Source organism: Coenobita brevimanus, chromosome 54 (assembly GCF_032717465.1).
Source record: "Coenobita brevimanus isolate Jiangsu-jjx chromosome 54, ASM3271746v2, whole genome shotgun sequence".
NCBI lineage: Eukaryota > Metazoa > Arthropoda > Malacostraca > Decapoda > Coenobitidae > Coenobita > Coenobita brevimanus.
The window spans coordinates 30237165-30292164 of NC_137007.1; the positions used below are offsets into that span (position 1 = coordinate 30237165).

Genomic DNA, 55000 nt, shown 5'->3' on the forward strand with positions numbered 1-55000 from the left:
CGGATGCCTTGAAGTCTAGGGCGTCGTGGAAGCCTTGCAAACTTCTCAGCAGCAGCCTTCAGCTCCGTTCCACGTACCATCACACCAGCTGCACGTTGCTGTCGATACCAAATCAACGTGGAGCGGTCGATCTCTGCATACTTGGGAGTAAACATAACCTTCCTCTCCACGTTGCGTTTGCTTCTCGACGAGAAGTCAGCCGTGTACTGCATGAGCTTGTCTCGGGAACGCTTGATATCAAACAAAGTCGACCGGGCCAGGTTGAACTCGCGGAGAATGCGAGAGGAAGACCAACCCGCATCAACCTTCTCCAATATCTCCCGTTTCTTCTCCAGAGTCAACACCACTCTCTTCCTTTTCTCAGGAGGCGGGGCCATCATCACACACACTAAGAGTAGGGCAGAGAGCAGCAGGAGGCCTTGCAGCAAGTACGGCACCACCACAAAAGCGAGCACGTGGGCAGCCATGACGAAGAGCGCAAGTCCAGTCGCGGTGAGAGACAGGCGGGAAGTGGGGAGGATGCAGCGGCGCTCTATCGGACGTCGGAGGAATGACGAACCAAAACAATGCTCTCACGCGGCGCGCGCGGCAAGTTCAAATTACGGACGGCAAAAAATCGGTTTTTTTTCCAATTTTTTTGGATTTTCGGACCATTTTGGGAATGTTTGATCCCAGGACGATAAGGTTCGGTTAGTGGGGATGTTCGGTTATTGGGCGTCCGGATATTAGAGTGATTACTGTATATATATATATATACAGTATATATATATATATATATATATATGTACATGGAGCCTTTGTGGTACAGTGGTAAAGCTTGCATTTCTGTACCCTGAAGAACGAGGGTTCGCGCCCCGTCAGGGTAATAAACTTTGGGAGCGTTCTTCTGGGCACATACTGTTTTGGCGGACATCAGGGGTTCTGCGGTTGAACCAGTGTCGCATGCTATAAAGTATGCCAGCACCCATTTGGCTTGTGCGGTCCGATTACACTTGGTTCATAGACTACATACACATCCAAAGCCACTGCAGCACAACAGTTACATTTACAAGCACTTCTCACGCTACATACAATCTCTACTAGACAGCCTAAGCTACTTGGTAGAGATACATTGGCTGTATCGTCCCTACTTTGGTAGGGATAGGCTGGTCCTGCAGTGTGCACTGTAATGGCTGATGATGATTTTATATATATATATACACACACACGCACACACGCACACACCAGTTATGTTGAGGCATCCGGTTGGGGCACTCTAACCCAGTAGGCCATCGGGTGTACATTGATTGGTTATGTGATTACCACCCAGTGTAGTTAAATGGGTATTAGTGTGTGGGCATGCCTACCTGTGCATATGAGCTTATGTTGAAACAAGGATTATGGAGTGAAGTTGGTGGTGAGTGGTGAGGGATGTAATGCTAACTATACATATTGGTGATAATTTTGCTTAGGTGAGATGCCTTATAATGAAGGAATAAGAAGTGTGATGATATCTTTTAGAAGCGGTAATTTCTACCTCCAGATGATCATTCAGCTTAGGATATACTGGATTTACTGAAAAGGTTAATGACCATCATTTGTGTACTAATGCCACATTGATTTATGCAGATCATGTGCATCAGTAAGATGGTTGAAAAGTTTGCTCTACTACCACATGGGCCACCTGTCCACACTACCTGATCATAAGGAATTGCTGGCCCCTTTCCTGAGTGAAGCGGCTAACCGTGCAGCAGCACTCAATCAGATGTCACAGCTCCATGCCCGGCTGGATCTTGTACTGGACCATGTCACCGCAAGGCACCAGGAGGCTAAGGAGCAACCCACAGAGAAGCATCAGCCATTGTTGGTGTATGAGGAAGGTATGGATTTGTTAGTTGGGTTCATGTTCAGACGAGCCTGAGGCCACAACAACAATAACCATAACAGCAGTAGAGATACCTGTACAGAGTTCTTTTTTCAATGCTATCATTATTGTTGTCATTTTTATCATTGTTTTCCTGCAACAATATCATCATCATAGATCTTCGTCGATGAAGGTGTCATATTTAAGTTCACGATGAAGATTGTCACTATTAATAATGATGATGGTGAGATGTCTTCCTCTTTGATGAGTCCTCTTTCCATGTTTTCTGGACTCTCACCCCATCATTGTACACCCCTACCCTGATTTCCATCAGTGTTGTGTACCAGTGGGAGTGTTTGGTCAGCGAGTATGCCAGATATTGAAACAATTTTCCCCATAAGATACTGAAGAAAAGCCAGAGATGCATTCCAAGCCCAAATTCTCAGTCAGTAGAGACTGACACAGAAACACCACAGGCAATGGTGTACCCATAAACAATACTATTGCTAAAAAAATAGGACAACAAACATCACATGCAGGAAGGTGAGGCCGTGGGAGGGCAACTGACAGGCAGGGAGCTACACAGGGGAAAGGGCAGGGTGACAGGGAGGGAGACAAGCAGGGGTGCGGGAGGGGAAGTGGATGGGGAGGGAGGGGGAAAGGGAAGGGAAGGGGGATAGGGAGACAAGCAGGAATGGGGGAGGGTGGGGGGACAGGGAGGGAGATAAGAAAACCAAACTGCCCTACTACCCCCAGACCGTCTAACTCACTCACTCACTCTCTCTCTCTCTCATACTCATTCACTTTCTCACACATAATGGCAATTTATTGATGATAAATGAAAAGTCTGTGCACAAAAAGAACATTTTTCCTATTAGGCTGTTGACAGGGAGTGTGGAGCTGGCTCAGCTCTTGCCTGAGAATGTTGGTCTAGCTCAGTTGTTGGCATGGTGGTGGTTTGAATGCACTGTTTCATACCTAGGGAGCAGTGGTGTCAGGCTAGCAAAGCAGCGGCCGTTCAGATTGTCCAGATTGTGGGACTGTTCCTATATTTCTTTTGTTCAGTCTAGCAAATCGTCAGTTATCAATGCGTCGGAAATTGGGGTATGGGCGTTTGAGAGGGGGGGGGAGTTCAGAATGATATATGCATGCCATGTAAATCATCTGTAACCATGCCTCCCATTCCATCTACATTGTTCCTTTGTCTGGCAGAGTCATCAGATGAAGAAGACATGATGGAAGGTTTTGGTGTATCCGAGACTGAGGACAACTGGGAGGAGCTGTCAGACTTTGGAGAAATCAATGGACACACTGATGACGAAGAGATGGAGGTGGACCACAGTAGCAGCAGAAAGATGAAAATAAAGGTGGAAAGTGTAGAGTCAGCCAGTGAAAATGAGGACAGTGATGATGATGAGGAAGAAGATGGGATCAGTGACGTTGTAGATGACGATGGTGAAGGGAGTGAAAGCGACAGTGATCATGTGCTTGTTCTATCTGGTGATGAAGATGAGTAACCATAATGCTAAACTTGTAACTTGAGGTGATGACATTTAACTGATGTGCTGCATTAGAGTGCTCTCCAGAGCTTTAAAAAAAAAAAAAAAAAAAAAAAAACAGATTCAAGAAGGTCAGTTTTAAACTACAAACCCCCTCACCATTAAGGCAGTCTAATCTTTTGCTTATTATGTGATATTCCTGTAACCACAGAAAATTATATGAGCAGAGAGCTAAGTATTTACAGTATATGTACAGATACATAAATCACTGAGTATTTTTACTGTTTGTATAAATAATGTTATATTTTTTATGGCTCATGAATCTTGAAAACTACTGTCAAACTGTTTGTATGTTTGGTGGCTGGAATGTGTTGTAAATAATGTAGGCCCCCCCCCCCTCCCTCCCAGATGTCCAAGCATTGTTGAGATAGTACACAGTGTTCCTGGTCTGGTATTTTCATTATTGTTCAAGAACCTTTTGTTGAAGTTAGAAGGTGACAATGAATGGAACTTGATTCAGAGTAATGGCAGTTGTTTTGTATGGTTATCAGTAAAAACTTTTTCTGTTATTGACCTGAGTAGGCTGTTTTTAATATACCTAGTTATTAATAAATATGTGAATATGATATGATAGACATTGTTGAGGGTTGTACAGGTGTACAGAAGACTCATTACTCTTGTCTGCAAGATAAAAAAAACAAGCACTACGATGGCTGCTGTTTCCAAAGGGTTGATATGTCCATATCAACGCATTTATTACCACAAACACAGGAAACACCTCTTGTATTCTGTGCATAACCAACATTGTTGGATATGCAGGGGTACCAACACTTCCAAGCCCCTAGCCTGTTTTTCCAATGCCATCGTCGTTTCTGTCATATTGTTTAGCACAACATTGTAACGATACTTTTGTGTACACCTGTACCATACGAAAGGTTCACTATATGAAAATTCATTTAGAGCAGACCTCTGATACCAAAAGAAATAATGTATCCCCTTAACAGTATGAGGCATCACCCCTTCATGAGCCTTCTCTTAGTTGACCTCACCTGGATCTATGTTTGTCTTTGCACTGTAACTATATTCCATATAATCCTCAACTGAGCACCACTTGACACTTCAATGGTTGTAGAACAGAGCTTCACTTTCAGACAAAGTGACCAAAACCAGATGAGACAGTTCCAAGTCCTGCTTATACAGTTTCGTCTCGTTTCATTTTTAAAGGCTCCAACATGCTTGTGTGCATCGTCCTTGGCCACCCATCCGAATGACAGTTCTCCATGCAGCTTGTTCCCTGGCAGCTTCCCTATTTAGTCCCTTATCCCTGAGGCTGACGAATGAGGATATAAAGGAGCGTTGTGGTGTGGATGTGGATGTGATAGGAAGCGTTATGAGGAACACACTGAGGTGGTTTGGCCATGTGGAGAGGATGGAGGGTGTAAGACTGACGAAGAGAGTGTATGTGAGTGAGGTGGAATGGGGAAGAGGGAGGGGGAGGCCGAGGATCAAATGGAGGAATGGGGTGGAGAGGTATATGAGAAAGTGGGGTGTGAGTTGGGAGCAGGGCAGTGAAATGGCGGGGGACAGGGCGACTTGGAGGCAATTTGTTTGTGGCCACCCCAAACAGGATTGAGGCGTCTGGCAATAGATAGATAGATAGAATAGATCCCTGAGGTCACAGTCAATGACCTCATCCGAGGTCTTTTTCAGTCTACCTCTCGCAACCTTACCCCTAACATTGACACTTCTCAATTTCTACACCCATTTATCATCCCCCATCCTCTCCACATGCCCAAACCATCTTAATCTTCCTCTTCTCATCACAACACCAATACACTCCAATCTCATCCTACCTCTTAACTCTTCCATCGTAAACCTAGCCCCCTCCTGGCTTCGCACTCAAGGACACAAACACCTAATCATTGTCATTTCTGTATGTTTGAGCCTGCAAATATCCTCTTCCTTTACTGCCCAGGACTAACTACCGTAAAGCATTACACTCCAAACACATACCGCACAGATGGATCTCTTAGCACGGAGGAAGTGCCCTCTCATGTCGGGAGAGGCAACAGCTCCCTGAACTTCTTCCAACCATTCCTCATTCTAGCCATAGAGCTAGCTCTAGCCCCACCTCCAGCACATAACATGTCTCCCAAATTGCAAAACTCTTCTACACAAGAGACTCACCAGCAAGATCAATCTTTTCACGCCATACAACCTCCTCATCTTTCCTCGACACACCACACACGTGAAATCAGCATCATCTCGCAGTCTACCTCTAATACCACTACATCATTTATGCACCCACCTAAAACAAACACTTGACGAGATGGTATTACTACCCATGCCCTTGTGGCAAATTGCACATGACCACTCTCCCTCTTCTTCGACAGTACTGCCACCAGGCCTAGATTTTTTTTATTTTATTATTATTTTTTTTTAATTCATCATCCAATCCTGTGTTGCCCCATGAGGAATATAGGAGCCTGGGGCTAGGTAAGTTGGTCCTGACATTTACCAGCCTCTCATCCCCGAGTGGCATTTTGTGAACGACAAACTCCAACCTCTCCACAGGTTCAATCTGATTGGAGCGCCTTATTTACCCAGTAAACCACCATCCCCCATAATTTAGTTATATGGTTACCACCCAGCATAGTAAATGGTTCCCTGGTGTACAGGAAACAATCTAAATCTTTCCTCTGCTTCCCTTGCATTCTCTGCAATCAACACCAAATCATCAGCATACAACATCTCCCACGGGAGTCCATTTCTGAAATCATGTGAGAGGGCTTCAAGTACCACGATAAACAACAAGGGACTTAGACTGACCCCTGATGCACAGCAACATTGCGGAAAACTTATCACTCAAATTTCTATTCACCCATACCTGGGTGCGAATACCCTCATACACAGCCATAACCACCCTAACCAGTCATTCCTCATTCCCAAGCGTTCTCATTGCCCACTTCATCTCCCTAGAGACTCTGTCAGAGGCCTTCACCAAATCAAATCAGCTTTTATATCAAAAACAATTTTTTATGCAATTATTGAATCAAGTGTAGAATAAAGGTATTACTGCACTTCCAAAAATCTCTCCACCACACAGAAAAACCACCCCTGCTGGACCTGGAGCGGTGGCATCTTCGTCGTAGGTCCACCCCTCAGAGGCTGTCAGAGAGAAGAGGAGGACAGCATGGGGGCCAAACCACCGCAAACCCTCCCGGCCCCTCACGGGGCTCGAGTACCTGGGAGTTGCTTCGGTCGCCCGGGCAAATACCACATCTCCAAACACAACACACACAACAACAACGTTTTTTCTACACCGAGAAATGACTCCCCGGCTGTCATTTCTCGACAACTTCTTCTAGCCGGGGACATTGAGAGCAATCCAGGACCCACCAACAAGTACATGTCCAACATGCTCAAAACCTATCACGTCGAGCCGACAGACAAAGGGTTCAGTTCAGTGCAACTCCTGCAAGAACTGGACCCATTACACCTACACAACACTTGCATCCAAAAAACATTACTCAAACACCTGGACCTGCTCCTTATGCTCCTTCCCCCTACCCACCAACCCCCCTTCCAATCCTACTCCTACTTCCTTCACACCTCCACAGCCAAACCCACCGATCCTTCCCACACCATCCAGTCCCCCAATTCCTTCCATTCCAACCCATCCTAATCCACCTCAACCCATACCTCCATCACAACCTCCTCCTACCCCTTCCCCTCCACCCACACCACCTCCCCCCACATGCTTCCCCTCCACCCACACCACCTCCCCCCCGTGCTGCAGCAGCCAACACACATCGAACACACAACATAAACATCCTTCAGTTAAACAAAGATGGCATAAACACCAAAAAACAAGAACTCACACAATTCATCAAACAACAAAACATACACATTGCCATCTTACAAGAAACAAAACTACACAGAGCACAGAAAACATCAACATTTCATAACTTCACCACCATTCGACAAGATCGGGTCGACAGCGGTGGTGGTGGACTCATCACCCTGGTACACAAATCCATCAACTTTGCAGACACCAGTGCACACACAAAGTCACTTCTCCCCCCACATGACACCACCACAGAAATACAATCAATCAAAATACGCACTGGTAACAAGGCACACATAACAATCGCTAACACATACATTCCCCCCCAATCATCGCCCACAGTACCACACAATTACTCTCCACAGATGCAGCACATCACTAACATACCCAACATCATCCTGGGTGGTGATTTCAATGCCAAGTTGTCGGCCTGGCATGTCAACAACCCTGACACAGACAGAGGGTTGGTAATACAATCCCAGACAGACCATCTTTTCATACTAAACAATTTAGACCAACATACCCATATCCCACACCAAGCCCTCTTCCTCCCATCATCTCCAGACATCACCTTCTGCTCCCCAAACTTTGCCCCCACTACATCATAGAGAGTGGTCAAAACCCTAGGTTCTGATCACCTCCCAATCATCATCACTACCAAAACCAGAATCACCCCAGCTGGCCACAGACACATACACTAATTATAAGAGAGCCAACTGGGAGGCCTTTGTAACTGAAACTGAACAACATTTCAAAACACTAAACAGTACACCCATCACAAACATCAACACCGCTGTGCACACTTTCATTACAATTATACAAAATGCAGACAAAAGACACATCCCTAGAGGCAACAGAAAGAGAGACAACCCCAACTTCACACCAGAAATTCAAGGCCTCATCAGACAATGTGACACACTGCGACACTCCCCAACACCCCTTACACAGGACATCGTACAACAAATACAAGAACTCAACACTCAAATAAACAATAAAATATCAGAACAGCAAACACTAAACTGGAAAAATTACCTCCAAACACTTGACCACAAAACAAACATCAGCAAACTCTACCAAACACTAAACAGCATCACACTCTCCAACAGCAACACCACATAATCACACGCTGCCATCACAACAACAGACACCATACCCTCAAACAAACAACAAGCAAACACTCTCATCAATCACTTTTTACAAGTCAGCCATCTAAACCCCCTTCCCAAAGACCGACGTATCATCCGACGTAAGAGACTGGTCCCCACAGACCCAGACTACGCACCTTTCACTTACAACCAGACGAAGCACATCATTAACAACCTCAAGCACTCATCTGCCTGTGGACCAGACAACATAAGCAACATTCACCTTGAACACCTAGGACCACAAGGCATACAAGCACTCGCCAACATATCAAACTACAGCTACTCACACAACATAATACCCAACATCTGGAAGCATGGCAGTATCATCACTATCCCTAAACCCAACAAAGACCCCACGTTACCCTCCTCAAATCACCCCATCACACTCCTCTGCACCCCCTCTAAAGTCACCGAACGACTGGTACTACAACTAGTCACACCTCACGTTCCCCTAGCCCATTCACAACATGGCTTTAGGCCACTACACTCCACAAACACCCTCCTTACAGACCTTACACAGAGAGTTTTCGATGGCATAAATTCAGCTAGGCCACCACACAGAACACTCCTAATCACATTAGACATTAGCAAAGCTTTTGATGCTATCCCCTGCCACAACCTCACGAACAAATTACTCAACACAAACATGCACAATAACACAAAAAGATGGCTGGCAAACTACTTAGCAGGCAGATGTGCACACGTAACATTTGCCAATCAGTCTTCTAACATCAGAAACTTCACAAATGGTGTCCCCCAAGGATCTGTTTTGTCTCCTACACACTTTAACCTGTACATGCATGATGTACCCACACCCCACACACCATAGATACACATAACCTCTTATGCAGATGATATAACACTTACCAGTACATGTACACACCAAAACGCAAACACAGCTGCACACATCATTCAACCTTACCTCAACACACTACACGAATGGTTCACCACAAACAGGCTCAAAGTAGCCCCAGCCAAATCTACAGTGACCCTTCTCACAAACTGGACAGCAGAACACAGTCACATCCCACACCTCACCATAAACAACACTCCCTTACCACACACACACACACACACACACACAAAATCCTTCGTGTAACATACAATACATCAATGTCATTTAAACAACACATCACAAACATTAAAAATAAAATAACACCAAGACTCAATGCTTTGAGGTCACTTGCCCATACAACATTCGGACACAACAAAGAAACCACCACCACAGTATACAAACAATACATACGTTCAGTGATGAATTATGCTTCCAGAAGCATATCCACACTCAGATCACTCGCCGCTCCATTCAGTCACTTAAAGACAACACACAGCTGCATGCACGGCCTCCTGACATCCACCCTTCAGAATCCTATCTTCCCCGTGAGGACAGGGTCCACCTGGCCAGGCTGAGATGTGGGCACCATCCGGCCCTCTTAAGCTACCAGAAGAGGCTGGATGACTCTGTCGCTGATGCCTGTCCAGGATGCAACACAGCACCCCATACTATTAAGCACATTATGGAAGACTGCATTGCACACAATCACCTACGCCAACAACACAACATACACTCTTTGAGAGCTCTGTGGGAAAGCCCGGTCTCAGCCATGGCCTTCCTAAGGGACTCGGGGCTGTTCGGCCAGACTGCCTAGGGAACAACTACTACTACTAATACCACCCCTGCTTCTTACTGTACTAGCAGCATTATCAAAATTTGCCATCTCCCAGCAATACAAACAAGACAGAACACATACTACAAATTCTCAGAATTCACTCCTCACCCCATTCTGAACAGCACCATACACAAAGGCAAAATCAGTCTCTCAAGGTCAACACAAGTAACTGACAAGATTTACCTCAGCTCATCACCACTAACCCAGTACAGACATAAGGTAAACCAAACACCCACCCTATCGTAACAGCAATGCCAAAACCACACAGAATGAACAGTAGTCCAGTGCCCAAAAATACTTCAACAGCATTCACAATGACAGATACCAAAGTGCTTCCACATAACTAATTATCATCATCCAGACCTCCTTTCCCACCCTGGGGCAGGGTGAGGAGTAGCAATGTCCAGACAACCCAGATTTGCCCAATCCAATGGGCCATGCTTCCATTCACTCATCATTCAAACCCCTGGAATCCTGGCTCTATCGGATACACCAAAAACATTCACCATGAGCTGTAACTTCACATAATCGCATCCGATTGAGTCAGTCCGGATGCTGCACGTTAAAAAGGGGTGCTAAATCCCTGATCATGCACTTCTCTTCACAACATTCATCCAGCCAGCTCGATCTCTTGTCAGTTCCCTAGCCTCACCAAGTTCCAAACCTCTCTTCCTCACACACTCATTCACCATATCTCCACCTTCTCCTTGGCCTACCTCGCCTCCTTCCTCCTTCAAATTCGCTCAGATATACCTTTTTCACCTCTCTTGTTATCCATTCTCTCCATATGACCATACCATCTCAGTACACTCTCTTCTATTCTGGTGTCCACCGACTTCCTCATTCCACATCTTTCACGAATCACATTATTTCGCATCCTATCCACCCTCTGTACTCCACATACATTTCTCAGCAGTCCCATCACCACAGCTCATACTCTTGACTTTTCATTTTCATGCCACACCATAGTCTCACATCCACATGTTAAAGCTGGCACTAACACTCCTTCAATTAAGCTTCGTGCAGCTGCAACACTCAAGCCTCAGTTTCTTATCAAGGCCTTCATTGCACCAGCTACTTTTCTTCCTTGTGTCACTCGACTTTCAACTTCTTTTGCACAGTTTCCTCTCTTTTCTATCACTGTACCCAGGTATTTGAACTCTCTCACTAAAATGCTGGGAATAGTTACTGAGGGCAGCACAACACCTCTGGGAAGAGCCTACAGAGGGGCAGACAGAGCATGAGTCGACCCTGGGTGACAGGGACATACAGTAAGTCCGCCTGGGCCACGTGCCCCTATGACCCGGAACTCGCCCGCTGCTACCATAGCAGGAAACAGAGACTACTTTGTGGGCAAGCTGACCCTTGACAGGATCGGGGTGGAGCTACTTCCTTAGCTTCAAGCAGCACCACAGAGACAGCCAGCAGCTGCGCCCTTTGTGAGATGGCCAGTAGCCACTAGCCCTTCAGGAAACGGCCCATAGTTGCTCGGAAGGCCTTCAGGAGATGGCCAGTAGCCACTCTGCCCTTCAGGAACGGCCAGTAGCCTCTCCCCATTAAGAGCCATGGCCTGTAGCCGGGCTCAGGCGACGGCCGGTAGCCGCGCCCTTAAAAGACCACAGCCTGTAGCCGGGCCCCACAGCAGGAGACGGCCGGTAGCCGCTCCCCCGTCAGGTGCTGCTATACCCCTCTACAGGAACCAGCAACGGCCAGTAGCCACACTGGGGATAGAAGGGTACGTCCCCTCTCCTCCTGTAGTTGCCTCGGAGGACAGGACACAGGTGACGGCTGGTAGCCGCTCCCATCGGCTGGAGACAGCCTACAGCCGCTCCTCATCAGCACGTTGTCCTTTATACGGGGCTCAGGCGATGGCCGGCAGCCACGCCTACAGGCTTTTGACAGCTGGTAGCCACATTTCGCCTGCATCCCTGTCAGGGAGTCGGGCCCAGGCAATGGCCGGTAGCCACCCTCGTTTCGTTGCCCTCAGGAACCCAGCGATGGCCGGCAGCCACGCCGGGGAGGAGCACCAAAGCCCCTCATCCCGTGACTCCACTACCAGAGGGCATTCTGCCATCAGACCAGCCGACCGGCAGAGGCACAGACGACCCTACTGTCCACCAGCAGTGAGGCAACCTTCAGGAGGAAGGCCTCAGCCTCGAGGATCCATGGAGAGGCCCTGTACTATCTCCAGGGCTATTCTCTGCACAGCCAGCTCCAGAGGGACCCTACCTGAGGGACTCCGACGAAGGCTGACGTCGCAGCCCACTCCCGACGCTGTCCCCGACAGCAAGAGACCGCAGCCGACGGGCCCTTGAGGCCGCCCCCAGGACCCTCGGGCGAGACCTCTCCCCACTCCAATGCAGATGACACTTGTCCTCCCTCAGGCGCCTGAGTGAGTGCTTCAGGAAACTCTTCGGCCCCAGTCCCGAGGGCCGGACCCCAGTTCCCAGCCCTGACAGCGTGGGACCCTTCGCCGCCCGCAGCCCCGGACGAGAGAGGACGCCCCTACGAGTGATCCCGTGGCCTCAGGATACGGAGGCCCCTAGTGGAGCTCAGCCCCCTTCAGGAGCCAGGCTGTGAGCTCTCCAGCTGTCCTCCGCCAACGCCACCACCCTACCCAGCCCCGGCAGTGAGTGACAGTAGAAGTCCAGTGACAATGAAACAGTGATATAGACATCGGGCAGTGTGTTAAAATACTGGAGGGAAACTAGGCCCAAACACTATCAGTGTCACAGTACCGGAAGAATAGACGAACAGTGAAACAATGACATAAAACGTTGGGCCGTGCTTTAGAATACCAGAGTGAAACTAAGCCCAAATTCTATCACTGTCACAAGACCGGGAGTGTAAACCAACAGTGAAACAGTGACACGGCAAGAGAAGCCGAACAATGATTATAGTGACGAGTGGATGTGTAACCCGGCTCTGGTAATATGACACTCCCGCGACATAATACCAATAGCCACGCTACCTATTCAAACCCCAGTGTGAATTTCCCTCAAAGTTACAGTGACTGGCCTGGGTGAACTTATGGCCCTGTTGCCCGGGCGCAATCCGCGCGCCGTCCAGCCCTCCATGTCCTCCTGGGGGTGTGGTGGCGGCTTGTGTTGTTACTGCCGGCATTTTACCTTCCCTACCACTCTCAATAGACTTATGCCACGATAATTCTTGCACTGACTTCGCTCACCTATATTTTTGTACAGGGGTACACTCACAGCCTTTTTCCACTCTGCAGGCAGTTTCACTCATCCATGCCTTCTTACATATCTCCAACAAGCACTTCATTCCACTCTCTCCACTACACTTAAGCATCTCTGCATACACCTCATCAACCCCAGTTGCTTTCCCATTTTTCAGCCGCTTTACAGCACTCTTCACCTGTGCGAGTGTCACATCTCCTGGCACTGCATTCCTTCTCTGCACACCCCCAAAACCAATCATGTTTACAGCCGCTCTGTTTTCTCTATTCCCATTCATCAGGCTTTCAAAATATTCTTTCCATCTGGTCCTTACTTCATCCCCATGGGTTAATAATCTACCACCTACGTCCTTCACACCATCACATTTCTTTCCGCTTTCACTTCTACATTAAATTTTCCGCACCTCTAAAAGATAGAGTTCATGTCTACAATAAGGTCACGCCCGTCAAACCTCTCAGGCTCAGCTTGATTTAAAGAAGAAGGAGACGAGTTAGTGTTTTCGTTGCGTTGGCTACACGTGGGTTGTGTGGAAAGGAAATCCAGCAGAAATATTTCCCACAATGACTGTAATGCAAAGAGTCGTGTGAGTACAATGTAATGCGTGAAACATATTACCTGGTAGTACTAAAGAACTATATTACGAGTAGGAAAAATGGTGTAACTTAGTCCATGTTACCAATACAGTCACGGCTTGATGGTTACTTTGTAGAATTTCGCCCTCTGTGGGCGCATTCAAGTTGGACCTCCGCTGTGGCCAGGCAGCTCTGCTTCTCTGGTATTCCGTCCAGTGGCGTATATGGGGGTGGGCCACTCGGCCATGGCCCCTCCCTTTTGTCCCAGTAGGCCTACATATCTGCAGATCTAAATAAGTATACAAAACATTTGCCCTATATGGCATATATACCGGTAGGCCTCCATGAATTGGTTGGTTTAGAAACTATAAACTTCCCCTTTTGTTATAAAATGATGGTTGTAACTAACAGTGGAAGTAAAATATTACAGAAGGCAAAACACATGGAAGAATCGGGAGGAGAAAGATAGATCTAAATCTGTTGTTGCATCTCTGAATGTCTGCAATGAATTTGACACTTAAACTAACACTGAAACACAGATGCATATCTTTGCAACACTTCCAGTGACACCTGCTACAAGTGAAAGGTCATTCAGCTGCTTAAAGTTATCTGAAGTCGTATCTGTGCTCCACCATGTCGGAGCAAAGACTGAATGGATTAGCCTTACTTTTCGTACATAATGAGTTGAACTATGATGAAGTAATCAATGATTTCAGCCGTAAAAATAAGCTGCTTGATTTCAAATGATCAACTCTCACACGATTCTAGTAAAAAATCTCTCTCTCTCTCTTTCTCTCTTTCTCTCTCTCTCTCTCAACTTCATTAATGCTAGTTTTAGTTTAATTTTTTAAATGTTTCATATAAAATTGAACATTGCAACCTCCAGGAATGAAGGAATCAACAATTGTAAATTATGATCTAGCATTTTTTTTTTTTTTTTACATACCGGTACTGGATACTGTAGAATTCCCTAATTAAATATCTTTCAAAAAGCTCATTTTTTCATTATCCAAGATACATAAGCTTCTGTATATTGTTTTGTCATTGAATACTAAATTAGTGCAATATATCCCCCCTGAGACCTCAAAACACCCCTAAAAATGCTTGATTTTCAAAAATTTCATGGGGGGGGTCCCCCCCAGACCCCCCAGCTGTAGAGGTTCGCTTTGCTCGCCTCCTTCTTACAAGAATCCCAGATACATCGCTGTGGCCCCCCTCTTTCCATGGACCTATATACACCACTGATTCCATAGGTTTGCAAAGAGTTGCCTGCAAAACTGGAGTACCGTATACCAGTGTTGGGGGCTCGTCGGGCAATGTTGCCAGCCAACTGACCAGCTGACTTTTGAAGGAGTCAGTTGTGACTCCTGTCAGCTCTCAGATCACCTTTGGCACAACTCTGAAGAAACGAGCTCCATTTTTTGTGAAGTAGCTGTGAATGATTGTTGCTGTTCTCTGGGTGGTAGCGTCTGTCCTCTTGATGTAGCACAGTCGTCTCTTTTTTAGGTGGTTACCGTATTTACTTTCGTGTGGTAGGTGGGGGTGCCCATCATCCACCCACTTAGTGTAGTGGTACTCTGTTTTTAGGGTAGCTTTACATTGAGTGGCAAAGCAAATGATTTCCAGTAAACCAGGAAATCATTTACAGTGCTGGGTGGTAACCTTACAACCAACCAACACGTGTTCCCTACGTGACAGCAAGTGGGTTGGCGGAGGGTTAGTGCCCCTCCCTGATACAACTAACAAAAAATATGAACAAGAAACCTTGGACCAGGACTGACCTAAAAATGACAACTAAGGACCGAACACAGGACATGATACGGGTGGCGACGTGGAATGTAAGGGGTGCAAATGATGAGGTGAAAGAGAGAGAGATTGTCCAGGTGCTGGAGGGTGTGAAAGTGGATGTATGTGGATTAGCTGAAACTAAATGGAGAGGTGAGAGTGTGAAAGAATGGGAGTATGGATGGGGTATAGCCTATGTGCAGGAGTAGGTGAGAGTAAGAGGGCAAAAGAAGAAGTGTGTATTGTTGTGAGTAACAGATGGAAGGAGAATATAAGAGAGTATGGATCAGTTGGCTCAAGAATTGTGTGGTTAAGACTGAAAGTTGGACTACAAGTGTGGGCAATTGTGTGCATGTACAGTATGCACCAATGCAAGACTGTGCAAGCAGAGTGTGAGAAGAGTTCTGGACAAATGTGGAAGTGTGCATGGAAAAGTTTGAAAGAAATGAGAGAGTGTTTTTGATTGGTGATATGAATGGTAAAGTAGGGGATGTGAAGGTGGATGGAGTACTTGGTGAGTGGGGTGTGCTTGCTGAGATAGATGAGAATGGCAGTGCTTTAGTGGACATTTGTACCGGTAGGGGGTTGATGGTAGCCAATACCCTCCTCAGGCACAGAATGATCCACAGGTATACATGGCGAGTGATGAGATGGGTGGATGGTGAACTGAATGAAAGGAAGGCAATGATTGATTATGTGTGTGTGGATGAAAGGATGTGAAGATGTGTATTGGATGCAAGAGCATATAGAGGTTGGGGGAGTGGACTTCCTGACCACCACCAAGTGGTGGTCAGAATCAAGGTCCAAGTAAAATGGAGAAATAGAAGAAGGGAAGGACGGGAGGAAGGAGTATACGCAAGGAGAGTGGAAAGGTTACAAGAGGATGAGAAAGAGGCAGAATGTAAGAGAGAAGTAGCGGAACGATTGGGTAAATATGAATTGGAGCAGATGGGGGACGTGGAAGGTGTGTGCAAGATATTCTCAGAAGAAATATGTGCAACTTGTGAGGTGGCATGTGGGGTGAAGAGAAGACGAAAGAGGGTGCAAGGAACAGCATGGTGGAATGAAGAGGTGAGACAGGGTGTGGCATAAAAGAAAAAAACATATAGTGAGTGCATGAGAAATAGGGGCTTGGAAGAAGTTTAGAGATGCAAGAGAGAGTTACATGTAGAAAGGAAGAGAGAGGTGAAAAGATTAGTGAGAGAGAGAGTAAGAAGAGAGTGGATGAGGAATTTGGAAGGAATTTGAGTGTCAAGTGGAGGGACTGTAAGAAAATGTTCTGGAAAGAGGTAAGGAGAGTCAGACAGGGTGGCAATGACGTTAGTAGGGGAGTGAAAGATAAAAATGGTAGATTACTAGTTGAGAAGGGAGAAAAAATGAGCAGATGGAGAGAACACTTTAATGAATTGTTGAACATAGAGAATGAAAGTAATGCGAGTATCAGTGGCTGGGGAATGGCTTGGAGAAGGAGGGAGGTGAGAAGACAGGAAGAAATCAGTAGGATGGAAGTTGTGGAAGCAATGAAGAAAGTCAAAATGGGGAAAGCCCCAGGAATTGATGGAGTGTGTGGTGAAATGCTGAAGCATGGGGGAGAGATAGTAGTAGAATGGATGTGGAAGATGTGCAGATTGGCCTGGGAGGAAGGTAGAGTCCTCTGGAGGATTGGAAGTCAGGTATAATTATTCCCTTGTACGAAAGGAAAGGGGAAAAAGAAATGTGGTAATCATAGGGGCATTTGTCTTTTTAGTGTAATAGGAAAAGTATATGGTGGGAAACTTATTGACAGAGTTAGGGAAATAACAGAGGAATTAGTTGGAGAAGAACAGGGAGGCTTTAGGAAGGGAAGAGGTTGTGTAGATCAGGTATTCATTCTTAGGTCTTTAGTGGAAAAGTGTCTAGAGAAGGGAAAGAAGTTGTATGCGGCCTTCATGGATTTGGAGAAAGCATTTGACAGGGTGGATAGACAAAGATTGTGGAAAGTATTAAGAATATATGGAGTAGATAGGAAGTTGTTGAATGCTGTGAAGAGATGTATGAGGGTGCTAAGGCTGCAGTGCGTGTGGATAGTGAACTGAGTGAGTTTTTCTATATGAAGGTTGGGTTGAAACAGGGATGTGTCATGTCTCCATGGTTGTTCAATCTGTATATGGATGGGGTTATTAAAGAGATACAAGGTAGGGCAGTGGATGTTGGAGTGGCCCTAGTGAGAGAGGGCAGTGTTTGGAAACTCCCTGTACTGTTGTTTGCATTTGATACTGTGTTGTTAAGTGAAGATGAAGGGGAGCTCCAAGGCTTGGTGGATGAGTTTGGGGGAGTGTGTAAGAAACGGAATCTAAAGGTTAATGTAGGGAAGAGTAAAGTTATGGTCTTTGAGAGAAATGAAATCAGTGAATATACAGTGAGGTTGGATGATGAGGAAATGGGAAATGTGAGTACGTTTAAGTACTTGGGTAGTGTGATGAATAAGGATGGAAGTTTGGAGGGTGAAGTGCTTGAAAGGGTATGACAAGGAAGAAAGGTTGCTGGATCCTTGAAGGCAATGATAAGAAACAGGGAAGTGAGCATGGAAGTGAGAAAGTTATTACTTAACAGTATTGTGATACGAACTCTAATGTATGGAAGTGAAGCTTGGATGTTGTTGGAGGGACACAAGTCAAGAGTGAGAGCAGTGGAAATGAGTTATTTGAGAGGAGCATGTGGAGTCACATGGAGAGACAGACTGACAAATGAGGATGTGAAGGAGCTTTGTGGTGTGGATGTGGATGTGATAGCAAGCGTCAGGAGAAACATATTGAGGTGGTTTGGCCATGTGGAGAGGATGGAGAGTGAGAGACTGATGAGGAGAGTGTATGTGAGTGAGGTGGAGGGGGAGAGAGGGAGGGGAAGGCCAAGGATGAGATGGAGGGATGGAGTGGAGAGGTATATGAGAGAGAGGGGTGTGAATTGGGAGCAGGACAGTGAAATGGCGGGGGACAGGGTGACGTGGAGGTGATTTGTTTTTGGCCACCCCGTATGAGAGATTAAGGCGTCTGGCAATAGATAGATAGATTTATTTTCAGCCCTACATCAGGCACAAGACCTTCTAAGGTCTTCCACACGTAGATCACTAGGTAGTACTCGTGTCTTCTTTGTAGAGTGTACTGTATAGTTTCAACTCCTTCAGCCGCTCCCAATAATTCATATATTCAAGACCCCAGATTCTGCTTGTGAATGTCCTCTGTAAGGATTCCAGTTCAATGATGTTCCCCTGCCTTGTATGGAGTCCAGAGTTGGCAGCAGTATTCTAGCCAAGGCTAGCTGTTTTCACTTAATTTCTTTACAATCTAGTGCTAAGGTCTGTTTTGCTGACCTCTGATTTTCTAAATGATTATTTATATATTTTCCAAGTAAATCTTTGAATACTTTGTTATATCAGACTATTTCTGCTGGAATATCTCAAGAAAACTTACTTTAGGATTATGAACCATCTTTTGTTTATTTTCACTTTTTTCAAGGATTGGAGTCAGGATTCCAGGGCATGGGATGATTATGCATTCTAGTTCCCTGGGCATGCTGTGGATCACTTTCTGGTAATCTTCAAGGAGACAGGATTGCCTTGAATATTAAAAAAAAAAAAAAATACTTTTGAATTGATTCAGTGACTCGAAAGGTGTACAAAAGTGCATTTTTTGAGTATGAAGAGGATCTGTCAATAAACAAGGAAAATATGAATACCTGTAAATAAGGGATAGGTTAGGTTAACATAAAATTGGTTAGGTTTGGGTTTGGGTAGGTTAGGATAAATTAAGTTGGGTCGTTAAAATTAATTTAGGATAGATTTAGATAAATCAACACTGTTAAGGGTAATCTCTTGCCACAAGTGGCAAAGTCTGTCCTCGGCAAACCACAAGATGGTGTACATCTGTCAGTGGCGCCTCTGGGGATTGCAAACAAATACCGTTTTGTTAACCCTTTTTACCACTTGTAAAAGAAATAAAAACTTTGAAACAAAATATGCTCAGAAAATACACAAAGAAACCCATAAAGGGCTTTGGTAAATAAAACAGCAAGATAAGGTCGTCCCATGCCCCCTCAAAGAGTACTGTACTCTCTTCCCATGTTTACAGCTCCTATACCTAATACTTAACTCCATGTTGCAGTACAATACAGCAAGCCCTCCATTTTGGTGACAAATTGGCTGTGTGATGAAATACCAAATCAGCGATCATTTACTGAATTGACGCCAAATCGGCACTTTCAAATGGAAAATACTGTATTAAATTTTTTTCCACCATATAGGTTCATATACACTTAGTTTTCTGAAATCCAGTCATATATTTGTGGTTTAAATGAGGGGTTACCTGTAGAAAGGGTCCAACGTGCCGCCTATGTTCAAAACCGTTTTATTACATAAAACCACTGTACAACTCTTCCTCTATGCACTGTTAGTGGTTTAAAGCCAGTTTCTATACTGGAAGTAAGGGTTATAGTCGGGTGAAAAAAAAACTACGAATGACCCGTATCAACCGCCACCACCATCGACCCGGGCAGCTTGCATGTAGGAAGGGTACACTAGCCTATTCCGTCAAGTGAGCGAGACATGTGGTGGGATGGGTTGAGTAGGAGGTGGTGGGGAGGTTACGTCACTTCCAGAGGGGGGTAAGATGGGTTATAAAAGTTCATCATCATCATCATCATCTTCTATCTATCTATCTATCTATCTATCTATCTATTGCCAGACGCCTCAATCCCGTTTGGGGTGGCCACAAACAAATCGCCTCCAAGTCGCCCTGTCCCCCGCCATTTCATTCCCCTGCTCCCAACTCACACCCCCCTCTCTCATATACCTCTCCACCCCATCTCTCCATCTCATCCTCGGCCTCCCCCTCCCTCTTTCCCCCTCCACCTCACTCACATACACTCTCTTCGTCAGTCTTTGACCCTCCATCCTCTCCACATGGCCAAACCACCTCAGTGTGTTCCTCATAACGCTTCCTATCACATCCACATCAACACCACAACGCTCCTTTATATCCTCATTCGTCAGCCTGTCTCTCCATGTGACTCCACAGGCTCCTCTTAAATAACTCATTTCCACGGCTCTCACTCTTGACTTGTGTCCTTCCAACAACGTCCAAGCTTCACTTCCGTACGTTAGAGTTGGTATCACAATACTGTCATGTAGTAACTTTTTCACTTCCATACTCACTTCCCTGTTTCTTATCACTGCTTTCAAAGAACCAGCAACCTTTCTTCCCTGCTGTACCCTTTCAAGCACTTCACCCTCCAAACCTCCATCCTTACTCATCACACTACCCAAGTACTTAAACGTACTCACATTTTTCCAATTCCTCACCATCCAACCTCGCTGTACATTCACTGACTTCACCTCTCTCAAAGACCATCACTTTACTCTTCCCTACATTCACCTTTAGATTCTGTTTCTTACACATTCTCTCAAACTCATCCACCAAGCCTTGCAGCTCCCCTTCGTCTTCACTCAACAACACGGTATCATCTGCAAACAACAGTACAGGGAGTTTCCAAACACTATCCTCTCTCACCAGGGCCACTCCAACATCCACTACCCTACCTTGTACCTCTTTTATTACCCCATCCATGTACAGATTGAACAACCATGGAGACATGACACATCCCTGTTTCAACCCAACTTTCAAAGAGAAAAATTCACTTAGTTCACCATCCACACGCACTGCAGCCTTAGCACCATCGTACATACTCTTCACAGCATTCAACAACTTCCCATCTATTCCATATATTCTTAACACTTTCCATAATCCTAGTCTATCCACCCTGTCATATGCTTTCTCCAAATCCATGAAAGCCGCATACAACTTCTTTCCCTTCTCTAGAAACTTTTCCACTAAAGATCTGAGAATGAATATCTGATCTATACAACCTCTTCCCTTCCTAAAGCCTCCCTGTTCTTCTCCAACTAATTTCTCCGTTCTTTCTCTAACTCTGTCAATAAGTATCTTACCATACACTTTTCCTATTATACTAAGAAGACAAATGCCCCTATGATTACCACACACTTCTTTTTCCCCTTTTCCTTTGTACAAGGGAATAATTATACCTGACTTCCAATCCTCCGGGACTCTACCTTCCTCCCAGGCCAATCTGCACATCTTCCACATCCATTCTACTACTATCTCTCCCCCATGCTTCAGCATTTCACCACACACTCCATCAGTTCCTGGGGCTTTCCCTGATTTAACTCTCTTCATTGCTTCCACAACTTCTATCCTACCGATTTCTTCCTGTCTTCTCACCTCCCTCCTTCTTCCAGCCATTCCCCAGCCACTTATACTCGCATTACTTCCATCCTCCATGTTCAACAATTCCTTAAAGTGTTCTCTCCATCTGCTCACTTTTTCTCCCTTCTCCACTAGTAATCTACCATTTTTATCTTTCACTTCCCTGCTAACTTCACTTCCACCCTGTCTTACTCTTTTCACCTCTTTCCAGAACATTTTCTTACAGTCCCTCCACTTTACACTCAAATTCCTTCCAAATTCCTCATCCACTCTCTTCTTACTCTCTCTTACTAATCTTTTCACCTCTCTCTTTCTTTCTACATATAACTCTCTCTTCCGCCTCTCAATTTCTTCCATGCTCCTATTTCTCATCCATTCATTGTATGCTTTCTTCTTTTGTGCCACAGCCCGTTTCACCTCTTCAGTCCACCACGCTGTTCCTTGCACCCCCCTCCGTCTTCTCTTCCTTCCACACACCACATCACATGCTGCATATATTTCTTCTGTAAATATTCTACACACACCTTCCACGTCCCCCATCTGCTCCAACTCATATTTGCCCAATCGTTCCTCCACTTCTCTCTTATACTCTGCCTTTTTCTCATCCTCTTGTAACCTTTCCACTCTCCTTGCAACTACTCCTTCCTCTCGTCTTTCCCTTCTTCTATTCCTCCATCTTACTTGAACTTTAACTCTGGCCACCACCATGTAGTGGTCAGAAAGTCCACTCCCCCAACCTCTATAAACTCTTGCATCCAATATACATCTTCGCATCCTTTCATCCACACACACATAATCAATCATTGCCTTCCTTTCACTCAATTCACCACCCACCCTTCTCATCACTCGCCATGTATACCTGTGGATCATTTTATGCCTGAAGAGGGTATTGGCTATCACCAACCCCCTCCCAGCACAAATGTCCACTAACGCACTCCCATTCTCATCATCTTCATCTTCAGTAATAATATCTTTATTAGTATTAACTGTATTACGGTTATTATTATTATTCATTAAACAGAATGGCTGTCAAAGCATAAAAACAGTAATAATGACTGGACTGACAGTAACATACAGACGGATTATACAGCTTCATCAGCAGCAGCACTGAAGGTTCCATAACAGCATCTTCATCTTCGATAATAATACCATTATTATCATTATTATTATTAATAATAATATATGTTTTACACCAGTGTTAGCATGGTTATTAACATGTACCACCATTCTTCATCCAATATTGTAACAGAAAATGCTCTCAAGGTTCCATTTTAGCATCTTCATTGTCAATAATAATTACCATAATTATTATCATTATTGTTATTATTAATATTATTATTATTGTTATTTACACTATCATTAATATGCATATTAACATGTACCACCATTCTTGAACCAATATTGTGCCAGAAAATGCACTCATAGTTCAGTAATAACAGAAAAAAACACCGGGATTTAATTTTCTGATTGCATTATTATCATTAATAATAATAAACAAAAATTTCTAAACTAATAACCACTAAAGCATTGTCATAGTCAAGAAGTAGACGTATCAAGCTTCAATTAAAAAAAAAAATGAAGGCGCTAGCCCATCAATTAGCTGAGTTATACTCATGTGAATATTGCCGAACTTTGAGTGCATTTTCTGGCAAACTTTACTTGTGGCGTGTTGGACCCTTTCTACGGGTAACGCCTCAGATATCAATAAAAAAGTCAGGTTTCAGAGCTATAACATGCTAACATTAGCTGATATATACCCTTCAAATCGTCAACACGCATTGACAGACTTCCATTTTGGATAAATATAGACTTAAAGCACATATAAATGTATTTGCATCATAAATCAATATTTATACAAAACAGAAGTCTGTTAGGGCAAGTTGTCAAGTTAGGAGTGAAACATTTCAGCTAACTTTAGCAAATTTTTTGCTCTGAAACTTTTTTTTTTTTTTAACCCCTTAACCGCGGGGTTGTTGGGAGTGTGCCGTGCATGTCCAGCGGGGATATTCGCGCTCTGACTGACTTTTTAAAGATATTTGCCAAAAATCAGAGTCCTAGACTATTATAATTATATAAGCATATGGCACATACCTTCAGCTTTCTCGTGGGATGTTTGTTGTGCCTTCATCTTCTACCGTAGGACTTGTGAAGACTTCTGAAGTTGGGTAATGAAGTCTTCACTTTACACTACCCGATACCCCGCAATATACGGTAGTTACCGCTGCCTGATATTATAACTACAGACATTATTCTATGCATTTCAAGTACTGTAGTTTGAAATCTATTTTCCAAAAAAAAAAAACATTGTGAAAGCAATGTAAATTACGAGCGCATACGAGCTTTCCTCCCGTGCTCGTTCCCCCATAATATTCTGAGGCGGAGCTGTCGTTTATCATTTATAAGCACACACACTTCATATTCCTAGTACTTTATTACACTTATTTATATATACAATATTTATCTATAAGTTTCTTTCAGTAGTAGTAGTTTATTTTCATTCCAGGCATTCATTTTCCCATTCTGTAAACTAGCGTAGAGAACAAAGCTGTTACTTTCACTTTCATTACTCCCAGTATTTATACATGCTAGAGCGAAACTTTCACTTTCACTTTCATTACTCCTAGTATTTATACTCGTATTCATATATTACTACTTATTTACATTTCTATTTACATTCTCTATTTTAATTACATTACTGTATTTACATTTCTATTTTATTTACACTATGTTATGCACTGTCACTTGCAGTAACTTATAAAACTATTTTCCACTGTTCAGTTATATTTACATTCATTGCTTTCACTTGCTGTTTACACATTATTTAAATTTCCTCTTGCACTGTTTTAGAGTCACCAGAAAGATCGTAGTCACTGTCCATCATTATCATTGATAAATTAGCCAGTTCACATTCCGCAGCAGTCACTTAGCCCTTTATCCCTTCCCACACAAGGTTTAGTAGGGGTAGAGGTGACAGGGCCCTTTGCATGGGGCTAAAAAGCGGCGGGATTGGACAGGTGTGAATCTGACATGGTTTCACCTTGAAAGACGACAGTAAACTGAATGCTGTTGCCTAGTGGCAGTGAAGGGTTGACAGTGACAGCGTGGTGACAGCTGCTAATTTATACGCTATGAAATGATTGGCAGGAAATCTAGACAATACATAATAAATTAGGTAGTTCATGGTGAATGTGAGTATCACATAGGCTTCTCCCTTCCTTTCTTATATATACAGGTATTTTTATTATTAGAACAGGTCATAGGGCATATTTCAAGGGGAAATAAACAGGGAAAATTAGCGAACGAGTGCATATGAGGTGTTGCCAGGTGATACTTAGCCCATTCCAGATGTATGGCAGTATCAATTACCCTTTCTCTTTCTTTTATATATTATTTTGTATAAGAATAGAGCATAGGGCACATTTCAATGGATAAGATGAGTGGAAAAATCTGTCCAGGATTTGTGTAGTGCAGTGCAGCTGGTCAGGTGGGAGGAGAGGGTAATGGAGGGGAGGGGAGGAGGGGAGTCAAGGACAGGAGAAAAATGGCTAAATTGTCAACAGTGGATGGGAGTACAGATGACATTAGCAGAACTGAGTATAGCTGGACACTGGTAGTATTGAGCCCGGGCGAATTAAAAATAACACAGAATCACAAAAGTGACGCCCCGCGGTATGATCCCTTGCTCCCGAGCATCACGAACGTGACGCCCTGCGGTTAAGGGGTTAACAGTCAAACTGAACACAAGTTTTTGACCAAATTTCAGATAATTAGGTGTGTATGTTCCAATACAGTGATAAGAATTATAAAATTTTCCATATAGAAGTGCTGATGTGGTGTTGATTCGGTAAATAACTGCCGATTTGGTAATTCGCCGCACTGTCTAATTGGTGTCAATTCGGTAAATGACTGCCGATTCGGTAATTCACCGCACTGTCTAATTGGTGCCGATATAACCTCGCCAAACCCATTTTTGCCAAATCCAAGGGCTTAATTAAATAGGGAAACTTTTAATTGTTTTTGAGGGGTCAGTCAGAAAAGCTTGATTTTTCTTTTTTTCTACTTTTATTCTATTGTTGAGAAGTAATAAGTAATTAGTATACAGTATTAACATAACTCTTGAATAGCAACCCATAAACAGAAATTGAGGTTCACTGACAGACTGCACTAGTATTCAAGGCCCCCCTTACGGGCCCTCCCTCCTCCCTCCTCCACCACTCCTTCCATCACTGCTTCCACCTTTGCCACCATTTCATCAAAACCTTCAAAGTCAGTATCCATTGGCAGGCTGTGTTCATCTTCTTCTATGTCATCTTCCACATTTACACATTCAGTTGGCTCTATCACTTGCTTGTTTTCTCGTTTACCGTTGAAGTAGCGAGTGAACAGATCTTGATTACATTCCCAGCTGACTGGGCTGAATGATAGGGTAGCCAGGTTGAAATTTTTCAAGCCAAATAGCTATCTCAAATTTGGCTTTTAAACAACTGTTTGGCCTTAAATTGTTCTGTTTGACAGCAGTGGTTCATTGTTCATGCTCGGGAATTATTCACCAATTGTGAGACTTTAGTCGCCAAAATAAAGGGTAAAATATTTTGAATTTTCCCACCAACTGCAAATCCACTAAACATAAACTCGCCAAAATGGATGGCTTACTGTACATAGAAATACCGAAACTGGTGTTTTGTATTTCTCAGTATCAGCCGTATTTAACCATTAATTACCAGTGGAGAGGTTGGAGTCCTGTAGGCATGCTTGTTCTCCAGTGTTTTTGGAAGCTGTGTACTTACTGCTAAACCTTATGGAATCTGAAATATTCATGGACCAGATGTGCCCATGCCTTGAAAATCCATGAATCATGGGGTTAGGTATTGGTTATTAATTGTTTTCTCTTTTAGTTAACAAATTCACATACACATACAGGTTAATGGGGAGAAAGTAAATGAATTCACAGTACTTGCACAGTATTTGAAATTTATCTTGCCTTGACTAGTGATTATTGTGTATTTAACTGGTTGAATCCATTGATATATTTTTCAAGTCATTCTAGTTATCATATCAATAGATGATGTTTACACAGATTGGGAAGGATCTCTAGCAGTGGGGGGTTAATTATGTCTACAACTGCTCAGGCTTTAAAATTCTCAGGCTGTATAAAAATTATCTGGAGGTAGTAAGAATAAAGCAGAAAAATATTTCTTTGGAATGAGAGGGTAAAAATTATTGAAGCAGCTCAGACTACTTTAAATTCCCTTGTTAGTTGTTAATATATGTTTTAATATCTTGTTCCAGAAAACCTCGTACCCACAGAGCCAAACGTTCATTGGAAAAGAGAGAACCCAAAATAATAGAAAATACCAAGCAATGTTTGTTCTTCCATGGACAGAAGACGAGTGAAGTTGTGCGTCAGTGTATGAAGGATTTGGTAAGCTGTATATTGGCTATCATAGTTCACTTTCTTTTGTCCAGTGTTATATAATGCAAAAAATGTGCTTTGTCACATTCGGGAGAGGCGGTGGCTGAATCGGTAGAGAGGTGGCCTGCAGTCCTGATGGACCCAGGTTCGAATCCCGGCTGGGGCAGGGAACAGTTTAAGGATTTGAATTTCATAAAAGCAGACCTTCCCGATCTACCAGATACCTGCTGACATGTCATAAAAGTACCCCTGTTAATACCAATACACCAGTCCTGTATTAGACAGCCCTTGCATGTATTCAATATGGACGGTGGGTGTTAGCGCCGAAGTGGTGACATGTGGAGGTGTAGGAGGACCACTGGGTGTTGGGATAGGCTACTGCCCCCGAGAAATAGGCCTTGACGCCTTTGCCCAGAGTCGGACAGATTAAAAAAAAAAAAAAAAGAGGAGGTCTTATCAGAATTACTACTGTAATTTGATCCAATAACTGGTCATTGATATTGGACATAATAATGATGTGATAACCTGTATGTTTTTTATTTGACCACTGAAAGGGGTAAAACCAGAGGTCAGCATTTTACAGGGGTTGTCCAGTAAGTGCATAAGTGCCAACCACCATTTTGCAGTGTACCTTTTTCTTCTGTTTCCTATGTTTCTTAGAGTATACATTTACCCTTTCATTGATAGGGGCTTACATTAGCTGGAGTAATATTCTGAAGTCTACTTTGCCCACAAAAATGATTACCAGTGCTCCAGGTTTCCAGCTGCTACTTTATTTTATCAGTATACATGCCTGTTTAAAGACAGCAAACTGAAATGATATTACAGTACATTGATTTTAGCATGCTGTGAATGTAGCTTGTGTAGATTAGACCTTACAGTGCTTTGGAACCAGAGTGCAATCCAGGCACTTGAGTACAGGATACAGGTTATTGCTTTTGGTCGTATTGTGTCACTGGTTATCTCATGAAGTTCCAAGAACATAAGCACAGAGTGTAATGTTTTTATTCTCTGCTTATAATGGTGCATAATATTTTTGGCTGTACAGGGTGTGCTATATTTTGTTTTGTATTTTTGTCCCCAGTATGCATTAAAGAAACAAGATTCACAACATCTAAATAAGAAGAACCAAATTCTGCCATTTGAGGACATCCTGCCAGTGGAGCGCCTCTCACAGAAGCACGATTCATCTCTCTTTTGTATGGCAAGTCATTCAAAAAAGAGGCCTAACAATTTGGTTATAGGTAAATGCATTGTACTTGTAGTTTGTATTATAGAGAGGGCCTTGAGTGTGTCTGTAGTACTGTAATGCCAGTCTGTTTATATACATACAGTACTGTACAGTATTCAACCTTTTGAATGCAGGTGGCTATTTTTATTTTTTCTTGTTACTATCAGGCAGTTTTATTCAGGTTAGGGAAGGGCTCTTGTATTGAAGGAGTCTATGAAAGTTTTACCCAACCCCTCCAGTTCAAAAAGTCTATCCAGTGCAGAATAAAACCTCTAGGGAAAAGCAAAAATCACTTTGAAAAACAAGCCCTTCGGCAGAATGGGTGAAATATTGTACAGAATTGCACTGTATTCTAGGAATGTATGATCTGTACAAACAGTAGACCAGAGTCATTATATAGTATTTGCCACTTTCACATATTATATAATTACTACATACCAGTCATCTTATGGTTGGTGGGGGCAATCTCCGTCGACTCATTCAATGTAGTGCTGCACTTGGGTGCCTGCCCTTTCCTCTCTTCCTTGTTTTCATCCATTGTCTTCTGTCTTTCCTTCCTTTATTTTCCTCTTCCTTCTGTCTATGGGTGGCTCTAGAATGAGTGACAAGCCAAATGGTTTCCTGTACACCAGGAAGCCATTTAGTATGCTGGGTGGTAACCATATGCATTAATCAAATTATGGCACCTGGTGGTTTAGTGGGCAGTTAAGGCACTCAGTTGGATTGAAACAGTGCATGTTTATATCCAAGGGGTGATTGGGGTTTACTGCTCATGTAATGCCACTCAGGGATGAGTGAAGTTTGGTCACTCATCTTAAATATCAGGACCAAGTTGCCTAACCCCAGGCTCCTACGTGCCTCATGGGGAAAAACTGGATTAGATGATGAATGAATGAATGAAAATATAGTCATCAGCCAAATTGGACATTAAGTTTATACACTAAAACTTTTTTATATTTACAGGAAGAATGTATGACTATCATGTCATGGACATGGTGGAATTGGGAGTTGAAAATTACATCGGACTTTCTGAATTCAAGAATGCCAAGATAGCAGATGGAACAAAGCCTTGCCTGGTGTTTTGTGGAACTCAGTTTGAAGATGTAACTGAATACAAAATCCTGAAAAACCTGTTGATTGACTTTTTTCGAGGATATGAGGCCACCGAGATAAGACTACAAGGATTTGAGCATGCTCTGCAGTTTACAGCACTTGCTGGTAAAGTGCTAATTAGAAGTTACAGGTGGGTGGCTTTATTGATTGCATGCTTTAAAAGACTTAGTGGTAAAAAGGTATCGGCCAAACCTGTATCATCACCCACAAGGTTTGGTTAACCCAGGCTAAGTTACTCAGGTTTTCATAGGAAATATATATATTATCTGGAATATGTCTGAAAATTCAGCATTAATAAAATGACTTCTTCATTTCCAAAATTTCAAGATATACCCATATTATAGAATATCAGGTCCTTATTTACGTGGGTTTCATTCAGAAGTCAGTGACATCTCTAATTCAGGTTTAAGAATATAATATTATCCTGCTGTGTAAAGTAGTTTCTATTTTGAAAGGAGGGTTTTTCCATGAAAATACCAGCCTTTAGTGTCAGTTTTAGAATTGATCAAAAATATAAAAATTATATATTATTTTAAAGCTTAAACATTGAATTTTATGAATCTGGACAGAAGTTTCTAAGCTGTCTACTGAGAGTGAAGCATTAAAAAATGTTGTACTATGTCACCAAAGAAAGATTCATGCTGAAATTAGTTATTTTCTTATCATCATTGACCCGAATAGGTATATGTTTGGAATGCTTTCATTAGTTTTTATTGAAATAGCATCTGTTTGAGTCGTAATTGTCACTACAGTTGTTCACGTATACCTTGCGGTCAGACTGTGGCACGACCTCGAAGTGGAAGTACTCCAGGAATAACTTCACATTTTGTAACATTTTTCCCATACACAGCTTACGAATCGGGGAAAACTAACGTAACTTTATATTATAAATAGACATCCTAGTACATTACTAATGTAGCCCTTGATATGTTGTAAGATACTCAGGTAGGTAAGTCATATGCTCCGTCACATGTTACATGCATAGCGTGAGGAACATTACTGGAAAAAGATATAACATGTCTTACGTACAGCTTTAAACAAGAAATCACCGCAGTTACACTGAATTCAGGGAGAGATGGGTAAGTACGGTGGGAGGGCTAGATGGGTTGATGTGATGGATGGCATTGCTGGATGAGCAAGGTGGGTGGGCAGCTGTGCTTGGTGGGTAAGATTGGTCGTCAGAATGTGTGGGTCACCAGGGTGTTTGGTGACACGGTGGGTCGCCAGGGTGGCTGAGAAGTTTGTGGCCAGGGTGCTCTACGTGGGTGGTTGGATCGGTGGGTGGGTTCATGGCAGGTCGACGTGTTGGGTGACATTGTTAGATGAGTTTGTTGGGTGGCATTCGTGGGTAGGCAAGGTGGATTGCCAAGATCGGTGTGCTTGGTGGGTCACACGAGTGGCTGGGAAGGGTGTGTTGGATGAGTTGAGTGAGCAGGTGGACATGTGGCTTCCCACGTGACAAGGCAGGAGTGGGACTTTTAGGGCTAGTAGTCATATAACTTGTCACTGTAAATTAGATTTTAGTGCATCATTTAGAAGACGAATAAATGTTTGGAATAAAATTCTATACAGCAGGGTCATTCTTTTGAAATCTGTTAAAACCTTGATACAATTATTTCTCACTGAGGTGAAGGTGGATGTATACTCGTAATAAAACACGTACCGGCAATAGTAGAATAAACTATACTAATATTACATGTGGCAAGACATGAGAGACCGAAGCTTCAGATCTCCGATCCATCCCCCTAAAAAAATTGGTGGTTTTGCAGAGGTAAGGAGGGGGAGTTGGAGAGGTGGACTTGTGCAGTTAACCTACCCTCTGGTGGCAGACTACCCTGTCCCCTTATTAGTGTTCATTGCTGTACTGATTCATTATACAACCAAGTTGTCTAAACATTATGAACTGCAGTCATGGAATCAGTACCTGAAGAGGGCAGGATCAGAGTTAAGGACCTTAGAAAGAGGGGCACATGAGCAGAATGGGTCATACTCGGTTTCATTTCCCTGACAACCTAGACAGAAATGAGATAGCAGAGGACATGATTGTGCAGTCTTTTCCAATTCCTCAAGTATCAAGCATGGTAGGCTACATACATTCAAAGGGGTGACTTTTCCCTCCTCAGTCAACTAGTCCATGTTGATGTCATGTAAACAGGAATTGTCTTCTGGTTAGTTCATTCATCATCTAATCCTGTGTTGCTCCATGAGGCATGTAGGAGCCCAGGGCTAGGCAAGTTGGTCCTGACATTTAAGATGAGAGTGACCAGCCTCACTCATCCATGAGTGGCATTACATGAGCATTTATTACCAGCCACCCCTTTGATATAAACCTGCACTGGCTCAGTCCGATTGGAGCGCCTTAATTGCCCGCGAAACCATCACGCGGCATAATTTGGTTACATGGTTATCACCCAGCGTAGTAAATGGTTTCCTTGGGTACAGGAAACCATATGGCTTGTCACTCAGTGTAGGTCACCCATAGACAGAAGGAAGAGGAAAGAATGAAGGAAAGACAGAAGAGGAAGGATGAAAAGAAGGAAGAAAGAAAGGAAAGGGCAGTTACCCAAGAGCAGCACTACATTGAGTTAGTGGATGGTGAGCACCCTTACCAACCACTTTCTGGTTAGTGTATTATGTAAATTTCACATCAGTACACATTTTGTTTATGTCTGTGATACAGTTATTGTAACCGTAATAAGAGTTGATTGTATAATCATATTTCAATAAAAATCACACAAGTAACAATACTCACTTCTTCGGTAACGTGGCTCATGGTCATGTTTTCCTCAACAGCACAATATTTATTAGCAGTAATCAAATTTGCTGGGTATGGTTTTGATCCTTACTTATTGACATATTATTGATATGAAGCACTTCTTGATTGGGTCAGTCTATCTATCTGTTGCCAGACACCATAATCCCGTAAAGGATGGCCATTTGACACTGAGTTAGTTGTTTTACAGGGAGGGGCACCAACCCTCCACCAACCCACTTGTTGACAAGTAGGGAGCACGTATGGTTTGGTTAAACGGTTACCACCCAGTGTTGTAAATGGTTTCTTGGCTTACAGGAAACCATTTGGCTTGTCACTCAATGTTAAGCCACCTGTAAAGGAAAGAAAAGGAATAAGAAGTGACAGGAAAGATAGGAGAAATAGGAAGAGAGGAGGGCAGGCACAGAAAAAGAATGATAAAAGCTAAGGAAGTAGGCAGCACTACATCAAGTGAGTGGATGATGGTCGCCACCACCTACCACAATTACTTATGCCAACTACAAGAGGGAGTAGCACTGTGGTAATGTTCCTCACGTAACTTTTGAAAATCTATATAACATCCAGATTAAAACATGTAACCTAAACAATCCAATTGTGGCATGATGTAGGGTGAAGTGTTGATTACCTAGCTTGCAAAAACCATTTATTTATATTACATACTTTTGCAGACATAATACTGAGAGTGGTTCAATAACTTGTCTCCGAAAGTAACATTCCTCATGATGGAGTGACCCAGGAGCTCCTTTCATTATGAAAACAACAATTTCTATTTTGAAAATAGTCCCTTTCTTTGTGAAAAGTTTGCCCCTAAACTTGTTTAAACCTTAAAATGCAACTTACACATCATCATGTATTGTCTAAACAGAATATTACTGAAGAAGTCTGGCACAAGAATTCCTCGTGTGGAGCTGGAAGAAATAGGTCCATCTATGACTCTGCAGCTCAGAAGAAGTACATTTGCCTCTGATGACTTAAGGAAGAGGGCTTGCAGACAACCCAAGCAGCAGAAGGTAAAAATCATTATCTATATACCATACTGGCAGTTCTCATCATAATGAGTTAGATGTGTTCCAACGTACCACAACTTACAACTTGTACTGTGAATTAGGGGACACTAGCAGATTAGTTTTACAGGTAGCATTGGAGCTTTAATAGACACTGTTCTGCAATATATTGTGGACTTAATGTTATGGGGGATGATAATTGGGTGGAGAAGGTGAGAGGTGTTAATATTGGGGGTGGGGTTATGGGGGGTAGACCGAGAAAGACATGGGACGAGGTCATTAAGTGTGACTTCAGGGTTAAGGGACTGAACAGGGAGGCTGCAATAGATCGTGCAGCATGGAGACTCACCATTAGGTGACCAAGGCCAATGCATGCAAGCATGTTGGAGCCTTCAGAAATGAAAACAATATACATACAGTATATATACTGTATATATACAGTATATACATCTATCCATCATCCAATCCTATGTTGCCCCATGAGGAGCATAGGAGCCCAGGCCTAGGCAAATTGGTCCTGACATTTAAGATGAGAGTGACCAGCCTCACTCATCCCTGCATGGCATTACGTGAGCAATAGACCCGAACCACCTCTTGGATATAAACCTATACAGGCTCAATCCGATTGGAGTGCCTTAATTACCCACCAAACCACCAGCTGCCATAATTTGGTTATATGGTTACCACCCAGTATAGTAAATGCTTTCCTGGTGTACAGGAAACCATTTGGCTTGTCACTCAGTGTAGAGTCACCCATAGGCAGAAGGAAGAGGAAAGAATGAAGGAAATAAAGACAGAAGAGGTAGTGTAAAGTCACCCACAGGCAGAAGGAAGAGGAAAGAATGAAGGAAAGAAAGACAGAAGATGAAAGAAGGAAGAGAGGAAAGAGCAGACACCCAAAGCAGCGTTATATTGAGTGAGTGGATGGTGAGCACCACCTACCCTCTATAGAGAGAGAGACAGGCAACTTACAATGACTGCCTGTAGCGTAGTCCGTTATGGTACATCTTCACTATTACTCTACCAAGATTGTATCCAATTATGTACAATTCAGCACTACATATTTTTTCTTATTAACCACATCTGACCATAATCTTCCTTTTTATATTATTCCTGCTATCTCTAGACAGTTTAACTTGATAACTGCTGCATTAGGTTTCCTGGTCTACCCTCCATGCACAAAAAAAAAATAATAATAATAAAAAAATAATTTTTGCTCATATGAATTGAAAGAGTGCATGGAAGAGTATAGGGAAAGCATATATGCGTTCATTATTTACCTTAGTTCAGCCGTGGTGAAATAATGAAGTTGCGCATCACAATCCTAGAATAGAGAAACTCTGAGGATGCGTGGGTGGTGGCGGAATGCACGAATGGTGACAGAAATAGCTCAGTTGAGATGCGAAACAGCATTAGAAATGCACCCATTTGAAAACAGACAAACAAACAAAAACTTGCTTTTATGATTTATGTAGCAGCTACACGTTTTACATCATGTGAAGTGCTGTACGTAGCAGCTGTTGGGTTAATTCAGCTTACGAGAGCCATTTTAATTGCAGGGATTAAAAATACCGTTAAATTTAGGTGGTCTTGTATTTAGGCAGTATCCAACCCCACCAGTTGAGAAGTCTCCCTGAAGCTGAATGAAAGTCAGGATGATGGCAGGAATAAAAAGGATTAATCTCTTCAATATAAGACACCTCATAAGTTGGATGTACAGTAATCATCAAGAAGCGACTGGAATATGTTATAATACGATCTCTTCATAGTGAAGGCATAAAAGGATTCTAATACAAAAACTGATTAAAAACAGTTGAATGCAAGTTCCATTCATCTATCCCTCATCCAGTCTTGTTAAGCAAAATAAGAATTCGAAAAGTAATACCTTGGCAGTTCTTGTACACCAGGAAACGATTTACTACGATGGGTGGTAACCATATACATGTAACCAAATTTTTGGCGCCTGGTGGTTTAGTGGGTAATAATCGTGCTCCAGTCGGATTGACCCGGTGAAGACTTATATCCAAGGGGTGGTTGAGGTTCATTGCTCACGTGATGCCACTCAGGGATGTGAGACTGGTCACTCATCTTAAATGTCAGGACCAACTTGCCTAGCCCTGGGCTCCTACGCTCCTCGTGGGGCAACGTAGCATTGGATGATGGATGGACGGATGAATACCTTGGCAGTTACTTACATGATCTACACATTGTTTGGTAAATAAAAAATTGTGCCTACGGTTATGGGTCTGATCAGTAACATCATCATCATCATCCCAACTATAATGTTCACTTATGAGATGGGGTGACGTAGAGTTCAAAAGAAAAAGCACAAAGTAGGGCTGTTAAACCCAGTGAAATGGAGCATACAGTTACTCATACACCAATCTAGCTTTCGGAATCATGACGCCAGTGTATTAGCATGATGTTACAAATCCCATATATCAACCATCGAGTCAGTCAGTCAGCTATCAAAAAAAAAAAAAAAAAAAGAGCGCAAATCTTTGCATCCCAAACATACTTCATCCAGTAAGTGTAGTCCCTTGTTAGTTTCTTATCTTCATAAAATTCAGTAATTTGCATTTTCACATATGCATTTATTATAGTCTTCCATCATTTTCTTGGATTGCCCCTCCTCGCCTCACCTTTGAGCTTACATAAAACCGTTTCAGCACCCACTGTTTCTCTCTCTGACCCATTTTAAGCACATAATATTCCGCTAATATAAGTAGACATTGTTATTCCACATCATTCATGAATCACTGTTTCTTATCCTATATACTCTATGTAGATCATACGTATTCCTTAGCATTATGCAGTATTTTCCAGTATTTATGCTCTGACTTTCACATTCATACCATGCGAAAGTCTCATTTACTCATATTTATGCAGGCATGAACACACCATTATGCAATATCTCTTACATAATTAATATGTACTTCTTCAAATTCCAGGCCAACAAAGTGAAGAATGTGAAGAAGGATCCATTTGGAACAAAACTGGGACGTGTACACATGACCAAACAAGATTTAGGTAAACTCCAGACAAGAAAAATGAAGGGCCTGAAAAAACTGAAAGAAAAGAAAAATGCTAAGAAAAGGTCAGATGAACCAAGTGCAGGAACATCTACACAGCAACATATGGAGGTTGATTCATAGTGTTGTGCAACAAATATAATAATGCATTGTATTGATGCAATTGTGTTCTCTTCCGTCTTTCTTTCCTTCATTCTTTCCATGTCCTTCTGCCTATGGGTGACTTTACACTCCCTCTTCTGCCTTTCTTTCCACTTCCTTCAGCCTGTGGGTGACTCTACACTGAGTGACAAGCCAAATGGTTTCCTGTGCACCAGGAAACCATTTGCTATGGTGGGTGGTAACCATATAGCCAACTTTCGGCACCTGGTGGTTTAGTGGGTAATTATTGTGCTCCAATCGGATTGAGCTGGTGAAGGTTTATATCCAGGGGGTGGTTGGGGTTGATTGCTCATGTAATGCCACACAGGGATGAGTGAGGCTGGTCACTCTCATCTTAAATGTTGGGACCAACTGCCTAGTCCCGGGCTCCTACGCTCCTCATGGGGCAATGTAGGATTGGATGATGGATGGTGTAGGAATGGTAATACAGTTCATATTTCATTAAATACAATACAGTATTTGCAAGGTACTGAAGTATGTAACTACTTTTCAACTTTATTAAATCATTAACCTTAAAGTTATAATTTATTTAAGTTCATTTCAATAGTGCATTGAGATGACAAATATATCAGTTTGTGTACAGCTATCCCTGATTCAAAGATGAAGTCCCCCCCCCAAAAAAAAAAAAATAAAAAAAAATAAAAATAAATAAACTGAACACATTATAATGTGGATTCAATGGAGATACATTGCTAATGTTGGCCCTTTATGGATACTTTCACCTAACCCAAGCTCAGTACCAACCTTAATGAAATTTAGAACCACCTAATAACATGTTAACAATTAAAACATTATAGATTTATATTTAAATATATATATCTATATCTGTCTATCTATATTTATCTATCTGTCTATATAGATAGATAGATATTCCAAGCAACACTGCTATTTTATGCACATTTCGCTCACTTACCGGGTATTTTGACATTCAAACTCAAAAATTATATTTATGCCTCTAAGTTACTCCTGAGGTGAAAACTGGATATTGGTAAATAGTAGTGGGTGTCCAAAAGTTGGGATATGTTAAGTGGTAGGTGGGGGCACCCATCACCCACTCAATGTAGAGTGATGCCATATGAGCTTTACACTGAATGACAAGCCAAATGGTTTCCTGTACCCAGGAAGCCATTTCCTATGCTGGGTGGTAACCATATAACTGGGGTTTCTGGCAGGGGTAAGTGTCCCCCAGATTCCCTTATCCAAAATCTCTTAATCATGGCAGTTGTTTCAGAGAGCCTGGGAGGGCCCGATACCTGCCCAGGGCCCCAACCAAACAAACTTGGTTAGGTTAGGCTAGATTGGGCAAGTTTGTGCTGTCTGGACATTGCTACTCCTCACTCTGCCCTTGGGTGGAAAAGGAGGTCTGGATGATGATGATGGTGTTAAGACAAATAACTAGAACACTATTGAGCCATGGATACATGTACTTTACTCAGTTTAGTGATTTAACAATAATGTACCGAGTTCATGTACATATAAATAATGAATTTCCTGAGTCATTAGGTCTGTCATATACCATACAAAATTAAGTAAAAATCAATTTATTGAAATATAGCTATGGGTTCAAATTAATTAAAACGACAAATATTAACTGCAGTCAAGAATTATTGTAGAATAGTTATTACAAAAAAAAATTATAAAACCCGACCCATGACAGTAATATAAACCATCAACCTACTGTTGTGTGGTCCCAGGCTCATCTGAAAGTGAACCCTATGTACTGCAGGCTGAAGGTGTCCTGCATCCCACAATTCTTTTTTAACCCCTACACCGCGGGCTTCTTTACCAATGACTTGCGTCTGCCGCGGGGTTATTTGGGCTCCGACAGACTCTCAAAAAATATTTGCCAAAAATCAGTTATTAGTCCTAGAATAATAAAATTATATATGCTTATGGCACATACCTTCAGCTTTCTCCTGGAATGATTGTTGAGCCTTCGTCGGTTACCGTAGGACTTGTGGAGACCTCTGAAGTAGGGTAACGAAGTCTCCACTTTACACTTCCCGACAACCCGTAATATGATTACCACAGCCAGATACAAACACTATAAACACTATTCTACAATTTTCAAGTAGTTTGGGATCCATACTAAAAAAAAAAACTGTGAAAGCAATGGAAATTACGAGCGTGTCTGATCGTCGCACTGGCACTAGTTCGCTCTTGGTAGTCTGTCATTTATTATTCATAAAACCCCTCACACTTTATATTTCTATTACTATATAACACTTATATATATCTATAGTCTTTATCCATGAGTTTCCTTCAGTAGTATTAGTTTATTGTCACTGTAGGGATTCAATTTCTTTCAGTAAAATACGTAGCATTCACTTTCTCGTCCTGTATACTGGCACTGAGAGTGAATGTCACTTTCATCTTCACTCTCATAACTCATAGCATTCAGACATGCTAGAGTGAAACTTTCACTTTCATTACTCCTAGGGTATATACTCGTATTCTTATAATACTACTCATTTACATTTCTATTTACGTTCTCTATTTTATTTGTTATTTACATTTCTATTTTATTTACACTGTGTTGTGCACTGTCACTTGAAATAACTTATAAAACTATTTTCCATTGTTCACGTATATTTACATTCATTACTTTCACTTGCTGTTTACACATTATTTACAATTCCACTTGCACTGTTTTACTCAATAGAAAGATCGTAGTCACTCTTTTATCAATTGTCAGCCCTTTACCTCTTTCCACACGAGGTTTAGTAGGGGGTAAAGGTCACAGGGCCATTTGCATGGGGGTGAAAAAAAGGCCTTGAAGTCAGCAAGAAGAAACATACGTACTCTCGCTTCGGAAGTTGAGAGAGAACTGAGTGATAACGGAGGACCACCAGCGTAGAGGCCTGCTAGAGGTTATTCAGAGTTACCAATATTACTTCTTGAAACAGCTAAGTCTAGCACTGATATGATTGGCAGGAAATCTAGAAAATACATTATAAATTTGGTAGTTCCAGGTGAATCTAAATATCACTTAGGTTGCTCCCTTTCCTCCTTACATGTATATTTATTACGAAAATAAATTAGAGGCCTACTTAGGAGATATATATATTCAGAGCTACCAATGTTATATCTTGAAACAGCTTTGTCTAGCACTGATATGATTGGCAGGAAATCTAGACAATACATTATAAATTAGGTAGTTCCAGGTGAATGTAAATATCACTTAGGGTTCTCCCTTCCCTCCTTACATGTATATTTATTACGAAAATAGATTATAGGGCATATTTCAAGGGGAAAAAAACAGCGAAAATTAGCGAACGAGTGCACGTGAGGTGTTGTCAGGTGATAATTAGCCAATTCCAGGTGTATGGCACTCTCACTTACCTTATTTCTTTCTTGTATATATTATTTGGTATAAGAATAGGACATAGGGCTTATTTCAATGGATGAAATCAGTGAAAAATTCCAGGGAAGATTTACTTAGCGTAGCAAGGCCGAGCAGGCGAGAGGACAGGGTAATGGAGGGGGGGTAGGGAGGGGAGTCAAGAACGGGGAGAAATGGCTAAATTGTCAACAATGGATGGGAGTACAGATGAGATTAGGAGTGCTGACTAGTGTTGGACATTGGCAGTACCGATAGATGATACAAGCCCCCACTTGGAAGCCCGGGTGAATTCAAAATAACACAGAATCACAAAAGCGACGCTCCGCGGTATGATCCCTTGCTCCCAAGCGTCACGAAAGTGACGCCCCGCGGTTAAGGGGAATTTAGGGATGTTTGTTTAACTGGGTAGCTCCATATACCACTCCACCATGTGAAGGCATCCCTCTCCAGTCAACCTATTACCACAGTCAACACAGCTACTCTGTCTCCATTGCTTCTAACTTGCTGATGGCATCCAGACTCTGCTCTAACTCAGCTTCCAAGTCCAGCCTCTTCTTGGCATTCTTGTTCTTCACATCCTCAGGTACCTTTATGAAACAAAAATATATAAATGATAATGAACCACCCAAGTAATTCACAAAGCAACAGTAACCAGTGACATACTCGAGTTTGATACTGTAAACTGGGGTGAATTCGGACGATTTTTTCGTTTTTTATGCCACGTAATCTAGTTTTTAATTCAATCCAAGATCTTAAGTATTATATGTGGGGCTGGTCCACTAGGGTATTTAATCATAGCAGTACAAAATTTAAAATGTTTCATATATAATTATGGCAAATATAGTAATGAGTGTCCGAATTTGTACTTAAACTTTGGTGAACTTGGACACACTGTATAAATTCATACATAGACAGAAAATGAATGCAGATGACTACCCTGGGTTCCCAGTTTAGTCTCGGCCGTGTGTGGGGCCATTTTGGACATTCTGGGGCTTTAAAAAAAAATGTTCTAGTACAAAAATAATGTCACTCCCTGACAAAATAAGCTAATGACTATAATGAGATACGAACAGAACGGCAATTGTATTTTTTTCCTTGGTTTAAATAAAACATATTAGAACACATGTAGATAATAGAAATCTAGCTACAAACGTTAGTACTGTATATACTTAACAATCATTTCTGACTAATAAAATCGTTTTTGGAAGACTAATGGAAAATTAGTTAATGGTGATATTTAACACGATTAATTGGCTTTATCAATTTTTTTATTGCTTTTTTCACTGCGATAAGGACCTTGATCTCCACCAGTTCTTTTCTTAAATGTTCGAGTCATTGGGTGACCTTGCTTAACTAGGTAGTACCATAAAAGCTCAGGAGTATACCTGTAAATGACACATGTGAACCCAATTGCACACAATATCCACGTCTGGCAAATTATAGGCAACTGTACGTTGTAAAAAGTGTTATTTTTTCGTTCATACTCCCCTTGTCCAAATTCACCCCAATGTCCGAACTGACTCAAATTTGCAATAAAATGTTAAAAATTTCATTAAATGCCCAATTAGGAGATTAACTGGGAAGATGACGCCAATTACTTACTTTGCACTTTCACACTACGCATGAAACTACATCTGGGCACCGAAGATTTCCCTGCATCTATTCATTAATATTTCTGTCAAAGAAAGTTTGTCAATGTTATGAATTTTATTCTTTTTATATCTGTTTGCTTTTTAGTATATACTTGGTATGTGTCAAGTGATATACTAAATATACACAAAAGTACAGTAAAGAATTACAAACAATTGAGTGCAAACAGATTTCTAATATGTTTATTCATTAATTATTAATTAATTTTAATAACTTTTTATTGCAATAATATCCAAATTCGCCCTGAGTCCGAATTCACCCCAGTTTACGGTATCTGTGTGAGGGGTGAGATACTTTTCTTTACCTGCGCCATCAACATTCTGTGATAACCTGCTGTGAAATCTTGTGTGTTTGAATTCAGTGACCACTTTTCTGTTTTATTCTGGTTTCTTTCTGACAATTTTATTCAGCGGAGAAAAGACTTTCTGAACTTGGAACAGTCTGATACCATCTTTATTAATCTTCACCATAAGAAGTCTCATACATTGAATGAAAATCATCTGGTGGTAGGGAAAAACAATAAAATGTCATGGGACAGAAGGGATTAATTAAGGCTCAAACATCCTTACAAACTGCAGTCCTACAATATGTCCATCCTGTCCCTAACCCCATGTGCCAAGCAGCCATGAAGCTGGCTAATGAAACAGACCTGGCAATCTTTTGAGCAAACCTTGGAGCTATGACGTAGAAGACTTTTAGTGATGTCAAAAGGCTGGGTGAGGAACTGACAGATGCATCCAATGGTCACATGGTGACAAAACTAAGCTTATTTTTTGGTCAAGTACCAGATGGTAATACTGAAAAACAAAATTCAGTACCTGCAACCTCAAAAACAAAAACTTAGGGAGGAGGGAGGAAGAGTTATTAAAGCTGCTTACTATGTCTAGTGAATTATAAGTGATCTAGGAATGGTATGACATAAACAGTAGCTTTAATGTAGTACATTATCATTATCATCAACCTGACCTTTCCCACCCTAGGGCAGGGTGCGCAGTAGCAACATCCAGACAACTTAAGTTTGCCCAATTCAATGGGCCACACTTCCATTCACTCATCATTCAAGCCCACAGAATCTTGGCTCCATCATATGGGCCCAAAAAATTTCACCACGTTCTGTAGTTTCACATATGCCTATTATTAGGACTCCATATTATAAATACAATTAATTATAGAAAACATGATAGATAGACAGATAAATAGATAGATAGACAGAGCACCAGGCAAGCCTGGGAACGGGAAATGATCTTGCAAGTGTAACTGAGGAAATGTTGACAATTCACTGGAAGCAGCAAGTCAGGGGATGATATAGGTAGTGTGTCAGCGAGATAGCATACGAACAATGCCTAGTGACCATACACACATACTCACACAGAGGTTTCTAGAACATTCCAACAACAATGTAACACACGTGACACGACCCCTGCTACACCAGAATTTAGGAAGCAGAGCTCAGAAGGAGGCTAGCATTAGAACCGACAGGTAGTGGAGAGAGTGAACAAGAAGAGGGGTCCAACTAGACTTTCTTAGTGTATTCAGTCTCTGTAATACATACACTGCTCAACTTAAGATTTTCTCTGAAGATAATAAATCAAGATAAACTCCCTGTATTCATCTTTAACTCCTACTACAAGAATCGAGAGTCACACTATCTGATAGAGTCAATCCAAATGCTGTCACATTAAAAAGGGGTGCCAAAACCCTGGGTGAGTGCTTCTCCGCACAAAATTCATCTAGCCAGCTTGGTCTCTCGTCAGTTGCTTAGCCTCGCCAACTTTCATACCTCTCTTCCTTACACACTCATCCACCATATCCCTCCACCTTCTTCTTGGCCTACCTTGCCTCCTCCCTCCTTCAAATTCGCTCAAATATACCTTTTTCACCACACTATTGTCATCCATTCTCTCCACATGACCAAACCATCTCAGTACACTCTCTTCGAATCTGGTGTCCGCAGACTTCCTCACTCTGAATCTTTCACGAATCACATTATTCCATATCCTATCCAGTCTCTGTAGCTACTCCACACACGTTGTTCAGAATTCCCATCTCCACTACTCGTACTCTCGAATTTTCATTTTCATGCCACAACGTAGTCTCACATCTGTATGTTAAAGTTGGCACAAACACTCCTTCCGTAAGCCTCGAGGAGTTGTAACACTCAAGCCTCTGTTTTTTATCAAGGCCTTCATAGCACCAGCTATTTTCCTTCCTTGTGTCAATCTAATTTCCACTTCTTTTGTGCAATATCCTCTTTTTTCTGTCACTTTACCCTGGTATTTGAATTCTCTCATCAATTCCTGGCTCTCTCCACTCACTGTAACACCACACTGGAAGCCATCTTCCCTCTCAGTAACAATCACTCAACTCTTTTCTATATTTACTCTCAAGGCACAACGTTCCCAGACATCAAAACTCTGCACTAGCCTACCAAGCTCTTGATCGGTATTTGCAAGTAGCACTGCATCATCAGCATACAACAAGTTGGAGATATTCTATTCATCACCATTCATTACCAACGCCATCCCTCTCTCCATTACTCGTGTTTTTACTTCTCTCATCACCCCATCCATGTATATATTATAAACAATCATGGGGACGTCACACAACCTTGTCGCATTCCCACAATGATTGTGAACTAATCACTTAGATGCCCATTTACCCTTACACATGCCTCACTACCATCATAAAAACTCTTAACGGCACCTAGCAGCTTACCATCAGTACATGCGCAAAACTTTCCACAATCCTTCTCTGTCTACTTTGTCGTATGCTTTTTCCAGATCCATAAATGCCACAAACACCTCATACTCATTCTCACACCCCTTCTCCACTACGTGTCTCACTGCAAATTTTTTAACCACACATCCTCTGCCACTGCTAGAGCCACCCTGTTCATCACTCAGTAGGACTTCTGATCTCTCTCTTACTTTCTCTATAGTAATGCTCCCATATATCTTTCCTACTCAATAGAATTATGCCGTGAAAATTCTTGCACTCACCTTGCTCACCTCATTATGTATGTCAGGGTTGTCTTCTAAGCTACACCAAACTGCTAGTATACCACTGCACAAGTTTAATCCTCTCTCATATAACCCAACTCACATATGCCTAAGAGCCATGGGGATGTCACACCCTTGTTGTAGTGTTTTGCCACACAGGTGGAGTACTTACTCAATATGTTTCTCTCCAGTGACCAGCTGACCAAGACATGCCCTCTAATCCCACAGTGTTTGGTGGTTAATAAGTTCATCAATCTTTTTGCAAGGGTACCAATGTTGCTAAAGTACATGGGAGAAAACATTATTTTCATATACCTTATCATAGCCAGGTTTAGACATCTCTGCCTTAAGAGCATTCAGCCTCTCCTCAGCATCCTTTACTCTCTTTTGAATCTTCTCTTGACAGCTGCTCAAGTTGACAAGACCCTAGAAGAAAATAAATAAGTTTTGAAACCATGTGAAAATTTCCAGTGTCATTACTTAATAAATAATAAAACTTCAGTAATGCAGGCACTACAAATATATTATGTTCAAAAAATAGTGCACCAAATCCCACATACAGTGGGTCCAAACATGATATAAACATGCTACATAAACCACAACTGTGCTGTTCAGAAATTTCAGCAGTTGCAGCTCCACCTGAAACCAAGAAAGTCCATTGATAACCTACATGTTTAGTAAAGTATAGCTATGTTGTAAAACATATTTGCATTATCTGTGACAAGTTCATAAAAAATGGTTTCTGCGAGGCTTTACAAATTTATCCTCATCAATCATAAAATCTAAATGAAAGTGTAATGTGTATTATTCCCGCTCCTCTTCATAACCTACACTTAGCTTGACAAATCTACATGCACATCAGTGTTAAAAAATGTGATCGTATGGCTGCCTCACATCAAGGTATGGACCGGGAAACCATTCACCATGCTGGGTGGTAACCATATAACCAAATTACAGCACCTGGTGGTTTAGTGGGTAATTAAGGCACTCCAATTGGATTGAGCCTGTGTAAGTTTATATACAAGGAGTGGTTGGGGTTTATTGTTCACATAATGCCACTCAGGGATGAGTGAAGCAGGTCACTCTTATCTTATTGGGCACGACCAACTTGCCTAGTCCCGGGATCCTACACTCCTCATGGGGTGACACAGGACTGGATGATAGATGGATGGATGGATACATGACACAGAACAGTACCAAAAAATAAATAAATACAGTAAATAAAAAACGGCAGTAGGTGGAGGTACCCATCATCCACTCAATGTAGTGCTGCCTTATGGTCTCTACACTGAGTGACATGCCAAATGGTTTCTTGTAACCCAGGAAACTATTCAGCTACTATGCTGGGTGGTAACCATATAACCAAATTATGGCACCTAGTGGTTTAGTGGGAAATTACAGTTCTCCAATCAGACTGAGCCTGTGCACGTTTATATCCATGGGGTGGCTGGGGTTTACTGCTCATGTAATGCCATTCAAGGATGAGTGAAGCTGGTCACTCTCGTCTTAAATGTCAAGACCAACTTGCCTATCCCCGGGCTCTTATGCTCCTCATAAGGCAACATAGGATTAGATGATGATGCATAAAATGTAGACATTACTGAGACCTTTGCAGAACAACTTTTAAAATAATTCCCTCACCTGCAATTTCATCCAAGCCACAGTGTCTGCTGTGATGGGGGTGGGAACTGAGCCTTTTGGTTTTCCTGTGGCCACATTTACTTTGGACGCAACTGTGAGAGTGGCAATGTCTTGACTGAGGGCTTCCAGAGTGGCTCTGTTGTTAACCTCTTCACATTGAAGGGTTACTGAAGGAGACAACAAAAATATGATTTCACTAAAGCTAAACTACACCAAAAGAAATTCAATCATTTGTTTCACCTTTTTTTTTTTTTTTTTTTTTTTTTTTTTTTTTACTATGTCCTGATGATCTTATTCTGATATATTGTATATATTTTTATAATATGCAGTTGGACAAGAGGCCCACCAAGACATAAAGTAACTTGGTGGTGGGATGAGGGTGTAGAAGCTGCAGTTAAGGAGAAAAGAAAGCTTTTCCAGGAATGTAGGAAGGGTGGTAACAAGGAGGAATACTTGGCTGCCAAGCGTAGGGCTAGAAGAGAGGTATACAGGGCGAAGTCTGAGTCAGAGACTTGTACTTGATAACCTAAATCATGGGGAAAGGAAAACTATGATATTCAAGGTGGCAAATCAGATGAAGAGGGATAATTGGGATATTACAGGTGAGCAGTGTGTGAAGAATGATGAAGGAAGGGTAGTGGTGAACAGTGGGGATATTAAAGATGCATGGAGAGAGCATTATAGCCGATTGCTGAATGAGGAGTTTGACTGGGACAGGAAAGGTTTGGAGCCAGCAGATCCAGTGTTTGGCCCTTGGCCTTTGATTGACACTGCTACTGTGAGTGAGGAAATAGGCAGGATGCAGGGGGTGAAGGCAGCAGGTGTGTCTGGGTTGACTGCCGAAATGTTGAAGGCCTCAGGAGATATAGGGGTGGGGTTAGTCACTGACCTGATAAATATGATTATTTATGAGTGTGTTGTCCCAGATGGTTGGTTGAAGAGTGTAATTGTAAATGTGTACAAAGGAAGGGTGATGCCCTGGAAAGAGGAAAGTATAGAAGTATAAACCTTTTAGATCAGATAATGAAGGTAATGGAGACAGTTCTAGAGGGCATGATTAGAGAAAGAGTGAATATTGATGAGATGCAGTTTGGGTTTATGCCAAGCAGGGGGACCACTGATGCCATATTCACTGTTCGACAGCTTCAGGAAAAATATATTTGGAAGAAAAGGGAACTGTACTTTGTTTTTGTTGATTTGCAAAAGGCCTTTGACAGAGTCCCTAGAGAGGTGGTGAAATGGGCAATGAGAAAGCTTGGCTTGGAGGAGTGGCTGGTTACCGTGATTATGGCCATGTATGTGGGTGCTCGCACCCAGGTAAGAGTGAATGGAGATTTGAGTGATGAATTTTCCATGAATGTTGGTGTGCATCAGGGGTCAGTTTTGAGTCCCTTGTTTATCATGGTACTTGAAACCCTCTCACCTGAATTCAGACACGAACTCCAGTGGGAGATGTTGTATGCTGATGATTTGGTGTTGACTGCAAAGAATGAAAAGGAGGTGGAGAAAAGATTTAGGAAGTGGAGTGATGGTATGTGGCACAAGGGCTTAAGAGTAATTGCAGATAAAACGAAAGTGATGATATCTAGGGTTGGTGGCAGTACTGTCAAAGACAAGGGAGAGTGGCCATGTGCAGTTTGCCACAAGGGCGTGGGAAGTAATTCCACCTTGTGCAGTGTTTGTGATAAATGGAAGCACAAGAGAAGTAGTGGTATCAGAGGAAGACTGCAAGATAATGCTAATTTTATGTGTGTGGCATGTCAGGAAGAGCAGGTGGAGATTGTCAGGCTTTTTCTTTCTTTTTTTTTTCTTTTAAATAACAGAACGGAGGAAGGAAAAACAAATGGGTAAAAAAAAATAATCCATACACCAGATTACTGGTGTCCTCTGTTCATAAAATATCTGTAACAGTTAGACTTGAACAGTTGTGGGTTGAAATTTGGAGGAAAACAACTCTGGGGAAGCGAGTTCCAGAGAGATGCAGTTCAGGGAATGAAAGAATTCTGATAGGCAGAAGTTCTGCAATATGGTTGAGTGACATTCCAGTCATGAGCACTACCAGATGCCCGTGTAGCACGAGGGAAGGCATGGAGAGGTGGCACCATGGACGCAACTTCGTCTGAGCATTTGCCAAAAAAATATCTGTAAAATAATGCAAGGGAGGCAACATTCCTTCTTACTTGCAGGGGAGGTAGGTTATATGTAATGGTAGGGTTGTTAATGATTCTAACAGCTTTATTCTGAATTTTGTCTAGTTGTCTTAATGCAACCTCTCCACAACCATTCCACAAGGGTGAGCAATATTCAAGCTGAGAGCGCACATGACTCTTATAAATTATAGCTAACTGCTCATCGGCGAAGAAGTTACGGACTCTGTACAATAATCCAAGTTTCTTTGAGGCGGTTTTAGCAAGTGATCTGACATGAGAGGTCCAGCTGAGGGCACTGTTAAGTGAGACACCAAGAATTTCAATACTTTTGGAGATGGGAATATTAGTAGCACTGAAGGTAATGTACGAATCTGGCAATATCTGTCTATTAGTAAACTGTATATATTTAGTTTTACTAGCATTAAAAGAGACAAGGTTGTTTTGTCCCCATTCACTGATTGTAGATAGATTTTCATTTATGGAGATGGCTGTACTGAGTTGAGAGGTAGAGATATTAGATTTTGTAAATGGATGTCTGAGTGTGAATGAACTATGTAGTGTTGAGTCATCTGCATATGAGTGAATGGGATTGTGAGTGACAGATAAGAGATCATTAATATGAACCAGAAATAGGGTTGGTGCCAGAACTGATCCCTGCGGCACGCCGGCGTTAATTGAGTGGAAATTCGAATATACATCATCTACTTTTACTCTTATTTTCCTGTCACTAAGATAAGAAGAAATCAAAGGAACAAAAGACATTAGTCCATAGCAAGGGAGTTTGGACAGCAGGGAACGGTGCATGAAAGGATTGAACTTACTGGTGAGTCGCTTGAGTGTGTGGAAGAGTTTTGTTATTTGGGAGACATGTTATGTGCCGGAGGTGGGGCTGGTGCTAGCTAGCTCTGTGGCTAGGGTGAGAAGTGGTTGGAAGAAGTTCAGGGAGCTGCTGCCTGTCCTGACATTGAGAGAACTCTCCCTACGTGCTAAGGAGTCTTTGTATGCAGCATGTGTTAGGAGTGTGATGCTGTATGGTAGTGAGACCTGGGCATTAAAGGAAGAGGATATTCGCAGGCTCAAACATACATAAATGACAATGATTAGGTGGATGTGCAGAGCATCTCTGCGTGCAAGGCCTGGGGGGGCTGGGTTTACGATGGACGAGTTGAGAGGTAGGATGGGACTGGAGTGTATTGGTGTTGTGATAAGGAGAGGTAGATTGTGGTGGTCTGGACATGTGGAGAGGATGGGGGATGATAATTGGGTGCAGAAGGTGAGATGTGTTAATATTGGGGGTGAGGTTGCGAGGGGCAGACCAAGAAAGACGTGGGACGAGGTCATTAAAGGTGACCTCAGGGTTAAGGGACTGACCAGGGAGGCTGCCATAGATCGTGCAGCATGGAGAGCCACAATTAGATGACCAAGGCAGAAGCATGCAAGCATGTTGGAGCCATCAAAAATGAAACAAAACGAAATGAATGCAATGAGGTCTTTATCAATCTCTTCACTACTTGGGATTCTCCTAACCTTGGGTAATATAATTTGGCAGTAGCAAGAATAAATGATATCCTCAGGTTGAAGGTACTGAAAATTGGGTCATTACCTTCTACTTTGGTCTTGCTGGGGATGTCATATTTGGCCTTGGCTGATCTCACTTCACCAATTACTTTCTGGCCAAACTTGAACTTCTCATCAATTTCTCCATCCAGGAACACAGTATACTAGATGTGCAGGTAAAATGTAATATGACTGATAAATACACTCAACACAGCTGAAACTTTTTGACATTCATTTATTCATTCATGCACAAAACAATATCCACTCAACTCAAAATATTTCTCAACAGAAAATGTTTATGTTCTTAATAATAATCAGTCCATCACCATACAGCAAGATTTAGCTTTAAGACATATGGCTGTAAAGGTACAGACCTGCTGTGGCTCTGGGTATGATGTGATGCATAGGGATGGTGGTCGATTAGGGGTGCGAGGAGGCAGACGCTGGAACAGTTCCTCGGACAAGAAAGGCATGAATGGAGAGATAAGGGTTAGTCCAACATCCAGGGCAGTGTACAGGACATTGCGGCTTGTCTCTTTGGCTTCCTCATCATCAGAGTACATCACAGGCTTCAAGCATTCCTAGGGAGGATAACAGCTATCTTTAACTGAAAAAGATTCAACTTCCAATCACAGTCAAAATATTACATTATCTCATTGAATTTCACCACTAGGAAAGTCCTACTATATCTATATTGATAGTTTTTCACTCACTCACTTCTTAAGTAATCACACAGTATGATTAGGGAAAATACAAGACATTCCAGATATGAAGGAGGTTACAGTATTGTTTCTGTGTCAGCATTCCAACAGTCTCTCGGGAATGGCTGACTCAGTATCGATAAATATCAAATGATCTTTGCAGCTACCGGTAATATAAGCTTGGTGATAAAGATGTTTGAGAAACTAACCAGGTAGACATCACATATCTGGTACCACCATAAATTATACAGGGCTGTCGTGGCTCGAGGGAAATTGAACTCTTGAAAGCCAGCGTTGCATTCCTGTATAGCGAAAGCCAGTTGACTCAGCATCCACCGATCCACCATCCTCAATTCACCCTTCTGTAACAGAAAAACCATTTACTGTACATATCTGCCATACCATACACAAAAAAGTACAGACCTAGTTACATAATGTGGCATAGTACCGTGCAAATAAATAAATAAAAACCAACCAGCATTTCCATTACCTGGTACAGTAAAAGTCCAATTCTTTGGCATCCAATTCCCCGGCAAATCTGACATTTCGGCAGTTTTAAGAAATAGTCCCATTTACGAAAATCTCTGATCGTTCGGCAGATTTTCCGATTTTTTTCGTCCCCTCTACTGCTGGGGACTTCTTCCAGCAGTAGAAGACTCCAATCAACCCCTTCTATTGTACATATGTAAATAGGGAACCTACTATAAGTTTAGGTAAGTGCATGTGAACTTGTAGGCCTACTGTATCATTACATTTCTATACAGTATGTTCACTAATTTCTTTATTTTTCATATTCATGTATAGTACTGTATTCATTACAGTATTGTACAGTATCAAACAGTATACAGTACTCTCTCCAAACACATTTGTAATGATATGAGTAGTGATGATAATGTTCACCGAAGCATATAAGGTACTGAGTGGGTAGGGTTTTTGATAATTTGACAATTTTGATATTTCGGCACTTGCCTGGTCCCAGAGATGCCGAAAAATAGGACTTCTACTGTATATAGAACAGAAAATCAGAGAATACATTATACAATCACAGCGGATAAAACATAATCTTCCTGTATTTTAAAGGGAAAAAATAATAATAAGTTTCTGCAAAGCCTTACTTACTGAAAAAGGGCTATATAGTACTGTACAGTATCCAGAAACATAAAATTACAGCATAAAAGTAAAGCTATCTACAGTACCCAAGAACATAAAATTACAGCATAAAAGTACAGCTATCTATGGCAAAAGTACAGCTATCTACAGCATCCAGTGAAACAGGTGATACAGCTCACCATTCACGCCTCCAAAATTCTCAGCTTCACCTCATGAGAAAACCATCTCCATACCATGTATTCATTAGTAATATTTCAATGTTACATGGTTGGTGGCGGTGCTATCCATCCACTCACTCGATGCAGTGCTGCTCTCAGGTGCCTGCCCTTTCTTCTCTCCCTTCTTTCTTTCCATACTTCCTCTTCTGTCTTTCTTTCCTTCACTCTTTCCTCTTCCTTCGATCTATTGGTGACTCTACATTGAGTGACAGCCAAATGGTGTCCTGTACACCAGGAAACCATTTACTATGCTGAGTGGTAACCATTTAACAAAATTATAGCACCTGGTGGTTCAGTGGGTAATTATGGCACTCCAATCAGACTGAGTTAGTGCAGGTTTATACCCAAGGGGTGGTTAGGGTTTACTGCTCACATATTGCCACTCAGGGATAAGTGAGGCCGGTCACTCTCATCTTTAATGTTACGATCAACTTGCCTTGCCCCAGGCTCCTATGCTCCTCATGAGGCAACACTGGATTAGATGATGGAAGGATGGAATACTATTTTTCAATATGCTTAGAAAATGCCTGTGGGATGAAGCCATTCCACCAACTACTAAGTTACAATGAGAATTAAGAAAGTACAAAGGTGAGAAGAACAAACAACAGCATGCCCAGTGGAACAATAATAATATTAACAGTAATTAGATTAAGCCAGGATACCAGCAGCTTGAATGATGAGTGAATGGAAGTGTAGCCCATTCGACTGGGCAAACGTAGGCTGTCTGGACGTTGCTACTCCTCACCCTGCCCTAGGGTGGGGAAGGAGGTCTGGATGATAATGATAATGATAACAGTAATAATAATAAAACTAGCTGCTACACACTACTGACAAAGTATGACAGGCAGTACCATACTGTGCAGCAATGCAGGCAATTCTGTAAGCACTGTATTTGTTGATAACACTGAGATGTTTTTCATAAACAGAATAATATTTGACAGGAAGGAGGGAGATAGATTCACCACACTGAAGGAATTACCCGAGGTTGTTTGTTCTCACTAAACCCGACAAAAAAAGTTTTCTTGAGGGTTTATAAGAAAAAGAAAAAAAAAAGTTACCAGAACAAAAACTATCTATCTATTGCCAGATGCCTTAATCCCATTAAGGGTGGCAATAAGCAAATTGCCTCCATGTCGCCCTGTTCCCTGCCATTTTTCATTGCCCTGCTCCCAGCTCACACCCCCTTCTCTCATATACCTCTCCACACCATCCCTCCACCTCATGCCTGTTATCATCACTGTTATGAAGTTCACTGATACCACTCAGGATATCACTGATTTCTATCTGCTGGATGACAGATACCATGTGTCAAGACAGAAGTAAATTTACATCCTACAATTGGTCTGTTTTCACTCAACAAATAATCCCCTCCACAACTTGAATATCAAAGCCACAATTGCGTGGAATTTAACGAGCATTAGCTGTAAGGCAGAACTGGGTCTCCTTGATTTACATGTTAAATCAACCCTCTAATCTAACTACACATGGCCATCAACTAAACTGAAAGAAGTTTGGGATATTCAGCGTATTAGAATAAAAAAGTGGTGTAGTGAGTGCCTGATGGAAAGTGATTGAATGGATACTGCTAATATCTTTCACATGCAGGGTTTAAGTTTAATTTCTGGGTGGCATGAGTGAGATAAATGGTAATGCATATGCAACTCTAATAAAAAGGGCTCCACAATGAACTTCACAGACACTTACATATATTCACAGCTCACAAAAAAAGTGTGAGGGATGCATTGGTATTGGGGAATTAAGGCAAGCACGATTTGCTTACCTGCCAGAAGTGCTCTTGCTTGCCAAAAAGAGGCCCATTGCCATCTTCTGTAGGCAGGGAGCGCCTCTCACTATCAGAATAGCTGGACATGTGGCAGTACCAACGCAATACATGTGGGTATTGTGACAACGATAAATCACTGTTTCTCAGCCTCTCCAAAACTGCTAAGTCGGCCTGGGTAGGCAAGTACCCTTTAACATAACTGAAGTGCTCCAGTTGTTCATTTAGCTCAGACATGCTGCCTAGATGGTGGTCATCTGAATTTACATTGCAGGACATTGAAGAGGAAGAAGGTACTGTACTGGACTGATCCACACATTTCTTTTTGGCCTCACGAACCTAATAAGCAAGAACCATCAGTTTAACATTCCATTTCTTCAAGTACAGTATAGTAGATATAATACAATATCTCCTATTTACAAGGTATCTTTTTCATGTCCTCTATGCTATCAGGTCCACAATAAATTACAGAGGAGTTTCTAATTAAATTTCCTGCAATATCTGTAAGGTTGATTTGTCACTTTTCCCTGATATACAATATCAGTTAAATGAATATAAGTGGTGACCTGTTGTTTTTGTGTTGTTTGTATTAGTTACTCTTTCGCATGGTATTTAAACCAAATTCTTACCTTATTCTGGAGGGTACTGAGAGAAGGATAGGGTTTGAAATCTTTGCCAATATTCATGAGGGCAAATTTGGTTGCATTCCACAGCTTATTGCAGAAGTTCCTGTAGCCATTGACACGCAGAACATCCAGGTTGATATCTCGACCTGCAGAGAGAGAAAGATTAACTTTTAAAAAAATGTACATTCAGCTTAATATATTGGTGCACAAATATTATTGACCAAACAAATTTTTAAACCTAACAAAGATTCGTATTCTAGGATGCTTTGTAGCACCTCTTACTCATGTGATATGTCATGCATATTACACTACACTGTTCTAAAACTGACAGTCTGCATTAGTAATTCACAGAATGATGATGATAATCATCATCTATATACTGATGTGTAAAATGCAGAACAAACTGCTTAGGAATAGGTATTAAGAAATCTCCAAAGATACATATAATACAACCGTAGCTAATGACGAACCCTGGGCAGTATAAGCACAGAGAGCAAAGCGGAGGGCATCAGTGCCACACTCAGGGATGCCCTGGGGGTAGTCCCTCTTCTGGCCCTCCTTGGCTTTAATGATCTCACGTGAATCCAGGTTACTGTTCTCTTCAAGCTGCCGGTGTAGTTCCTGTATGGAGCGGTGAAATCTAAGTTTGCAGCTGTTGTGAACAACTACATAACATTAG

The 55000-nt window shown here is 42.1% G+C and overlaps 3 protein-coding genes across 3 annotated transcripts in view; 2 read left to right on the plus strand and 1 right to left on the minus strand.

The window, feature by feature from the left end:
- The window catches only part of LOC145400941 (WD repeat-containing protein 43), a 74820-nt gene extending 70907 nt beyond the window's left edge, over positions 1 to 3913 (plus strand). Inside the window, exons 10-11 of the mRNA XM_080273306.1 lie at positions 1609 to 1859; positions 3056 to 3913. Of these exons, the coding sequence (XP_080129432.1) occupies positions 1609 to 1859; positions 3056 to 3360 (556 nt within the window). The 3' untranslated portion in view covers positions 3361 to 3913. The remainder of the gene's footprint in view (positions 1 to 1608; positions 1860 to 3055) is intronic.
- A 9773-nt stretch (positions 3914 to 13686) lies between these two features.
- On the plus strand, positions 13687 to 37154 carry Non3 (Ribosome production factor 2-like protein Non3). Its single transcript, XM_080273307.1, has 6 exons — positions 13687 to 13787; positions 27108 to 27240; positions 28316 to 28475; positions 29426 to 29705; positions 33214 to 33358; positions 36304 to 37154. Exons 1-6 carry the CDS (start codon positions 13765 to 13767, stop codon positions 36505 to 36507), a joined length of 945 nt encoding a protein of 314 aa, XP_080129433.1. The 5' UTR covers positions 13687 to 13764; the 3' UTR covers positions 36508 to 37154.
- A 3113-nt stretch (positions 37155 to 40267) lies between these two features.
- ValRS (Valyl-tRNA synthetase) overlaps positions 40268 to 55000 on the minus strand; it is a 31373-nt gene continuing 16640 nt past the window's right edge. Inside the window, exons 13-21 of the mRNA XM_080273393.1 lie at positions 54792 to 54942; positions 54325 to 54467; positions 53696 to 54034; positions 50797 to 50949; positions 50261 to 50467; positions 49933 to 50050; positions 46180 to 46346; positions 44854 to 44964; positions 40268 to 40476 (exon numbers count right to left, since the gene is read on the minus strand). Of these exons, the coding sequence (XP_080129519.1) occupies positions 40366 to 40476; positions 44854 to 44964; positions 46180 to 46346; positions 49933 to 50050; positions 50261 to 50467; positions 50797 to 50949; positions 53696 to 54034; positions 54325 to 54467; positions 54792 to 54942 (1500 nt within the window). The 3' untranslated portion in view covers positions 40268 to 40365. The remainder of the gene's footprint in view (positions 40477 to 44853; positions 44965 to 46179; positions 46347 to 49932; positions 50051 to 50260; positions 50468 to 50796; positions 50950 to 53695; positions 54035 to 54324; positions 54468 to 54791; positions 54943 to 55000) is intronic.

Bases quoted from the DNA above. Each gene is read 5' to 3' on its own strand.
- Non3 (XM_080273307.1), top strand. From the start codon at position 13,765: ATGACTGTAATGCAAAGAGTCGT. The intron at 13,788-27,107 runs GTGAGTACAATG...ATCTTGTTCCAG, and splicing joins ACTGTAATGCAAAGAGTCGT to AAAACCTCGTACCCACAGAG. The intron at 28,476-29,425 runs GTAAATGCATTG...TTATATTTACAG, and splicing joins GCCTAACAATTTGGTTATAG to GAAGAATGTATGACTATCAT.